This window comes from Rhinolophus sinicus, chromosome 8, assembly GCF_057876585.1.
Source record: "Rhinolophus sinicus isolate RSI-liver-muscle chromosome 8, RSI-T2T, whole genome shotgun sequence".
NCBI lineage: Eukaryota > Metazoa > Chordata > Mammalia > Chiroptera > Rhinolophidae > Rhinolophus > Rhinolophus sinicus.
In genome coordinates, this window is record NC_142508.1 from 30,813,821 (window position 1) to 30,885,909 (window position 72,089).

General features: G+C 46.4%; 1 protein-coding gene, 1 non-coding gene and 1 pseudogene across 3 annotated transcripts; all 3 read right to left on the bottom strand.

The window, feature by feature from the left end:
• Positions 1-17,909: 17,909 nt before the first annotated feature.
• LOC148757464 (A disintegrin and metalloproteinase with thrombospondin motifs 2-like) lies at positions 17,910-36,036 on the bottom strand. 2 transcript variants are annotated; one of them, XR_016021962.1, is made up of 6 exons: positions 35,315-36,036; positions 33,939-34,455; positions 33,209-33,591; positions 21,017-21,226; positions 19,410-20,034; positions 17,917-18,946 (listed from the first exon to the last, which is right to left on the bottom strand). XR_016021962.1 is itself a non-coding variant. In XM_088799976.1 (5 exons), the coding sequence occupies exons 2-3, from the start codon at positions 34,078-34,080 to the stop codon at positions 33,341-33,343; spliced, it is 393 nt and encodes a 130-aa protein (XP_088656102.1). In that variant the 5' UTR covers positions 34,081-34,455; positions 35,315-36,031; the 3' UTR covers positions 17,910-18,946; positions 19,410-21,226; positions 33,209-33,340. The 2 variants fall into 2 exon arrangements, 1 of the variants encoding a protein (XP_088656102.1); XM_088799976.1 differs by having other exon boundaries at positions 17,910-18,946; positions 19,410-21,226; positions 35,315-36,031.
• A 5,431-nt stretch (positions 36,037-41,467) lies between these two features.
• Positions 41,468-42,391, bottom strand: LOC148757465 (testis-specific Y-encoded-like protein 4; annotated as a pseudogene).
• A 17,614-nt stretch (positions 42,392-60,005) lies between these two features.
• Positions 60,006-60,127, bottom strand: LOC148757466 (U5 spliceosomal RNA). Its single transcript, XR_016022296.1, has one exon. It is a non-coding gene; the product is annotated as a U5 spliceosomal RNA (small nuclear RNA).
• Positions 60,128-72,089: the final 11,962 nt, after the last annotated feature.

Here is a 72,089-nt window from a genome sequence, read left to right on the forward strand (position 1 = left end):
GATTTCATATATACATGTGGGAACCCCACACACAGGAGGGAGTCAGAGACCCAAGATGCAGGAGAGGCAGAGAGACAGAAAGGGAACGTGGATAGATAAGACACCCTGAGCTAGAGATGAAGGAAGGTCCCTAGTCAGACAAAGACTGGTGTTGACAGAGACTGGAAGTCAGACAAGGACTGAAATAGATGGAGAATGTGGGGTGTGAGGTGTGGGGTGCTGAGCTGTTGCCAGCTCAAGGTAGCCGACTGTGTGCGTGGCCTGTGGTTTGGGATCTCTTGGGGTGTCCTCGTGTCATGCGGGGGGCGGCCTGTGGGGTCTCAGCTCCCGCTCCCCACATAAGAATGCAGGACATGGTGAGGCCAAAAAGGAACACCCACAGAGCCATAGGTAGGGGAGTCATACTACTATATTCTCGATGGCGGCTGGCTTGGAGAAACAGGAAAGCAGGAGCCACACTGTTCGCAACACTCCCTGCACCCCTTGCAGGCTCAGCCACCATCTTCTTGCTAGCCCCCATTTTCTGCTAGCAAAGCCACGGCAGTTATATTAGTGGCCAATGGATCACTGGTTACAGCTGACGGCCAAGTAGCCACAGCTGATGGCCATCCAATCATAGTTGATGGCCATTTACTACCTGAGTCAGCACCTTTCCACGTGAGGCCGAGAGCCTGGAAACTGCACTCCTGGCTCTGTCCCCACACCTCGGCTGACTCCGCACTGTGTTCCCAGGTCCTCCATATAAGCCTTTAGGCCCCCCAGGACTGAAGTTCCCACACCAGGCCAGTCCTGTGGACCTGAGTGGCCCCAGCCTTGGACAGGACACCTTATGTATGCCAGGGAAAAGCTGAGGGACTCTACCCCAAACCACCGGACAGGTCCAGCTACCACAGCTGTGTTGGGGGGAGGCTCTTCCAGCAAAGCTGCCGGAGGAGCCTGGTGTTCAGCTCCCCCTGCAAATGCTGCATCTGGAGTGGAGGCCCCAAAGCCCCTTCAGCCCCAGCTCCCAGGCCAGAGCCTGGGATCCCACCACAGCCTGCCTCCCCAGCTCTCCCTGGGGGCTACAGTCTTGTCCCTGCAGGCCTCCCTGTGGCCTTTCCATACCCAGGCTTTCGGGTCTCAGACCTGGGTTCCATCTGAGTGGTCCTCCTCGGCTGCCTCTCTTACATGAAAAATAAATCTTTGGTTTGCACCCTACTGCCCCCAGTTGTGGTGACTTACACACCTAAGCACACTGGGAGTTAACTCTTTTAACTCTAAGCACACTGGGAGTTAAAAAAACGGCTCTGGGGAAGGTCAGGAGCCCGAGAGGAGGGTAGCATAAGGCAACATAGGTAAGAGCCAGGTAAGGGAAGGCAGTTAATTTAGGTATGCAAAGCCCAGTGCCAGGTTTCACCTCTAGGACTCTACATTCCTGCAGGCAGCTGCCAGGGCACAGATGACTGCACCTGGGGCACAGCCCTGGGTCTGACACCTTGGCTCAGAAGACTGAAATGAAGAGCCTTTCCTGACCTCCACTCCGGTGTTATTCTCTAGATGCACACAAGATGGCAGCAGACAATACCTTTTCCAGGTGACAGGCAAACAGGTATCATTATTAAAACTCACAGGATTCTTTGGGTAGATATCCAGGAGAGGGATTGCTGGGTCATATAGTAATTCTATTTGTAATTTTTTGAGGAACCTCCACACTGCCTTCTATAACGGCTGCACCAGTCTGCATTCCCACCAACAGTGTATGAGGGTATATATACACAATGGAATACTATTCGGCGGTAAGAAAAGATGATATAAGAACATTTGTGACAACATGGATGGATCTTGAGAGTGTAATGCTGAGCGAAATAAGTCAGACAGAAAAAGCAGAGGACCATGTGATTTCACTGATATGTGGTATATGAACCCAAAACAACAAAAGAACAAGACAAACAAATGAGAAACAGAAACTCATAGACACAGACAATAGTTTAGTGGTTACCAGAGGGTAAGGGGGGTGGGAGTTGGGAGATGAGGGTAAGGGGATCAAATATATGGTGATGGAAGGAGAACTGACTCTGGGTGGTGAACACACAATGGGATTTATAGATTATGTAATACAGAATTGTACACCTGAAATCTATGTAATTTTACTAACAATTGTCACCCCAATAAATTAAAAAAAAAATCCTAAATGAGAAAAAAAAAAAAAAAGCTCACAGGATATGGCAGCAGAAAAGAGCGTTTCCTTGCTCATTGTGAGAATCCGGGCCCCTGGGACAAAGCTCACTGAGAAATAGTTTCAGGTCCTTCACAGGCCTCATCTCACCCACTGCTCCCATTTTCCAGATGCGGCAAAGACCATTACTAACTGCATTTCACAGATAGTTAAAATGAAGACTGATTCTAACTAACACTGTTCTGAGCCCAGAACCGAGGCCCAAATGGGCCAACATGGGCCAGTAAGCTTGCACACATGGAGTTCTGGACAAACAGAGTGATCCAAACAGTCCTTGCAGCGTTGGGTAGAATCGTGGTCATTTTATTGAGGAAAATCTGCAGCACTAGGGCGCGAAATAAGTCCCACCCAGCTCCCAGGTGAAAAGTCCCACTCGCTGCACCGGCTGGAAATATGTCCCACCCACCACACTGGCACAAAATGTCACACCCGCCATCCACCCATGTGTCTTTATTGTCCAATAGCTACCGTCTCACCTTCCTTTTTGCTGAAAGGTCACTATGTGTTTACTTATTGCTTATCCGTAAATTTATGACACCTTGCTGTGACATATTCACTGGATGAATGTTGATTTCTTCATCGATTGCTTCGACACTTGAGAAATAGTTATCGAACACCAAGTATGAGCCAGCCACGATTATTAGGCACAAAGAATAATCGGTAACTGAGGTTCCTTGTGATGAAGTCACTGAGGCATAATGAATGACATAGATACTGATTTTTGTAAAGGTAACAAGTACTAAAAATAAAAATAACAATGTTAAGGGGATTGGCAGTGCTAATGGAGTAGCTCCCACTTTAAACAGAGCAGTGTCTTAGTTTCTTAAACCGGCTGTAACAACTACAGTGTGTTTACACTTTAAGTGTGGGCTTGAAAAACAAATGTATTGTCTCACAGTTGTAGAAGCTACACGCCCAAAATCAAGGTACTGGTATCATTGGTTCCTTCTGAAGGCTGTGAGAGAAGGATGTGCTATGGGCCTGTCTCCTGACTCGTATGCCTGTCTTCCATCTGTAACTTCACATCATCTTTATGTGTGTCTGTGTCCACATTTCCCCTGTAAAGAAAAAATAAGGACCACAGCGATATTGGATTGGTGATCTCTCTAATGACTTCACTTTAATTTGATGACCTCTGTAAAGACCCTTTCTCCAAAAAATTCCACATTCTGGTCCTGGGGGACATAACTTCGAAGATGAGTTTTGGGAGGGCACAGTTTAATACACAACAGGCAGTCATGGTAGAATTCCTTTATGTGTAAGGTGATACACCCTAAATCTAATCCTTTTCCATGGGGCTGTGTGATGAGGGAACTTTCTCAGTACAACTATATAAAATATAATTCCTAATGGATGGAGCCAAGAGCAGTTGGCTTTTCAAACCGACTGAAGCCCCAAATCTGTGGAATCTCTATTCCCTTGCCATCCATCTCTTAAATTCATCTCATTCTTGGAGTAACTTGCCAACTGCAATGAATAGCTACTTATACACACCATTGCTTTGTTTTTACCTGATTCCTATACAGCTGCTGAGACACTAGCAACATAGTCTACAACTTAGCTAAGAACAAAGTTAACTGAATCAGTGTCGGCTTAATGAATGGATGAATGTGAAGAAGATACTTTGACTCCCGGTGAGCCTCTAGCTTTGGAGACTGTGATGCTGGGGGCTTTAACTCCTCAGGGCTTTCCCATTCCTCTGAGGAAACTGCCAAGATCCTCAGCCAGATGTGGAGGAAACAAGCAGTTGCAGAAAACAGTGCAGCCTCTGGATTCTGGAGCCAAAGTGATCTGGGTTTGAACCCTGGCTCCTCTACTTCTCATTGTGCAACCTGGGACAGATCACTCTGAGCTCATGAAGTGGAAGGAAGTTAATACATATGAACAGATTTACTGTGAAATGTAAACGAGATCGTGCATGTAACAGGCAAGCCACATGACTTTCTGTCATGCGGGAGACCCTGCTCGGTGCGCCATTTGTCATGCAGGGAGGCCTGCGGGGTCTCTGGTCCCACTCCCCACATAAGAACGCAGGACATGGTGAGGCCAAAAAGGAACACCCATGAAGCCATAGATGGGGGAGTCATACCACTATATTCTCGCTGGTGGCTGGGTTGGAGAAACAGGAAACAGGAGCCACACAATTCTCAACCCTCATTGCTCCGCGTGCAGGCTCAGCCACCATCTTCTTGCTAGCCCCCATTTTTTCTCCTCCTAGCGTACCCACAGCAGTTATATTGGTGGCCAATGGCTCACTGCTTACAGCTGACAGCCAACTAGCCACAGCTGATGGCCATCTACTACCTGAGCCAGCACCTTTCTATGTGAGGCCGAGAGCCTGGAAACTACTTTCTGGGGTTCTGTCCCCACACTTTCTTAACATGATTACTGTCTTCCCTTGAAATTCTCATTTCAATTTAGCAGCTGTGTCATTTTAAGTTATTACATCAACACAATGACAGAAGGAAACAGAGGACAATATTCAAAGGAGGCCTGAGTGATTTTGTCTCTGGAGAGAATAACACTGGTCGGGCATATTTACTTTTTAGATTAGAAGAGCTGATTTTATAAGACGTCTGCCATGTGTCAGGCATTATCATATAGCGATCAGTGGCACAGTTGCTAGTTATTTTATAATTGAAGCTCCACCATTACCAGCTATGTGAAATTGGGCAAATTACTTAATAATTCCAAACTCTAGTTCCCTTAACTACAGGGGGCAGAATACTACGTTCCTCATAGGGACATAGATAGAAATAATCTAGTGCATTACAGGGCTCAGCAGACTGGGTCCCTCATAGTCAGCTTTCTGTAGTTGATATCAAATAGGAACTTGATCACAATTTTGCCACTCCTGTGCAGGGCGGTGCCTCACTCCCAGGAGAGCCACAGGGCCAGGGCCAGGGCCAGACGGGGCACGCCCATTCACGGAGGGTGGCCTCAGGGCTCACAGCAGCTCCCCACCATCTAAGTCCATTGATTTCTGATACATGACAGACAACATGACATTGAGTAAGGAAGGGTCTTTCCAACAAATGGTGCTGGGCTTACTGGCCATCCACATGAAGAGAAATACAATTGGACCCTAGCCTCTCACCACATACAAAAATTAATTAAAAATAGATGAAGGGTTTCAATATAGGAGGTAAAAGTATAAACTATCGAACAAAACATGGAGATACATTTTTATGACCTTGGATTAGCAATGGTTTCTTAGAATTCACACGACATAAAATCAGCAACAAAAACATAGACCAATTGGCTGTCCTCAAAATTAAAAACATACATGCATCGAAAGGCGCTACCCAGAAAGTGAAAAATTAGCCCATAAAATGGAAGAAAATAGGTACACATTATATATCTGCTAAAAGTCTGTTATCCACAGTAGATAAAGAACTTGTACAACTCATGAATAAAAAGACAAGCGACTAAAATTGTAAAATAGACTTGAATAACCTTCTCCAGATGAGACGTACAAGTGGTCAACAAGCACAGTAAGATGTTCCCCAACCTCAGTCCTGATGCAAATGAAAGGAAAACCACAGTGTGATCCCCCCTCACACACACTACCCTCACTATAAATCCAGAAAACTAAAACTAACAAGGGGAAGCAACAATGTAGAGAGATTGGAACCCTAAAGCATTGCTTGAAAAAAATTAAAATGGTATGGCCTCTGCATACAATACTTTGAAATTTCCACCGCACCAAAAAAAAAAAGCACCCAATGTGGTGCAATAAATCCACTTCTAGGAATATGCCCCCCAGACACAGATTGAAAATGGGTGAAAAGCTAATTCCTGAATCTGCAGCAACGCTGTCCACAGCAGCAAAGACACGGAAACAATCGAAATGTCCATCTTAATCTGTAGTGAAAACTAAGCAAGCAATTGTGTGGTTACACCGGGGATTCTTTACATTGATATAATTATGACCATATTTAATAATTTCTAGAAATATATTTCCCCACAGCACACAAAAAAATTGAAATGTGGCAGAAGACATGTTTACTAATACACCTAAATGTATTTAGTTCCTCTACAATAGCAAAAAGTTGATAAATTTATGTTCAGTAATTAGTGTTTCATTATTCTCCTATTTGAAAATGGTCTAGACATGCAATAAATATCCATCACTGAATTTTGATAACAAAACTTTAAAGTTTCAAATTACCAAAGATACCTAGAAAATCTTTTCAATGCATATATACAATATAATTATCACTAAAAAGTTTACCTAAATATATTTTATTTTAATTCTATCTATTTTATATATTAGTTAAAACTTAGAGATTTCAAAGTCAATTATTACCGAAGCTGTTTTCTTGACAGTTTATAACATGGATAACAAACTTATTTTTATAAATCCAGTTAAAACATGAATTTTAGGTTAATAATTTTCAAAGACATGACTGTGTAATCAAACCAGGCTAAAACCAGCTTTAATATTAAATATTTCACCAGATCATCTGCTCCTGAATAGCGTTTGGGTTAGTTTGTATTTTATTTCTTAGTTTACATAAGCATTTAATTAAAGCCAATCAAATATTACAAACTGGTAACACCATCAGGAACAAGAAAACATCTGACCACAATCAAACACCTTTTCAGACGGAGATCACAAATTAACAGAATTAGTAATAACTATAGAGAACACAATAAGATATTTCACCAAGAAAACAGCTGGTTGTCACAAGAGCTCTGTAACACATTTTAGAAGCTTTTCCCCATTCCAAGGACCCATCATCTGCACATGGACACTGAGGTCTAAATAGTGAGTCACCAACCAACCTCTTTACAGCTCAGGCCAGGAAGCCAGAGGCCCCTCCACACAGAGTACAGAGAAAGCAGCCCTCCCACAGCCAAAGGGTCACCCCCAAAGACAGTCAGAGAAAGCATAGACCTTCGTCACACAGGCAGTAGGGATGGTGGGGTGGACAGGGTGTCTCAGATCTCCCACAAAATGGGAGGCACCTCCAGCCCCAAACCCACTAATCTGTGGCCCCAGCAGGTGCTACTGGACCAGGATCTGTCCAGCACTAAAGGGTAAGGAAGGCAGGGGGGACAGATGCCCCTTATGGGCAGAGGCCCCTCAGGACACACTCCCCTGGAAGCTGGCACAGCCAGGCAGAGGCGCACTGGGAACCCCAGCTTCTCCCTCTGGCCACCAGGCTCAATGGAGTAAGTGCACCTGGCAGATGGTGGGGACCAGAGAGGATTAGCTTCCTCGGTCACAACGCCAAGCTCCCGGGACACAGAATGAGAAGGAAAGAAAAACCTGAAGAGATTTTTAGAGAGGGACCCACAGCAAAGTTTGTCTCCACAGACGCCGGTCTGGAGAGAACCGCTTAACTCCCCAGCCTGTGAGGCCGGCTCCAACGACAGGCTTATGGGAGCCTATGCCTGTGTCCTGTCCCCACGTGGTAGTTCCTTCTTAGGGCAAAGGGCACGCAAAATACACTCACAGGAAAAAAGGAACATCTCTGGGAGGAAAGAATAAAGAAAACCCTAGAGTCTCTAGGTGCAGGAAGTTGCTGCACAGATATTTTTTCTGCCAATCTAAATTCAGAAAGCAGACAAAGACCTTGCACCCCTTCTAACTTCTGCCCAACTGCTGACAGAGACCAGGAATTATAATACATGAGCACCTAGAATTCACACACACAAAAATTTCCAAAGACAGTGAGGAGAAATCACCCATTTTAGACAAGGGTGGCAGTGGGCTCTTAGGTTTTAGATGTAAAAATGGGAGATTTACAGATAATTCAGGGAAAGCTAAACACACGTGCAGTAACACTGCCTCGTCCTTTCATTATAGTAAATAAGTTCCAGACACTGCTGCCAGTATCCCACACACAACTCAGTGCACAGGGGGCGAATAGGACCCAATGCATGTGCATTGTAAAATGCTTTGTGGTCTTTCTGTGACTCCCATGGAAACTGTCACTGATGAACCCCATGCAGGGAGTAGGGAGCATGGGTCGTTTATTCTTTTTGGACTTGGAAAATGTTAAACTTTTAATGTTAATATCTGTGAGCACAATGTCTGCTTTTACTATGTTTTCTTGGCAACTGATGTGTACTTAGTGTGGGCATTGAAATGGTGGTTTCACCTCTCAGTGATAACTGAGATACTCTTAAGAAAGGGGAAAGTTTTTCATAACATTTTAGTTACACACTTAACATAAAACATGGCTCATCTACAGCTTTAAGTCAAAAGGTAGAGAAGGGGCATCTGAATTTTAATGCTTTTAGTTTCAGGATTCTGTAGTTTTGACCGCTGTCCTACAGCATAAAACTGACACAACCGCTTGTGTATTTCACAGAGCAGACACCAGTGTGAGCTCTCAGCTCAGAGAATATCCAGACTTTTTCTCTGGGCCTTTGGAGAACCTAGACCAAAATGACAACTCATTCAAGGTTCCTGCTGAGCAGTGGGGTTTTTCAGTTACTGTCTAGAGAACAGCACTGTAAGAACTCCCTAACACTGTAACATACTGGGTTACACCAGCAGCAGCCTCGTTCATCTAACATCTACTCTGTCTCTTGATGGCATCCTTTTCTCTTCCGAAGCATTTGATCTCATCATGTTTTTCATAGTAATAGTTCATGTTCAGGGATGTTAAATGTTTAAGGGTTCTGGGGTTTACAGCTGTAGGGTTAGAGACAGGGGGTTAGAAGTCAGGGTCAGGGTTGGAGATTAGGGTCCAGGGTCCTGGTAGGGGGTCCTGCTCAGGCCCTGGTGTCTGGCTATGTGGGGCAATGGTCCATTTAGAGGTCTGGATCTGGGGTCCATGGTCCAGCTCGGATGTCGTCTCTCATCTGAACACAGGTGAGTACACATGTGAGTACTTTCTCCAAACCGGTTTCCCACGCACGTTTCCTCCGGGCCCAATTGAAGTGATCACTTCCTGTGGTACCACTTTTTCAGAGAACTAAGTGAGCACGGGGTATGCCTCTGGCATGAAAGCCAGGGCCAGCCTCGTGAGACAGAGGGCAGCCAGTCTTCATGAGAGCCAGGGTCCCGAGTCTCACGCGGGAGCTGGGGCGAGAGCCCCCCGTGATGTCTCTCGCATCCTGTGCTGGCGTCTGTTGTGAGGGGAACTTGGTGTATCCTGGAGGAGCTGCTGCTTCGGGGACAACAAGGGACGTCCTTCTGTGCATGCTTCACCTCAGTGTCTCCCCGGGAGGCGTGGACAAAGAGGGGAGGTAGGGAGAACCTTCCTGTGCGCGAACTCTGCTGACCGGTGAGGGAGGGGAGGCTTGTCGGCCACAAGAGGACCCCGCAGAGGAAGGACATAGTGGGGGTGTGGGGGCAGAGCCCCAGAAAGTAGTTTCCAGGCTCTCGGCCTCACGTGGAGGAGTGCTGGCTCGGGTAGTAGATGGCCGTCAGCTGTGGCTGATTGGCCATCAGCTGTAGCCAGTTAGCCAATTAGCCGCTAATATAACTGCTGCGGCTACGGAGGAGGAGAGAAGGGAGGAAGAATGGGGGCTAGCAAGAAGATGGAGGCTGGGCTGGCAAGTCTGGATGGCGGTTTGCGGACAGTGTGGATCCAGCCTCCAGTGAGAGTATAGTGAAGATGGTGGCTGGGCTGGCAAGCGTGGATGGCGGTTTGCGGACAGTGTGGATCCAGCCTCCAGTGAGAGTATAGTGAAGATGGTGGCTGGGCTGGCAAGCGTGGATGGCGGTTTGCGGACAGTGTGGATCCAGCCTCCAGTGAGAGTATAGTGAAGATGGTGGGTGGGCTGGCAAGCGTGGATGGCGGTTTGCGGACAGTGTGGATCCAGCCTCCAGTGAGAGTATAGTGCCGCCAGAGAGAATATAGTGGTATGACCCCCCTACCTATGGCTCCGTGGGTGTTCCTTTTTGGCCTCACCATATCCTGCATTCTTGTGTGGGGAGCGGGACCAGAGACCCCGCAGGCCTCCCGGCACGACAGGGAAATCGCTGGTTTTTCTCTGTGGTGTCAGACAGTGTTCAGTGCTATTGTTTTGCGAACAGCTGTCCAATGTTCCCAGCGTCATTTATGTGGGTTCAACTTTAAGCTCCGTTGTGTTCTATTATCTGTGTGTTTGGTTTTATGCCAATACCATCCTGCTTTGGTCGCTATAGACTTTTGGGGTTGAGTGATGTGGAAAACCGAAATTAAAAAGCCCGCTGTGTCTTCCACGTCCCAGGTCACGTACCCAAGGCACAGTGGCTACTAATATATTCTCCCTCGTTGCCTCTAGTTAACAAGGGCGATTAGCTTCACCCCCTTGGGTGAACTAGGTCTGTGTAGGTCTCAGCGTCTGTAATGAGCTTGGATGCGTTTTGTTTCTCTGGTGTGGTCCTGAAATGGTTGTTTCAAGTAGTTTACTTTCCAGTAATTTCAAAACTCTGGAAAACTTTCAATAGCACTATGGATACTCTTTCTCTGCACTCAGATTCTGCAGCTGTCATCGCTTTCCGACATTTCACACACAGTTCTCCAGTGAGTTTCATCCAAAACAGGTGTGCTTTCCCCGGGACTCACCACATGACCCACAAGTGTGGAAATGATTATGGCTTCCACATTACAATCCAATCCATGGCCCCACTTCGACTTTCACCACCCGTCCCAACTGTGTGAAAATGTCTCTTTCCATTCTGATGTGACTCTATTGTTCTGGAACCATTACTGAGGCTTTCCCTGATTTTCATAAATTTGTATTTAAACTTCAGAAATGAATCCTATCTTGGATGCCTTTCATGCCCAGCTTCTTTCACTTAAGATGTTTTCAATGTCCATCCGTGTTCTCACAGGTACCAGTACTTCACTTATTTTTTATTGTGATTAATTATATGCAGCACAACATTTACCATTTAAACCATTTGAAGTGCATGTTTCTATGGCATTAACTGCATTTATGTTGTTGTACAAACACCACCAACACCATCCGCCTTCAGAATTTCATTTTCCTCAATTAAAACTGTATCCATAAACTCCACATTCCCATTTCCCCACAACCCCTGGCAACCACATTCTACCTTCTGTCTCTGAATTAGATTTTGGTACATAGCTTATATAAGAGGAATCAAATAATGTTTGTCCATCTGTAGCTGTCTTTTCTCACTTAGCATAATGACTTCCACATTCAGCCATGTGGTAACCCACACCAGAATTTCCTTAGATATTAAGGCTGAATACTAGTCCCCTCGTATATACCACATATTGTCCATTCATTCATCTGTAAACACTTGGGTGGCTTCCACCTTTCAGCTAGTGTGAATCCACTACGAATACGGGTGTACACATAATCTGTTTGCGTCCCTAATTTCAAATCTTTTGGGCATATACCCTGAAGTGGAATTGCTGGATTATACATTAATTCTATCTGTAAGTTTTGAGGAACTGCCCTACCATTTTCCACAGTGGCTGTACCATTTAATGTATTCCTTTATCTAGCCAAATAATATTGCAGTTTATGGATTTATCACATTGTCTTTCTCCTTTCATTGATGCACATTTGAATTGTTTCTACCTTTGGGCTATTGTGAAGATGCTGCTATGAATATTTGTGTACAAGTTTCCGTTTGAATACCTATTTTCAGTTCCTTGGAATATGTATCTAGGAGTAGTTGTTGAGCCATGTGGTAATTTTTTTTTCCTTTTTGAAGAAATGCTGAACTGTTATATAGATAGGCTGCATCATTTGACATTTCCACAAGTGATGTTTAAGCGTTCCGGTTTCTCTACATTGTTGCCGAGGTTTGTTATTTTTATTTATTTATTTTTTATTATAGCCTTTCTAGTGTGTGTGAAGGATTATTGCGTTGTGATGCCTCAGAGATATTGCAGTTTGGCTCCAGACCACTGCAATACACTGAATAAAGCGAGTCACATGAATTTTTTGGTTTCCCAGTGCATTAAGTTATATTTATACTATACTGTAGTCTATTAAGTGTGTGATAGCAGTATGTCAAAAAACGCACAACCTTAATTAAAGAATACTTTATTGCTAAAAAATGTGAATCGTCACCTGAGCCTGTTGTAAACCTGGCACAGGAGTGCCACAAACCTTCAGTTTGTAAAGACATGATGTCTGTGCAGCTCAGCAAAACGAGGTGTGCCTGTATTGGACTGTCCAGCCCTTTGTGGCAGGAGGAGGTAGGGTAGGGGGACGCCTGGGGCTGCTTCAGTACCGCGGACAGCTCCCACTCCTGTGACACACACCTAAGGCGCTGTGCTCTGCAGGCGGGATCCCCTTAGAGATCATGTCTGGGTTCAGATGCCGAGCTTTTCATTCCAGCTCCATGCCAGGGGCCCATCTGTGTGTGCTGAAAACACCCGCAGGTCATGGATGTGAGGCCAGCTCGGGGTCGATCACCACGTGGCAAGAGATGTGACATGAGCCATGGGAGGGGGGTTTACAAGAGGGTCTCGGCTATAAGCCATCAGGCTTTGAGTAGCTGCTCTGTAGCTATGGCTCATTTTCTGAAAATTTATTTGTGGGGGCAGCCTTCAATGTCAACTCAGATTTTCAAAGATGCCTAATTTGATTTGATGTCATCTCATGTCATATGATCAGATCTAATTTGATCTTATGAACGCTGATGAGGCTGAATTAGCCAACATCATGCCCTGTTTCCACTATGAACAAATGTTGCCCATGAGGAGACACCGTTAGGTCAGATAGGACCGTGTTAGAAGGCCTGGTTGCCAGTGTCACCCCCTCGCAAACTGAGGAGCTGGTGTGTAGATTTCAAGGACTGCCTGTGCCTCACTCCTGGGAGGGTGACAAGGGCACCAGCTGAGTCGTGGCTGCCAAGCACATGGACAAGAGACCCGGGAAGTCCCTGGTCCCACGGGGGCTGTGGGCTGCATGTCCGTTTTCTGTGTCCCAGCCATCCTGCGGCAGAACTTTTCAGAACAGAGTGCAGAAGAGAACAGGTAGCAATGAACCCGTGCCTGGTGGGTGCACCAGTGTGCAAAGCTGTGCCCACACTCTGGTGGTCTGGACGTGGTCTGGCTCCTTAGGCTTCCTGGCTGTCTGGCTGAGTTGCACGGATGTCACCTGGTCATGCGCACATACCTGAGCGCCTGGATGTGTCTAACTCGTGTTAGCCAAAATGTTTGACTTCAGGGATGCCACAACCCTAGGCACCAGGTGACATTTAATCTCCCGAGGTCAGTGCCCATGAGGGGCAGGTCCTCTCTGGGCCTGGAAGATCTTGTGTCTGAGTCAGAGGGAGGAGAATGCCTGTTTGCTGGAGCCAGATGCCTCCATAATTACACATTCCCTGAAAGGCAGGCAGGAGGGCTCTCTTTCACAACTGGAATGTGTGTACTTTCAGAATGAGAACAGCCCAACAACTGACACTCTGTTTAGAAAAGAGAAACAAAATCAGGAGAAGGAATTTGATATCTACTAAGATGGCATCTTCCTCCTGAACACTCCTGAGTGTGTTTTTAGGAATGTTACTGTTATTTGGAATAGCTTTACAGACTGAGTATCCAGCAGCATGGCACTGACCACAGAAATAATGGAACACCCTGTAACCTTTGCAAGCCACGTGTCAGCACCCAAACATGGTTATGTGATGACGTTTACTGACATGAGAATAAAAATCCACTGAGCACTTTCCTGTCAGTATACAATACTTCGGTGGAAAGTTTTCACGACACTAAAAATGTTCTGTTCTCCTGCGTTCACCCCTCCCCCTCCCACCCTACAACCCCAGATCTTGTACTGTCCACTCAGTTTTGCCTTTTCCAGAACGTCACGTACTTGGATTCACACAGTATGTAGCCTTCTCAAATGGGCTTCTTTCACTTAATAATATGCATTTAAGTTTCCTCTGTGTCTTTTCACTGAATTTCTCTTTATCACTTATAATATTCCATCGTCTAGCTGGACCAGTTTGCTTATCCATCACCCATTGAAAACATCTCAGTAGTGTCCAAGTTTTGGCAGTTACAAAAAAAGCTGCTGTAAACATCCATGTGCGGGTTTTGTGTGAACATGTGTTTTCAGCTCCTTTGGGCAAATTATGATTGAGCCTGACTGCTGGGTCGTATGATAAGAGTGTTTCAGTTTTGGAAGAAACCGCCACACTGTCACCCAAAGTGGCTGTGCCATTTGTGTCTCCACCAGCAGTGACTGAGAGTCCCTGCTGCCACACGTCCTGCCAGCACTTGGTGACGTCAGTGTGCTGGGGTGTGGCCGGGCTGGGAGGCGTGTGGAGGTATCGTCGTTTCAGTTTGCATCTCCCTGGTGACGTGCCGTGGGGCACCTTCTCGTGTGCTTACTACCATCTGTGTGTGTTCTTTGGTCTCTTCAGGTCTTTGCTCATTTGCTTATGGGTGTACTGTCTGTCTCGACTGGAGTGCAAGCTCCTGAGGGCTGGGGTTTGTCCTCGGGCCACTGTGTCCCCAGGGCCTAGAACAGTGTCTGGCTTAGAGTAGGTGCTCATAGACAACCAGGAGACAAACAAGTGAGCTCAGCAGTGCACAGCAGCCGTGTGGCTCTGCTGGAGGTCACCCAGCTCTGCAGCTACGTGTCCACTCACCTGAAAGATGTCGAGATCCACCGGACACCACGTGTTCAATCCCAGAGGAAAGTTCTGGAAGTCAGAATTAGGCCCTGGCTAGGACTCAGAACGGGACATCTCTCAGTTGCTTTGTCTGTCCTTGGTGAGACCATGCACAGCTCGGCACTGGGTAAATGCCTGCTAGATGCACAAACAATTGGGCGAGCCCTGGATGATCTCTGCTGGGGGGGGAAGCCCCACTCCCCAGGGATGGATGCCTCTGCCTCATAGCAGCCTCGGGGACACTTCGCGACCTCACTTTCCTTGCTTCCTGTCTCACTTCCCTGCTCTCTCCCTCCTGCTTCCTGGGATCATCTCTCGAATGATTACTGCACAAAAACCCTTGAGTCCATATCTGTTTTTAGGGCAATTGAAAATGAGCATCACCCCTTAACATAAATGTGGGGAAACTGAGGCCTGCCCAAGACCACGGAGAGCATCAGCCGGACCCTTGGCTTCTCCAGGACGGCCCGACTCTGGAGTTCAGCCTTGGGCCACAGCCCACAAGCCTCTGTGTGACATGTGAAGCATGGGGACAGATAGGGTGAGCCAGGCCTGGTACACAGCTGCACGAAGAAGCCCAGTGAAGCTGAAGCATGGCTCTTCTGTGAGGATCAGTGCCAGGTGCCATTCCCATGGTTCCTGGTCTTCCTAGCCCAGACACCGGCCGGCCCAGGGAGCCTGGCCAGGACCGGCCAGGCCCTGAGATGCTACTGGGGGTCAAGCCAGGTACCTGCCCCCAGACCATGCTGCTGGGAGAAGCCAGACATTTGGAGAGTCACGTACACTCTGGGAAAGGCCACAGGGGCTTTCCAGGCATTTTCTCCTTTTTAAAATATTGTTCCTCCCTCCCTTCTCTGGAGGGGTGTGAAGTGGTGAAGTAGGGTTTTCTCTCCATAAGAGCTGCTGGTGAGAGCTGCCTACTGGGTTTTGGCAAAGCAACAACATAGTTTGTGGCAGTGAGTTGTGTTTTGAGCGCCTCCAGAAAGGTACCTGTTCTGCAAAAGTGACCCGGCTGGGACACGTAAGCCCTCAGCTGTCCACAAGGGGGCAGTCTTGGCTTCCCAGTCTCCTCGGGCAGCTGGGGACACTGTGCCTGCTTGTCTCCCTGGCACAGTGAGGGGAGGACCTGCTGTGCAGGGGCAGGGCTTGCGAGCTGGTCAGGACAGGGCAGACGGACACTGTGTGTCTGTCCCAGTGAGGTGACAGAGCTGCAGCACAGCAAGCGGTGCCTTCCTTGCCCCTCTGTCCCCGCCGACCCCCATGGTCCCTAATGGAGAGCCTGAGGCCTGCTTGGACCCTGTCTTCTGGGGGCAGTGAGGAGGGGAGCCCGGGGTCATCCCTGCTGGGGTCTGAAACAGGCAGTTTCCCAGGGTTCCGATAGTGAGGGCCTTGGCCTTAGATAGCCCACATTAAAGTGTGCCGGTGACTTTTCGTGCCTGTGTGACCCACGTGCACGCGCGTGTATCTGAGGTCACAAGTGCAGAGCCGGCCCAGCTCCCGCAGTGTGTGCTGCAGCCCCTGAGGGGCAGGTCTGGGCCCCGGGCTCCTCGGGGCTCCAAGCCAGGCGTGCTGATGCTCCTCGTGTGAAAAGCAGCAGATGGAGCCCCTTTAAAATGCAGGCAGGGGGCCGCCTGGCACGTCTGACACCTGGTGCCTTTGGGTGTTAAAACAGGACAAAGTGACCTTTGGACGGGGCCGGGGCAGCCTCGTGTCCCATGGAATGTTCGGCCATAAAGAGGAAGGAAATCCTGCTATTCACTGCAAGGTGGACGGACCCAGCGGTGCTGCTGGGCTCCATGGCGTAAGTCAGACAGAGAAGGGCAGATGCTGCATGGTGTCACTTACGTGTGTCATCTTAAAACACTCGAATTCATAGAGGCAGAGAGATGGTGGCTGGGGGCGGGCTGAGGCCTTGTTGCATGAAGGCTACAACGTTGCAGTCTTGTGGGCCCAGAAGCCTCGCAGCTGATATGCAGCGTCCTGACTGCAGTGAACAGCTCTGCTGTGTCCTGGGAAGTGCCTCAGAGTGAATGTCAGGTGTTCTCATCACAGAAAATGGTGTCAGCGTGTGAGGAGGTGATGTGTCGCTTAGCGGGACTGCCTTCTCCTCTCATGTGTGTGCATCCACCCTCGTGTGTACCCTAAACACATACAGCTTTCACTGAAAAGTGTGTAAAGCCCAGTCCCAGAGGAGCTGGCGGAACACATAGACTCTCGGCCAAGTGCTGGAGACCGCTACTTGACGGGCAGTTTAAAGCTACCTTCCCACTGAGTCTTCCTATGACAACTCTGCGTGAAGAATCCAGACCCTCGTTAAGTCTGGCTGTTCAGGAGAGCTAGCCGAGGTGCCTAACTTTTCAATAAGAAAAGTGCCCTCAGCCATGCGAGGGGCTGGGCTCATTCTGCATTTCCGTCACACATGGCACCCATCCAGCTCCCTGCTGCCTGGTCGGGCAGTCGGCCTGTCCCTCAGGTGACTAGGTAAATGCCCTGGGACGGCTCACGGCTCCTTTGTGGCTCGTCATGTGTAGCAGGGCAGAACTTCCAAGTGCCAGCTCCCCGATTGCAGAGTGTCAAGCCTGTCCCAAAGTTGGGCAGTGAAGCGGCAGTCTCCCTGGCAGGAAGGGGCAACAAGCAGGGTCTTGGGCGACAGCTATAGAAAGCCTCTTGCTTCCTGACTCCTTGGGGTCAGGGCTGGGCTGCATCCACACTGGCCACTGCGTAAATACACTCATGAAAAGGTCTGTCTCAAGAGTGGGAGCCAGTCTCTTTTGGGGACATCGGGAGAGGGGCTGCTGCAGGCTCTGTGACATTGGGCTCTTTTTCTCATTTCTAGGTTTCTAGGATCTCTTTATTTATAGGGGGTGTTAGGCCTTAGCCGGATATATGAGTAGCAAATATTTGCTCCGAGCTTATCATTTCTTCCTTTTTAAAATATGGTACCTTTTCCCCTAGTGTAGTGTTAAAATATCAGTTCTCTCCAATTTGATTTATAGATTCAATACAGTCCCCATAAAATGCTTCAACAGGTATCTCTGTGGAAATGGTGACCTAATTTCGAAATTTATATAGAAATACTTATAGAAGTACTTAATACCCCTGAATTGCACAATTTAAAATGATTAAAAGGTTACATTTTATTGAATCTAAATTTTAACACATAAAATATTTATCAAAAATTAAAAAAAATATAAGAGAAAAATGAAAACCAAAACATGCTACCAGCAGTGGAGAGAAGGCCAGCTCTGGTGCTGGGTGGAGCTTAGGAGAGGGTGCTGAGGGAGGCGCCAGGTGCAGCCCCAGCTCCACAGGTGCCTCACCCGGCTCTAGCGCTCCTTCCAGCCCAGCAGAAGCCAGCTCTAGTGCCACAGTTGCTGCTAGAAGTGGTGTGCACGTGGCTGTGGCTCTGGCTATGTCCCCGGAGGTGGCATCAGATCTAATGACACAAATGCCTCCAGCTCTAGAGCGGCTTTGCTTCTGTAGCCATGCAGCTGGATCTGGCTTTTGAGATGGCGCAGGAGCCAGTGCTGGGGACAAGGCCATTGGGGACATCACCCACAGGCCTTCTTCCCCAGGGGCCAAACACGGAACACATCCCAGAGCTTTCCACAAAAGAACATCTTCCCAGGCTGAGTCCACCTGACGGGTGGTATGAGGACAGTGGCTCCCGACCCTGCTCTAGTCTCTGGCAGTTCCTCCCTGAGTAGCCCCAGCACTGACCCCTCCCCATATGTTCACTCTAGGGTTCTGTCTCTGCGGATTCCTGGTCAGCCAGCTGGGTCAAAAGAAGTGGGCACAGTGATCCAGGTGTGGGCCGGGCATGCTGAGCTGCGTGTAAGCCACAAACTGCTTCAGGGCGACAAAGCCGCATCCTCCAGATACTGGTCCCCAGCCTCAACCCCCAGAAATCCGCAACCACAGAGACAGGAGCACTCTCTCTTATCCCAAAGCCCACTCACTCTTAGTTGTTCCTGGAGTCTGTCACCCTGACAATGAGGGCAAAGGATTCAATCCATATCCAGACGAGGTGAGGAGGGCATCGCCTTGAATGTCCTGTGCCCTCCCTGCTGTGTTGTCTCATGGGACTGGCCAAGTCCCCGGCTGGAATGGAAGCCTGGGGCAGTAGGGACTTCAGTCTGCTCCATTCAGTGAGCTACACCAAGTGCCTAGAAAAGGGCCTGCACACAATAGGCACTTAATATTATCTTCTTGACTGAATGAACTTCAGGTTCCTCAGTCAGCCCTCCGGGTTTCCTGCTCTGGCTACACCCAGGATAGGGGACTGTCCCCCGCCTCCCCCTCCAATAGAACATGAAGCCTTTACAGATGGAAAACAGCTCTTCCCAAAGCCACAGAATTAGTGAGGCTTGAGGCAGGAAGCTCCTTCATGGGAGAGAGAAAATCATAAGTAGGAACAACCACAGCCCTTGGCAGCCCTTTCCACGGGACCAGGCACGGGGTCAGCACTCTCCATGGCTTATCTCATTTAATCCTGACAAGATCCCTACAAGGCCGTTTGATCCCCATAGCTCCCCAGTTTTCACACAAGCAAACAGGCTCAGAGGTGAGGTGACATTCTCAACATGTACAGCTAGGAGGTGGCAGAGTAAGCACTGTGCTGTACAGGGGAGAGGCACCCACCTTTTCCGCAGCAGGCGTGTGACCTGTTGGGTGCTTGTCGTGCGGGAGCCCCTGCTTGCTGCGCCATTTTTCAGGCGAGGCGGCCTGTGGGGTCTCTGCTCCCGCTCCCCACACAAGAACGCAGGATATGGTGAGGCCAAAAAGGAACACCCACAGAGCCATAGGTAGGGGAGCCATACCACCACGGTCTCACTGGAGGCTGGGTTCACCGAACGCGCGACCTGCCGTCCGCCTTTCCGCCAACCGACCGACCGACGACTCCCCTCCACTCTCTCGACTCTGTTCCTCTCCTCTCTTCCGCTCTCCTGGGCTCTCCTCTGCTCTGCTCGGCTCCTCGGCAATCCTTCGTAGCCACAGCAGTTATACCAGCGGCCAATCGGCTAACCAGCTACAGCCCACGGCCAATCAGCCACAGCCGAGCCAGCACCTTTCCACGTGAGGCCGAGAGCCTGTAAACTACTTTCTGGGGCTCTGTCCCCACAGTGCTGGAGAAGTTTCAGTGGATAGATGAGAAGATGGGGACACGGAGTCTGCTCTGGGGGGCAGATACTACATATTCTAGCAGCTTCTCTGGCGTGCCTGTGTTCACGGTCCCCATCCAGGTCCAGGGACGATTACTTTTACACTGGGGTGGGACAGAAGAGGAACGGGTCAAACAATACGAATAGTATCAGACTGCAAAAATACTTACGGCCATAATGTGAAGTAAAAGCAGTATTTAAAGAATTTTCTGATATCCCAGCAAAAGTAATTGTTTTCACAGTAGCTGAATGAGTCAATCTCTCGGAACCCCCTCCCGCCTCTGAGCAGCTCACATAGTGGAACTGGAGTCTAATAATAAAAGGTGCAAGTTGAGTTGGAGGCAGGGGCACGCCCAGAATGACCCCTGGGTGTCCCCTTCCCTCTCCAGCGCTCCATTGAGCACAGTGGGCACGGCCCGCCCCCTGTTGGTCATCCTCAGCACTGCAGCCGCAGGTGGAAGAAAACCAGACCAAAAAAAATACACCTTTGGGATCTTCAAAGCAGTGGAGCTGGCTCCAGGAGAGATGAGAGGAACCTCGGATGTTCGATGTCCCCGGTTTATGTCCACTGTCCTGGAGTGCCCAGTTTCCCCCCGGAGGTTCCGGCATGGGTGTTCCGGCCCCTGATCCCTGAGAAGCCGTCTAGTAGCCTGCCCCTGGCTCCCAGGCCACCCCGTCCCAGGGACCTCGGGGTAGAAAGCATTTACTGGACTCAGCGCAGTGGGTCATCGATGGAGAACAGTGATAGCACACAGTCTCCTATGAGCCTGTGAGATCCTCGGGGTTCCCGCCCCAAGCATATTCCAGTTGCAGTGAAGGAATCAGGTCTTCCTTCTGTATCCTGGAGGACCCTCCCCATGGGGGCTTGTCCTGGTCGCAGGCGCCCAGAGCGGTGGACACAGCACTCCAGACCCCGTCCTCTCCAGGCTGACCGACTGGGACCCTCGGGACCCCAGCCCATCAGCCTGGAATAGCTCCCCTCGGGATGCGGTGAGCCACGGGAGTTTTGCTGGGAGACTGGGGCCGGACCTGGTCCCGCCTGGGCCTCAACGTGTGGCGCGTGCTCCCCCTTTCCCAAAGTCCCACCTTCAGAGATGTGGGCGTGCCCACTGGCCGCTGCGGCCGGGTCAGCTAACCGGCCTCCTCTGAGCCTCTAGCCAATCGGGGCCTCCAGACGCTGGCGCCGCCAGACAATCGAGGTGTCCACGGCCCGCGCCGCCCTCCTGTGATGCCGCGAGCCAATAGGTGTCCACTGTGGCTTCCCTCGAGAGTCGCGCAGCAGCCGGGGACGTCCCCCTGAAGTGGAGAAGATGCCGATTGTATTTGGGGGCTGGGCACCTGGAAGTGAGGCAGCATCGCCGGGGGGGCCGTCGGAGGAGGGAAGGTGAGGGGTGGCGGGGGGAGGGGAGGGGATGGGGGAAGGGCGGCGCCTCTCCTACCCGCGACTAGCCTGAATGTGGAGAGGCTACCGAGGGGACACGTGCAGCTGCATTGGCCTGCCCAGCCAGTCTCCTGTACCTCCCTGCGAGGCTTCCTGTGTTTGAGAAATGGATGGAATTTTAGAGCACAGATTTTCTGAACATGGGGATTGTCCCTATGGTAGTTCATATTGAGGCCAAATCATAATTATTCAGAAATAATGTTTGGGAAAGCCCAGAAGAAAATGTTGTGGAGCTTGGGTAAGGGCAAAAATAGTGGCAGTCACCTAACTAGATCAAACAGCAGCCAACTGTTACTGGAACACGTTATGTGTATCAAAAAGATAAGGAAATGGTGTTGTCGCCAACTTGGTTTTAAACTGAAGCTTCACGTTACCTGTGTAAAAACCTGAGGGTGGAAGCACTTTGAACTTTGGAACTTTCCCCTTGGACTTCTAATTCTTGTCAGTGCTTTGCAACAAGGCACTAACCAAAAAGCCTTTCTGTTTTCTTTTTTCTTTTTAATTTAGTCTTTGATAAAAAGATGTTGCTTCCAGAAATCACATAGGAAGTTAGAAGACTCGGAATTAGAAGGACAATCCCTGCTCATCTAAATATGTAGATTATTCTAAGACGTATGAACTCTTAGAGGCCACGGGTGTTGTTCTCAGCATCTAGCCAACGACAAGCATATTTGGCAGCCATTCAGTGGCTTTAACTGTCTTGACTTTATTGCCTGACTTCAATTCTGTCTTTTATGTCCTGTGTCTTCTGCACACAGCTGGGTGTAGGAGTCCAGACATTCCTGTACACAGCACAAGGAAAAGCTGTGAAAACAGTGCTTATGGGCCAACACATTCCCTTTTTATTGTTGTTGGACTTCAGGGGCATAGAGTTGGATTAATCACAATCGCCCTGCCCCCATCCATGCAAAGGCTTGTTTTGATTTCGTTCTTTTTGATAGCGTAACACCACAGCCTGTTGCCCCAGAAATGCTGTGTAACAGCCAACCACAAAAGCTGGGTGGCTTACAAGCACGTGGTTTATTACTGCTTCACGCAGGGTGGGCAGCTCTGGGGGTCATGGTCCTCACTCACTCACACATCCAGGGATTGGCGGGTCTCCCTTGGGACCATCAGGGCTACTCTGCTTGGCTCCACTTAACTCTCATCCTCAAGCAGGCAAGTCTGGGAGTATTCTCAGGATGATGGCAGAGGCGGAGACCTGCCAGGCGTCCTGAGCCCTCTGGTTGGAACTGGCATCTCTGTTGCATTTTGTCGCCCAAAGTAAAACACAGCTCAGATGCAAGAGGAGGGGGTATTGGTCTGTCAGGGCCGGTGGAATCAGATGAAATCTGTAGATCAATCTGGGCAGAATTGACATCTTTATGATACCAAATCTGGCTTTCAAATCTGGCATATTTCTCTGTTAATATATTTCCTCTCTAAGTACCCCTTTATGCAGTTGTATGGTTCTCCCTGTAGAGAACACATACTTCGTTTGTTGGAATTATTCCTGGGTACTTGAGTGTCTGTGACACTCTTGGAAATGTTGCTTTGCTGAAATTGTGTTCTCAATTTGTTTGCTGTCAGTGTAGAGAAAAACGGTTATTGTTGGTAGGTTCATCACATTTCCAGAAATTTTGCTGTACTGTATTATTATTTCCGTTAATTTGCCTGCAGACTGTTGGGTTTTCTACACAAATGATCATACCATTTGCAAATAATGATGGTTTCCTTTGCTTTTTTTCTAATCCTTGAGTCTCAGATTGCTATTTCTGAGGCTGCTTGTTCTGGCCAGGACCTCCAGTCCAGTGGCCATTCAGTCTTGTCCCTGATTTTAAACGCAGTGCTTCCAGTATTTCCACGACTAGGGTGATGTTTGCCTAGGTTTTTTTGGTTGGTGTGTTTTCATCCTTGATTTTTTGTTGTTGTTTTAAATATGGATATTCTTTATCAGGTTAAAGAATTGTCTTTTCTCCTAATTTACTAAGAGTTTAAATCATGAATGGGTGTTGAGTCTTCGATTGGGATGATTTTCTTGTTGTTTCTCTTTTAATCTGTGGGTTATTATGGATTTTCTATTGTCAAGCCATCCGTGAATGTCTAAGATAACCCCACTATGGGTGTGCTATATTATTTTTCCCTGTATCATTATATCCAATTTGCTATTATTTTACTGAGGATTTTTGCAACTATTTTCATAAGTGAGATAAATATGTAACTTTTAATATTTTTGTGTGCTTTTGATTTCAGGGTTATGCTGGTTAGGTAGAATGAGTTGGGAGTGACTCCTTCTTTTTCCCTTGTCTGAAAGATTTTGTGTTAAATTGAGATGATTTCTTCTTTGAAACTTTTGTAGAATTCTGTGTGTGTATGTGTATGTTTTAAACTAATTGCTTTATTTTTTTGAATAATCATAGGACAATTCAGCCTATAGGAATTTTTTCATTTCATTTCATTTTTCCAAATTGTCAGCTTATAGTCATTGATAATATTTTCTTTTTTTAATTTATTTTTTAAATTTATTGGGGTGACAATTGTTAGTAAAATTACATAGATTTCAGGTGTACAATTCTGTATTACATCATCTATAAATCCCATTGTGTGTTCACCACCCAGAGTCAGTTCTCCTTCCATCACCATATATTTGATCCCCCTTACCCTCATCTCCCACCCCCCACCCCCCTTACCCTCTGGTAACCGATAAACTATTGTCTGTGTCTATGAGTTTCTGTTTCTCATTTGTTTGTCTTGTTCTTCTGTTGTTTTTGGTTTATATACCACATATCAGTGAGATCACATGGTTCTCTGCTTTTTCTGTCTGACTTATTTCGCTCAGTATTACACTCTCAAGATCCATCCATGTTGTCAAAAATGTTCCTATATCATCTTTTCTTACCACCGAATAGTATTCTATTGTGTATATATACCACAACTTCTTTATCCATTCATCTTTTAAAAACAAAAAGGACAAAAAATCATCAGATTTGTTTGGAACCACAAAAGACCCTGAATAGCCAAAGAAATCTTAAGAAAAAAGAACAATAATGGAGGTATCACACTTCCTGACTTTAGCTTATACTACAGGGCAACAATAATCAAAACAGCATGGTATTGGCAGAAAAACAGACACATAGACCAATGGAATAGAATTGAGAACCCAGAAATAAAACCACATAAATATGGACAGATAATTCTTGACAAAGAAGCTAAAAACATACAATGGAGGAAAGACAGCCTCTTCAATAAATGGTGCTGGGAGAATTGGATAACCATGTGCAAAAGAATGAAACTGGACTGCTATCTGTCACCATGTACCAAAATTAATTCAAAATGGATCAAAGACTTAAGCATAAGACCTGACACAATAAACTGCATAGAAGAAAACATGGGTACTAAACTTATGGACCTTGGGTTCAAAGAGCATTTTATGAATTTGACTCTAAAGGCAATGGAAGTAAAAGCTAAAATAAACGAATGGGACTATATGAAACTTAAAAGCTTCTGCACAGCAAAAGAAACCATCGACAAAATAAAGAGGCAACCAACTGAATGGGAGAAGATTTTTGCAAACAGTGCCTCCGATAAGGGGCTAATATCCAAAATATACAAGGAACTCATGAAACTCAACAACAAAAAAACAAACAACCCAATTGAAAAATGGGCAGAGGACCTGAAGAGACATTTCTCCAAAGAGGACATACAAATGGCAAATAGACATATGAAAAAATGCTCAACATCACTAATCATCAGAGAACTGCAAATAAAAACCACAATGAGATATCACCTCACCCCAGTCAGAATGGCTATCATCAACAAGACAAATAGTAACAAGTGTTGGAGAGGCTGTGGAGAAAAAGGAACCCTCATACACTGTTGGTGGGAATGCAGACTGGTGCAGCCGCTATGGAAGACAATGTGGAGGTTCCTCAAAAATTACGAATAGAATTGCCATATGACCCAGCAATCCCTCTCCTGGGTATCTACCCAAAAAATCTGAAAACATTTATACATAAAGACACATGTGCTCCAATGTTCATTGCAGCATTGTTTACAGTGGCCAAGACATGGAAACAACCAAAATGTCCTTTGACAGATGAATGGATAAAGAAGTTGTGGTATATATACACAATGGAATACTATTCGGCAGTAAGAAAAGATGATATAGGAACATTTGTGACAACATGGATGGATCTTGAGAGTGTAATGCTGAGCGAAATAAGTCAGACATAAAAAGCAGAGAACTGTGTGATTTCACTGATATGTGGTATATAAACCAAAAACAACAAAAGAACAAGACAAACAAATGAGAAACAGAAACTCATAGACACAGACAATAGTTTAGTGGTTACCAGAGGGTAATGGGGGAAAGGGGATGGTAGATGAGGGTAAAGGGGATCAAATATATGGTGATGGAAGGAGAACTGACTCTCGGTGATGAACACACAATGTGATTTATAGATGATGTAGTACAGAATTGTTCACCTGAAATCTATGTGCCTTTACTAACAATTGTCATCCCAATAAACTTTAATTAAAGAAAAAAGAGAGAAATAATGTTAGAGTTTGATGGTAACCATCAGAATGACCAATCAGGTAAATTACGTGACGTTTCAGCATTTTTCTTTTTCTTTTTTTTTTTTTTTTAAAGATTTTATTGGGGAATGGGAACAGGACTTTATTGGGGAACAGTGTGTACTTCCAGGCCTTTTTTCCAAGTCAAGTTGCTGTCCTTTCAATCTTAGCTGTGGAGGATGCCCGTTCAGCTTCAACTTGTTTTCCTTTCAGTCTTAGTTGTGGAGGGCGCAGCTCTCTCCAGGTCCAGTTGCCGTTTTCTAGTTGCAGGGGGCGCAGCCCACCATCCCTTGTGGGAGTCGAACCGGGAACCTTGTGGTTGAGAGGACACACTCCAACCAACTGGGCCATCCGGGAGGCAGCTCAACTCAAGGTGCCGTGTTCAATCTTAGTTGCAGGGGGTGGAGCCCACCATCCCTTGCGGGACTCGAGGAGTTGAACTGGCAACCTTGTGGTTGAGAGCCCACTGGGCCATGTGGGAATCTAACTGGCAACCTTCGGAGTTAGGAGCATGGAGCTCTAACCACCTGAGCCACCGGGCCGGCCCCGACATTTCAGCATTTTCCACTTGTGCTGTCTCTGATGGTACAGTAACTGAATCTGAGAGCACTGATCAACGGTCCCTATTCAACCAACTGCCATCTTCCGTATGGGCAAAATCTTCAACTGATATTGGCAGAATTCACAGTGTACCTCCTATCAAGGTTCAAATTGATCCTTCAAAGCCTCTGCCTAGAATTAATCAATGTCCTATAAGTAAGGAGGCCTTCGAAGGTATAAAGCCCATAATAGAAGATGACATAACTCAGGGTCTTATTATTCCTTGCACTAGTCCTTGTAACACTCCTATTCTACCTGTGAGAAAGCCAAAGGGACGAGGGTGGAGGTATGTCCAGGACCTCTGAGCAATAAACCATATTGTCATCCCTTGACACTCTGTTGTTCCTGACCCTCATACGCTGCCCAGCATCCATCCCAACTGCAAGTAAATTCTTTACAGTAATTGACTTATGCAGTGCATTCTTTGGCATCCCAGTTGAGGAAGCTAGCCAATACCTTTTTGCTTTCACTTGGGAAGGAAAACAATTTATCTGGATGGTAATGCCTCAGGGTTTCACTTACAGCCCTTCTTATTTCACACAGATTCTGAAGACTGATTTGGATGATGTGTTTTCCCTAAAGGTTCCATCTTGTTACAATACGTATGTGGATGATTTACTTCTTTGCTCTCCTCAGGTTTCTTCACAGGATGATAGCATCCATCTGTCAACACTTTTGGCCTTAAAGGGACATAAGGTCGCTAAAGAAAAATTACAATTTGCTTAAACTCAGGTTCGATATTTCAGACATCTGATATCAGAACAGGGTCTACACCTGGAACCAGATAGGCTCCATTGCATCCTAAATTTCCCGAGGCCCAAGACTAAGCACCAATTGCGAGGTTTTCTTGGGCTAATCAGCAATTAACAGAATTGGATCCCAAATCTCTCTCTTATGACAAAACCTCTATATGTCCTATTAAAGAGTGACAGTCCTGACCCAATTTCGTGGGAAGAACAGGATGACGTGGCCTTCAAGGCCTTGAAGGAGAGTTTAATAAACCCACCTTCTCTTGGGCATCCTAACTATCAGATTCCATTTTTCATTTCTGTGCATGAAAAGCAAGGAAATGCCCTTGGCATGCTCACTTAGAAACATGGGGATCAACATAAACCCCTAGGAAACTATAGTCAGCAACTGGACCCTGTGGCTCGGGGATACCCTTCTTGCCTCAGAGCTGTTGCTGCCACTGCCCTCCTGGTTAAGGCCACAGAGAAGATTATTGTGGGATCCCCTCTAACTATCTTTGTGTCTCATGCAGTAGAAGCTCTCCTAAATTCTCATCACACCTAGCATCTTTCAGTCAGTCGTCTAACTTCCTATGAAATCCTTTTGTTAACCGCTTCCCATATAACCCTTTCAGCTACTTTTCTTTCTTCTGAGACTGAGGAAGCCCCTCATGACTGCCTGCCATTAACAGATCACCTTCTGACTTCTCATGACGATTTGCTGAAAACTCCTCTAGATAAAGCTGATCTTTCCTGGTTTACAGATGGTCAATTTACTTAAAAACAACAATGATAAGTACTGCGCTTATTATGCTGTTACAGCCCCTTCTGAAGTCATCGAGGCAGCACCTTTGCCTCTGGCCACTTCAGCACAGCAGGCTGAATTATATGCCCTCACTCGAGCTTGCATTTTAGCAAAGGGCAAAACTGTGAACATTTATACTGACAGTAGGTATGCTTTTGGAGTAGCTCACAACTTTGGGATGCAATGGAAACATGGTTTCCTTACCTCCAATGGAGATAAGATTAAGAATGGTTCATATTTATGGGAATTATTAGATGCTATAGTTCTGCCTTAGCCATTATTAAGATTCCAGGACATTCTAAACTAGATTCCCTGAAAACTAAGGGAAATCACCTTGCCGAGATTTCTGCTAAGAATGCTGCCCTTAAAGGCATCAGCAGCAGTCAGACTTCTGTCATGGTCCAAAGAGAAGCTTCTTATGTTACTGGCTAGAGAAGCCCAACAATCAGCTTCTGAAGAAGAAAAACATGACTGGAAATCCAACAATTGCTGGTTTAATAAGGAAATAAACTCTGGTTTGGACCAAATAACAACCCAGTTCTATGAGAAATGCTAAAATACCCAGTCCTAACCACTTTACATGTGTTGAATCATTGGTCTACTGACAAAATGGTAGCATTCATGCACCAATATTGGTGGACAGATATTAATAAGGCTGAAAAAAGTGCCTACCTTAGGTGTCTCACCTATCCAAAGTACAACTCAGGGAAGCCTGTTCGCACTGCCCCTGGACATTTTAAATTGCCAAATGGACAATTTGCTGTCTGGCAAATGGACTTCATACAGCTTCCCCCATCTCATGGATACAAGTATGTTTTAGTCATGATACGTATATTTTCTCAGTGGGCTGAAGCTTTCCCTTGCAGACAAGCTAATGTGTCTGCAGTAGTTAAAGTACTGTTAGAAAAGATTATTCCTACTTGGGGAACTCCTCTTGAATTCCACAGTGATCGAGGAACCCATTTCACTGGTCTGGTGCTAAAACCAGTCTGTGCTGTTTGGTCAGCTCTGTAACATTTTCACTGTGCTCACCATCCTCAATCTTCAGGATTGGTTGAATGCACTAATGGCATTATTAAGACTCAATTGGCAAAATTTTGGTAGAAACTCTTCAAATACCTTGGCCAAAAGCATTGCCATTAGTCCTTTTAAATCTCAGATCTACACCTTTTGTGACTCATAAGCTTTCACCTTTTGAGATAATTACAGGATGCCCTATGCATTTGGCCCCTGCCTCTCTTGATCCACAGTTGGTGAAAGGAGACATACTTCAATATTGTAAAGGCTTAATTGCTTTTATCAACAATAATCATGCTTTAGTAGAACAATCGTTTCACAGTGCACTCCAGGGAAATGAAAAACTGAAAATTCATACTCTACAACCTGGAGTTTTTTTTTACTGGAAAAGACACCTCAAAAAGGATTCCCTCCAGTCACACTGGAAGGGCCCTTACCAGGTACTGTTGACTAACCTCTGTGCTGCTAAACTGCAGGAAGTAGACTCTTGGATACATGTGTCACACCTAAAGAAGGCACCAAACCCTGACTGGAACTGCACACAGTCTGGTGACCTGAACCTAAAGCTGTCAAAATTTAAAGCAGGTAACCGCTAAGGAAATGGGTTACGAAGTCTTTCTGGTTGTTGAATCTATCATCAAGAACTTTGATCTATTTAAGACAATAATAATCTTTGTCTCATTAGCTATAAGCTTAAACTTCTGGTTTACACCTACCATATAAATTAGGTTGTTATGTTCTAATTCTACCTTTAAATCTTATTGTTTTTAAGCTCTGCTCCTGATGCCCATCAACCCTGGACACTAGCTGTTCCCAGTCCATGCACTCTCCTCTTGATGTAAGAGATGACACCCAGAGAAGGTCCTTCCTGACACTGAAGGACAAAAGGCTAAAGACTGTAAAACCTGAGACCTGAAGACCTGACTGTTGATCAATGATGCTTTTAGAGAAAAGATCTTGATCAAAAGGAGGGAATGATAAAAGTGAACTGGCACTTTAAGTAAACTGACCCGGGAGCTGGGAGGTCTATGGATGGAGCTGGGCTTCCTGTTACTCTCTAGTCCTGACTTCCTGTTAAACTTTATGGTTCTAACTTCCTTCAGGGGGAATATACTCATATATAGGGACCATCTTGGGAGAGTGGTAGAACACTGTAAGTGGGCGCCGGCCGAAGGTGTGCGTTCTCACATTGCTGCGGTGGTTTTGCTTTTACCTTTTCCCAAATAAACCCTCCTTTTGGAGGACTGCCTGGCAAATTATTTTGTCCAGTCGACAAGACTAACACCCTTGCAAACTTTCCCAACATAATTGCAAAGGGAAATGGACTCTCTGACTGTTGGACATGCCACACGCAGCCTGGAAACATCCCTCCTCTCCCCAGTTTCAGCCTGCCCTTTTTAATCTCAGCCTTACCTTTCTGTCTGGGGTCCATAAAGAGTTCTTCCACAGTACTCCCTTTGTTGTCAGGTTAGACTTCTCAGCTACACGTCTGGGCTGCACTCACCGCACCCCACTAGTTAATCGGTTTGATACAACTAGGGTCAGAACCCTCAACTGTACATCCACATCTAGCCCTTGTCACTTCTGTACATATCGAGAGGGAGGCTACCTCTTGTCTGTCCAGTCCCCCTATTAGCCCATTACCTTTGACATTTCTAAAAAGGGTACTCCAAATACTACCATCTGGTGTCCAGCTAGTCACAGAGCTCACGACAGACAGGCAACAACATCTTGGAAACTTCGCCACCGACCTCCAAGAGCAGGATGGGTACCAACAAGGCCCAGGGTTGCTGGGCTAAGGGGAGACCTTTCCTCTCCCCAATACAACAGAGCTTCTCCTTGGGGCTCAGGTCTGACCACATGGTTTAAGTCCTCCTTCCACATCGAGCTTGTACCCCTCTCCAGGGTATTTATTTCTCTGTGGTCCTCCTCAAAATGAACTACCCAACAGAAAGTTGCCAGGTGGGGTCTACCACCACTCTCCTATCGCCCTGGCTACACATGTATTGACAAGTCTCAGTTTGAAGGACGTGCCTTAGGGTTTTTAGGCCTTTGGGGCATATCAATCACGGTTCATAACGTCACTCATCCCCAAGCCAAACAGGCCGTAGGACTCATTTAGTTGGTACTGGGGCTGCCGTTGGTCTAGCAGCCCCTTGGGGAGGATCTGCCTATCGTGAGGCTACTTTAACCACCCTAACAAAGTCCTAGCTGCCCTAGCTCAAGGCATGGGAGCTGCCTCCAGAATCTCCAGGGGTGCTTCGATTCATTTACAAATGTTGTCTTTGACTACTGACTAGCCCTTGATTACTTATTAGCTGGACAAGGGGGAGTATGTGCAGTAATTAGTAAGACTTGCTGCACTTGTGTAAATGCCACCAGTCAAGTAGAAGAAGATATTTAAAAGATATATATATATATATATATATATATATATATATATATATATATATAATCAGGCTGAATAGCTTCATAATTTTGCAAAGGAATGTCCAAAGACTAACTCTATCGGGCAGGCGGTAAAAGACATTCTACCTTCCATGACTTGGTTTCTACCTTACTATGGCCTTTAGTTTGTATATTGCTTCTACTGCTATTCGGCCCATGTCTTTTTAATCTACCTGTCAAATTTATGTCCTCCAGATTACAACAGTTCCACTTAAAAATGATGGTCCTCCAGAAATTCCAACCTGTCCCTCCAGAAACAGAAGACTCAGATTTAACCAGTCTCCTCGTAACAATGTCGCACCGCTTTCACCTCCTACCCACTGAAAGTACAGGGACAACACCTCTTTCCTCCTGACAGAGAGCAAGAGGATTGGACCCTGAGTATGACATCGCTTCCTTTCAGCAGGAAGTAGATACAGAAGAGACACATTGTCCCCTTTCCTAAGAGTTCAGGGTCTCAAACTCTTGAGAGGGGAATGATAGGATGGGTAGATAGAAATGAGCAGGAGAAGGAGAGACCTAGCCCTGGATAGAAAGCCCCTTGCTACAGCTCCTACTTGGGTCAAGACCCCTTGCAGCTGCCCTCACTTAGGACACCAATGCCTCATTGGCCCACCAGTATTCCAAGCTCACACATGCCCCTGAGTCAAAGGGATGTGTTGTTAGAAGCCAAAGAAGGAAGGAAGACATCCCACTTATCAGAGAATACATCCTGTTTTTCAGGACCATTTTAGTGACCTTCTCAAACAAATCATAAAAAGAAAATTGACAGAAACTACCTTGAGAAGCAAAAGTGAAGGCTGGACACCACGGCAGGAGAGAAAGAGATAAAGAGAAGGGAGAGGGGCAGGCAATTCTACCCAAACAAATAAAAGCCTTCATACAATGTAAGGAGAGGCTTTTCCCCCTCTTGGGATTGGTCCCCTCCACATCTGAGAGTGTATCTGCCTTTGTGAATAAACTCCTTACTACACTGTGCATGCACAAAACACTGTCTCTTGACTGAACTCTTTCCCTTGAGAAGAGAAGAGCCAAGGAAATCATCACAACCCGGTAACACTTGCGTTAAAAGTCACAGCATAAAAACCATGGCTCCCGCTCAATTAGGTGGCAGAAAAATAACTGGGTATTTCAGCATCACGGCCTGTCCCCTGGTCTGATACTACCCGCACACACAGAAACAAGAAGACTGACTGCCAGCACACGTGCCCCCCATACACGTACTAAAATGCACAGGGTCGAATTAGCAGGAACTTATAGATACACACATGCACAAGACTCACAATGGCACATTCACGTGTTCACAGGTGCACAGGTATCCAGACACCAGTACACAGCGACATTCCAAAACACATGTTCACACATTCCCAGAGGTATACACACACACTTGGATGCAAGACAAGACCTGTGCCTACAGGCCTAAAGGAGACACACATGGGCTGGCTACTTGATCAGCACTTGGGAGCCCCTGGCTCTCCCACTCCATAAATCACCCTTCTCCCGCCAGTCAGAATGGCTTGCCTTCCAGCCAGCCCCTTGAATAGATGTCCAGTTTTCCCTAAGTAGAGAATATCTTAGTGCAGGCAGGCTCTTGCCCTCCAGTTAAAAGGGGACACCAGGTAACTGGCTTCTGAGGCCCAGGCAATGGACAGGGACAGAAAGGAGCAGGAGAAGTGGTTACTCACCAGCCTCTGCAGTTGCTGAACGCCACAGAGGAGTTTTGGGTCAGGATGGCCAAGTCTCGGAATCAGAGGCAGATCCCAAGCAGGGCTCCACAAAGGACTCTCTCTGCCACTGCACCATGGCCCCTGGAGCCACTAGGCGGGCATTGGGCGCAGCCGCAGGTGCAGGTCTCCCCCGAAGACCGTGACATTGTAGAAGAAGCTGCCGCCAGGGTCCTCCTCGCTGCCTCCCAGGAAACCTGAGGTCTGGACCAGGGCGACTCTGAGGGCCCAAACTCTCTCTCTGGCTGTCGCCGCCAACACGACGTGGGACACCAAGAGGCCCTGGGCGTCAGTGCGCACTGACACCGCCAGGGTGAGCTCTGCTCTGTGCTCCAGGGGCTCACCTGCAAGGAGAAGGGATATTAGAGCCACAGAAACCTAGGAGCCCCCAACTCCTAGAGGCCCCACCCCGCTGAGTCCCGCATCCCCCAACCTTGCCCCCACTGCAAAGTGAAGGGCATTCCGCCAGGCAACCGCCAACAACTAGGCGATACTTCCCTGGCCATCTCCATACCCGGGAGGTGCGTTAACACAGCCACCACTACGGAGCCCCGCCGCCCTGGGCATCCGGCTCTGGGACGCCAGCAAAGTGCTCTGCAACCTTGCCCGATTTAGGGGTGGGGCTCCGCGGGCTCTTCACAGTTTCCCAGGGGACAGCCACGTCAGAGCGTACCCCCTGGGGTGAACCTACCTTCCTGGGCAGGAGATGGGGCTGCTCTGAAGCCTTTCCTGTTTGGCCCCTGTTGTGAGCGACTGAAAGAGTAGTCGCTACATTTCAGTCTCTTCCTGAAAGTCAAGAGGACATTTACCCCTGGGCAGGGCCCTATGTACATGCGTGGTATTCATGACGCGAGTGGGGAACAAAGTCTGGGCACACAGGTTCAGACAGATTGAGTAACACAGCTTTATTTGGGAACCAATGTCCTTCCAGAGGCCAATGCTCTGGTACAGGGAAGGTTATACAGAATAGTATTTAATAATGAACCAAGTCCCAGAGTCAATCGAGGTGGTGAAGGCCCCAGTCTGAGAGAGGCGACTGGGCCGACGTGGGGTCTGAGGCGAGCTGGCCTTGCAAGGAAGAACTTCGAAGAGTCTAGGAGTAGGTGGCTTGCACCTCGCAGAGGGTCTTAGCCATAGCGCCCTGTCAGACTACTCATGGCCTTGCTCTGGAGTTCTGCTTTTATCCTCTTCCTTGGACTTGTTTGCCTCTGAGGTGAAAACCAGAAGTTGTTTTGGTGAACATGTTTATCACTCAATTTTGTTATGCTCCGTTTCACACAAAAATATACACATGTTTACTTTCACTTTTATCAGTCTCACACTTGCGGCCATAGTCCTGTCCCTAGTGGTAACCAACTTGTTTTGCTAACCTCAATCCACATATATTATATATTCTACATGCTTTATACAGCCCCTTACACCTGCGCTTCTACCCTTCAGTGGCCCTTGGGCAGTGAAGACTCCGTAGCCCCTGGCACGGGAGGAACTCTCCTCCGTTTCCAGCTCCGGTGAGGCCGCTGTCAGTTCTCGGTCCCTGAAGGGGTGGAGTAGGGCCCCTCGGGACTTTGGGGATCCCTTTCTGCGCACCCTAACCAATCCCCAGGGCCCCAGGCTGTGCGCTGGGCACCGTCTCAGCGTCTCCGGACGCCACCGCGGGCGACGCCTCACCCTGGCTCTCCCGGACCCGTTGGAGCTGGCGCTGGGACGTCCGCCGCGGGACCCTCCCAGCCCTTCGCCTTAATGATCCGCGTCCTGGGAGCCGCGGGGACCCCGAGACTTCCCCGGTCCCGCGACCGCCCGGGCCCCAAACTTAGCCAACGCGGCCTAGGCCAGTGCGCGCGAAGTTTGTCAAGTCCGGCTGGAAGCTACCTGGGGTGGGGCGGCGGGGCGCGTGGGGCGGCGGGGCGCGTGGGGCGGCGGGGCGCGTGGGGCGGCGGGGCGCGTGGGGCGGCGGGGCGCGTGGGGCGGCGGGGCGCGTGGGGCGGCGGGGCGCGTGGGGCGGCGGGGCGCGTGGGGCGGGGCCCGGCTGACGGGGGCGTGGGAGGGGAAGGGTCCCTCCTCACCTACCTGTGCCGCGGGGTCAGCAGCAGCGGCAGCATCACCGCGCAGAGCAGGCGGCAATCGGCTTCAGCCAGCGGATCCCTTGCAGCCCGATTGCAGTCAGGGTCCCGCACTCGCAGCCGGCACGAAAGTTCCCCGCGCGCCGCCCGACTCACTACTGGGGGCAGCAGGAGCCGCCCGCAGCCGCAGGACAGCAGGGTGTGGGGCGGAGGAGGCAAGGTGCAGAGGGGAGGCAGGGAGCGTGGAAGGGAAGCGGGAGAGGAAACGAGCGAGCGCGGGGAGGGCAGGAACAGGGGCGCCTCAGCCTGCAGTGACCCGGTGCTTCTCCGCGCAGCCGCCGCCGATGTTCCAGGCTCGCAGAGGAGCAGAGAAACCAGGAAGCGGTGGCAGAAGCGCAGCGGCCTGCACGGGGAGAGCCAGTGCATACCCACCGGGAGACTCCGTCTGGGGCGCCCGAGTTCCACCAGTCAGCCCGGCATTGCAAGGGGGCCGCCTTGCCCTCTCTCTGCGCCCTGGGGCAGGAAGGGGCACAGGGCTGAGAGGGAGGCCAGAACCGTCTTTATAGGCAGGTGCACGCACTGCAGGGGCTACGCCAAAGATCAGAGAGAGACAACGTTCTCTCAGTCCTTCTCTCTGCCTGAAGTCCCTATCCCCCTCTATTGCAGCTTGGGACCACAACCTCTTCTATCCAGACCTGGCCCTCCCTCCTGGAGGGAGCTGGTTGCAGCCCTCACCTGGCCTGGATCCCACGTGGGCATCTAACCTCCTGGACTTTGCTCTCCCCAGGCCATTCCTGAAATAGCCTTTGTACACTCTCCCCAGCTTTTCCAACTCAGCATTCCAGGCATACTTCTCCATCCTGGAGCAGGTGTGCAGTGAGAGCCCCAGCTGGGATCTCTCTTCTCTAGCAAGGTCCTGAGCCTGGAGTCACTGCCCAGCCAGGCCTGCTGCCCTCAACACAGTGACCCTCCTCCCCATGGGTGTGTCTGTTGGAATATCTCTGCTTTGTGTCCCAGACTCTGCCCTACTTCCCTAGAGGATGGACACCTGTCTCTTTGGATCTTGTCGTTCACTCTGCTCCAGACCTGTGAGCCCTGGTGGGCAGGGAGGGGCCAGATGACTCAGGCCCCTCCCTGCCCACCAGGAGGGCCTGGTCTTATGGGAAACACGTGACTAGCACAACCCACTGTAGCAGGTGATTTCCTCTCCTGGGTCCCCTCATTTTAGGGGCCAGAGTGTGAGGGCACTGCAGCTTGATGGCTATCTCCACCTAGAAGCTTCCCTCCATGTCACCTGAGGCTGCAGAGACAGGATCCTGCACCAGGTAAGGGGAACACTAAAAATGGTGAAATTTCATGTAAGAATTTAGATTTCTGACTTTTGTTGAGAAATTGGAATGTGTGGCCACATTGGGCCTATGTTTCTGCTGTGGGCTCTGTAGCTTGCTGTAGGTCCCCTTCTCCCAGCCCTGGCAGGCATCTATTCTGTGACCTTTGATGAGACAGCTAGTTCCAGATAAAGGTAGATGGTGATCAGTGTATGGGAAGACAGATGACTCCAGAACACCCTGGAGGACTTCCCCTAAGAAATGACCAGGGTTGACTCCTGAAGTCTGAGATAGTCAGGCAGCCCAGAGTGGGGTCCAACAAGGTGCTATCTTGGAATCATGACATGCTTCCACTCATTCCTCTTGTGATTGCTGTGCTTTCATCCTCCTGAAAAGATGATTGACACCCAACTAGCAGCTTATATGACATGGAGTGTCACGTTCCACTACCTCACTCACTTCCCTACCAGGCTTATGGCTATTACCTCAGTCCTCCTCCCACCACCATCGTTATTTCTTTATACACTACTTCATCCTGTACTTAAAATTTTAAAGGATATTTTAAATCACTACCATAAAGGAGAAGCCAACATCTCTCCATAAATCAGATAACTGCCAAAAATCAATAAAATGAAAACAAAAGTTTTTATCAAATTCTACATCCTACTGCCTGCAAAAGGCACTGAGGCTGACGCTGAGTAGCAAGTGTTGGAACAAGGTGAGACGGCTCACAGAAGCAGGGTCCTTCCCTTCCAGGCAACGAGAAGGATGAAAGGAGAACTGAGAAGGAATGACTCTTGCTCTGCGAGTCATGACATTTTCTGAGGGGTCCACCTAAGAAAATTGTCTTGCACTCTTTGGAATACCAGCTCTAGGATATTTTTTGTCAGGTGGGTTTGTCTCCCTGACACTCCTAAGTCACCCCTGGCAGCTGTTTCTGCCCACACTACTCCCAGACACCTGGGGCTCTACCCAGGTAGAGACCCCTCCCCCAACATGAATGGGAGGCATATCACCGCCCTTGACCAGCCCACCCTGTAGTCCCCACAAAGACACCCAACAAGGCCAAGTGATTGAGTCAGGCACACCTGCATGGAAACTGATGGTCGAATCCTCCCCATAGGGGCTTTGTGGGCTTGTCCCATCTTCCCGATCCCCTGTCTTCAGCTCAAGAAAGAAAGGGACACTTCCTATTTTTTCAAAACTCCATGGCTCAGATCTCTCCCCTTCTTCTTGAAAAATGCTGCCTCCCCCACACTGCTGCCTGCCTTTCCCTCTGGACCTCCTCCTCCTCCAGGTGAAATGTGGGCACAGAAATTCCCAAGTGGTCTATTGTGTAATATATATATATATATATATACACACACACACACACACACACACATAATGTATGTTTTGTATGTGTGTACTGTATGTATACCCCATATTTTCTTCATCTGTTCGTCTGTCCCTGAATACCATATACCATTCAGTCGTCATGGCTCCTTCGTCTCTTCCCATCAGTGTCCCCGACACTTGGGTGTTTCCATCCCTGGCTGTTGGGAACAGAGCTGCCACATGGCAGTGCAGACATCTCATAAGGTCTTCACTTCAGTCCTGGATCCGCCCAGAAGTGGGATGACTGGATCACATGGCAGTTCCAGCTGAGGAATCTCCGTACTGTTTTTCACAGCTGTGGTGCCAACACTACACTCCTACCAATTTCTCCACAACTTTGCCAGTTCTTATCATTTTTATTTTGTAATAATCATTGCCAGTGGGACTGAGGTATTATCTCATTGCAGTTTTGATTTGCATTTCCCTAATGATTCATGATGTGGGGGCATCTTTTCATATACCTGTTGTCCATTTGTATGTCTTCTTTGGAGAAATGTTCAAGTCCTTTGTCCATTTTAAAATCTGGATTTGCTTTTTTTTTTTTTTGCTATTGAGTTGTAGGAGTTCCTTGTATATATTGGAAATTAATTTTATTTATCAGGTATATGGTTTACAAGTACTTTCTCCCAATCCAACTGTTGATTTTTCATTCTGTTGTTTTCTTTACTGTGCAGAAGTTTTTCAGTTTGATAGTGCTACTATTTGATTTTTGGTTTTGTTACCTGTGCTTTTAGTACCATAACCAAGAAATAATTGCCAAGACCAAAGTTATGAAGGTTTTCCCTTTGTTTATTGTAGGAGTCTTACAGTTTCAGGTCTTCCATTGATGTCTCTAATTCATTTTGAGTTGATTTTTGGGGGGCGGAGTAAGGTAGAGGTCCAGTGTTACATTTTTTTGCCTGGGGATCTTCAGTTTTCCCAACACCATTTGTTGAAGAACTGTCTCTGTGTGTGCTAATAGACCCAGTGTGTGCTTTGGATACCCTTATCAAAGATTAACTGACCATATTTTTGGGGGTCTATTTCTGTGCTCTCTCTTCTGTGTGCTCTCTTATCTGTCTGTCTTTATTCCAGTAGCAATACCATTTTAATGACTCTGTCTCTAATATATTTTGAAATCAGGCGATGTGACCCCTCCAGCTTGGTTCTTCTTTCTCAAGACCATTTTGGCTATTCTGGGTCTTTTGTGGTCATATGGAAATATGAATGTTATTTCTTTTCCTATTTTTGTAAAAACAAATGTGATTTCGATGGGAGTAGCATGAGTTTCTAGATCTCTGTGGATAGTATGGACATTTTAACAACATTAAGTTTTCCAGCATGAGAGCATGAGATGATTTTCTGTTTGTCTCTTTTAATTTTATTCATAATGTTTCATAGTTTTCAGTGTACAAGTCTTTCACCTCCTTGGTTAAATTTATTCCCAGGTATTTTACTGGTGTGTTTTTTTTAACTTTATTAATTTTTCTTTTTTAGTGAAAACAAGAAATACAGAAGAGGGACAGATTTTATTTTTTCTTCTAGCACACAGAAGACAAAAGTACTAACAATCCTTGTTTAGTTTGACAGAGCAATTCTACAAGTACTTACATGGGTTAGGAACATAAAATATCAAGTACCACATTACTATTAGGGCAAGAAATATCAAGTAAGACAGAGTTATGTTTTTCTTCTTGAGATTACTTTCATAAGACAGCGACAATTTGCAAAATTTCAGACTCTTCAAAGATCACATTATTCAAATTATATTTCTAAAAATAGACTATATATGAAGAGATTAGAGCAAGCTGATATATTATGAAAGTCTTCACACTGCACAGGAAACAAGTTTGATATTTTTGCAAACGTTCTCAATTACAAGCAAAAACCAGGCCTGTAAGTGTCAATTTTGCCAGCAAGCAAAAATGAAGGAATTTGATTTTACTCACAGTGAAATAAGAAGTATATACCATTAATATTCCACATATAAGATCATTCCTAGAACAATAGAGAGAAAACATCTAGACTTGCATTTTTGTGTATAAAAATCTACTGGTGAATTCAAGGACATAGGAAAAATTGGAGGAAAACTCTCTTCCAAGTATCCTCTTTAAACATTAACCACTTCGATTCTCCCACCCACCTCTCCTGGCAAGAGCATCAAGGCCTCTTCTCCAACCTCAGACCCTGCAAGGATCGTCTTCTCTGACTGCCTTACCAAACCCGCTCCACAGCAGGCCCATTTCTGTGTCTGGGCTTTCAGTTTCTCCAGCCTAGAGCACTCTCCCCACCGCTTTGTATCTAGATCTACTAAGCCCTCGGGGAGCTTATGGCAGTGCCTTCAAAAAGAGAGGAGAAAAGAGGAGTGTGGATGTCATCACCACCACTATACCCCTCTGTAAGTAAGACAGCCCCGATAGCACTGCTGTCTCACCTTTTGTTTGTTTCTGAGCAATAACTGCTTGAGAGAGGAAGGGAGCAGAGGGGGGAGGAGGGAAGGGAAAGGGGGGCAAGGAGACAAAAGAAAGAGGAGGAGGGAGAGAGACAGACCAGAAATACATCTTCCTCAGTGCCCCCGGGTGGTTTATAGTCTAGGACTCAGAAAGGCTAACTGTTGGAAGGGACCCCATTCCAACCTTGCTTTGGACACTGTCACATATGACTGCCCAACCTTCCCAAAAACCAATTGAGTTTATGGGTAACCATTTGGGAAGGGAGTGGTTCCTGCATGCTGCCTGGGGTCTTAAGTCCACGGATAGTTCCTGAAGAGGCAGTCCATGGTGACTGTGCAAAGCTCATCCAAAAGACTGAGAATAGGTTTGGGTGGGCCACAGCACAGGCTTTCATGCTCACCAGTAACTGGTCACAATGCAGAGTGACCAAGGGCATTAAGCAGATTAACATGATAACACAGAACACATGTCATCTGTTACCTCATTCATGCCTAGTAGCCACCCATCAGCCACCTGATTATTCTGCCAAGTAACCAGCAGGCTGGATGGTACAGGCCCAGGAAAGCAGCTGGGAACCAGTTAGTGGTAGCCTGGAATGTCCAGTTTGGGATCATGGCTGGTATCATCTATTTCAGCTTCATCTTACAGCAGTGACACTCAGACAGCTCACCATAGAGTACAGGGGTCAGTGCATATCTATGGCATCATGTGCTTGGCATTGAAGCAGTGGACAGCCATGCACTTGGAACATGTAACACTTTGCAGAACAGCACCGAGGCCCAGAGGAAGAAGAGCATAGGCATGTAAGCAACAATCTTGCAACTGGTTGAAGACTTAGAAGAACCAAAGAAAAAAATAATCCCGTGTGAAGAGAAAGCAGATGGAGGATTGCATGCTGTTGTCTAAGCGTAGAATCCAAGAGAAGGTGGTAAGGAAACTTGTGCAGGAGCTTCTCACAGGTCAGGAGTTAGCCAGACTGCAGCCTGAAGGACCTGGGGCTCTCCACTGGTTGCTTTGCTGGATCTCAAATTCCTCTGTGGGGTCCTTCATCCATCAGGTAATATTGTAGGGGATTGAGCCACAGTTCTGCTTTCATAATCTCAGCAATCCTGTTGAATTCTAGGAGACTATGGTCTAAGAACCAGTTGAAGGAACTGGGGATGGTGTTCCCTTCCTGTTTCCTGTGGATATGGGACTGGGGGTGTTGGCCCTGGCGCCAGCGGATTGGAATGGAAAGGGACACCATCCAGCCAGAGGATCTGTGCTCATATTCCTTGATGAGCCCCTCATTTCAGAAGTAGAGGTTGCTTTCAAAGATGAGCCTGAATTTGTAGCCTATTCTAGGGTGTTTAAGCTCCTCAACTTCCAAATTGATGATGTACTTCATCATGTCTTCATCTTGGCCACTGGTCATAGGTGACAGCTAGGGATGGTTCTGAAAAGCAGTGACCCAAAAACCTGGGATATTCTAGATACTTCCACACTGCATATGGAGCCTTTGCATCCAGCCAAATTGCGCTCCAGCTGAAGGAAGGCCCTGTCTACCTGGGCACTTATGTTTGACAGCTCCTGATCAATGGCCTCTAGTGAGTCCATGCAGTTATTGATCTTCGGACCCCTGGCACCTGTCTCCTGTGTCACTCCTACCACCTTTTTCTCCTTCTGTGTTACCTTCTTTTCCTCCACCACCTCCTCTGCTACTCCCTCCTTTTCTGGTGTCGCTGAGATGGCACACTTTTTTGTCATCACTTCCTTGGCCTTTGCCCCAGACATCATTTGAGACCCCAACTCCCCTGCGCCACAGGCTTCTAGAAATTTCTCCCCAGCAGGACCGCTCAGTTCTCTACGCTGACAGCCATTTTCCTGTCTATTGTCTGCTGCCACTGAGGCAGAGGCAGAGGCTGCTTCCAGGCCCTCCGTAGCCTCTTTCTGGCCCATTTTAGTCATTGCACGGCTGCAACTCCCAGCAACTTGAATGCAGAGCACAGGGCCACAGCCCCAGTGGGCCCGAGATGGGCCTCCCTCCAAGGCAGTTTCCAAACTGCCATCACATGTGTCTCCTCGGTTTTCTTGCTCTGGCCCTGGTTCAGGTCCTGATGTCCTGGAGCACGGTCAGGAGTAACAAGGCCACAGGTTTTAGAGACAGGAAGGTTGTTGCCTTCATCCAGGCCACTCGTTTTGGTAGAAGTCAGACCCGCAGAATGAGAGTGATCCTTGTCCTCTGCAGAAGCCATATCTTACTGGTTTTGATGATATTGTATATGAGGTTGTTTTCTTAATTTCCTTTTTGCATGGTTCATTGTTCATATATAGAACTGCAACCAATTTCATTTTATTTTTAAATAAAAATTTAAATATCTAAGGTGTACAGCATAATGTGTTGATATACATATACATGATGAAATGATGAGTACAGTCGAGCTAGTTAACATATCTCCTCATAGTTCCCAGTTTTTTTGTGATGCGAGCATCTGACATCTACTCTCTGAACAAATTTCACGTATTCAATGCAGTATTATTAACTAGAGTCATAATGCTATATGTTTGCTCTCTAGACTTATTTATCCCGCAAACTGCAACTTTGTCCCTTCTGACCGACATCTCCCCCTCCCCCACCTCCGCAAATTCCCTGTTAACCACCATTCTGCTCTCTGCTCCTGTGTTTGTCCTTTTAGATTCCACATATAAAGGAGATCATGAAGGGATTTTTTTCTTTCAGTGTCTGGAAGCTCAGACGATAAAATCAAGAGTAAACAAGTGGGATTCCACCAACTAAAAAGCTTCAGTGCAGCAAAGGAAACAACCAAATAGAACAGCAGCCTGTGGGTTGGGAGCAGATACATGCCAACTACATGTCTGATAAGGGGTAGATATCCAATAAAACAGCTCAATAACAAAGAAACAAACAACCTGATTAAAACATTGAAAAAGGATCTGACTTATTTCACTTAACATAAGTCAGAAAGAGAAAGACAAATACCATATGATCTCACTTATATGCGGAATCTAAAGAAAAGAATAAGTGAATGAACTAATCAGAAACAGTTTTGGAAACATGGAGGAAAAAACAGAGGGTTGCTAGAGGGGCGGGGGGGTGGGGATAAGGGGAAGGTGAGAGGTTTTGGGAACGTACAGAGGGATAGTGGATGGGGGGAGGGGGGTTCACACAGTGTGAGGGATATAAATGATAAATGCCTAAGTTTTGCTTTGTCTTGTGCACCTGAAACTAATTAATAATAAAAAAAAAAAAAAAAAAAAAAAGAAAAAGGATCTGAATAGACATTTTTCTGAAGAAGACATAAAAATGGCCAACGGCTGTATGAAACGGAGGAAATTGGTACAGCCATTCTGGGAAACAGTATGAAGGTTCCTCAACAAACCACAAATAGAAAATCCATATGCGCCAGCAGTCTCTTTTCTGTGTATAGAGCCACAGAGAATGAAATCAGAACCTCAGAGCGAGAAATCTCCTTCTTCAGGGGCCTCCCAGGTTGGCAGTGCCCACCAGGTGGCTGTGCCACCCTGAGGGCTCAGTGCCAGGACTGGCCCTCTGTGCCCTGGGGAGGGAAGGGCCAAAAGCACCCCTTCCTCCCCGGGCCCACCCAGGCTGGCTGGAAGCTCAGGTTGGCTAGATGCCCATGGCAGGGACAGGGGTGCAGGGAGATTGAAAGGCTGTGTCAGGGCACCTGAGGAAGGAGGGCTAGGACGGGGCTGGGGTGGCAGCCTCCCATGAGGCTCCTGGAGCTAATGCTGCATGTGGGGTCCAAGCTGCAGGAGCAGCTCCCTAGGGAGTCCCACAACCTCCCCTGGAGAAGATTGGCCTCCTGCACTGTCCCTGGGCCAGGGATGCAGGGGAGGGTTACCGGGAGAATATTCCCTACCAATGACCTTCAAGTGCCCAACTCGAAACCCTGGGTTTATCCTAGGGGCACAAGGATGGTTCAACATACGCAAATCCATCAATGTGATACATCACATAAACAAAACAAAGGACAAAAATCATACCATTATATCAATTGACGCAGAAAAAGCATTTGACAAGATACAACATCCATTTATGATTAAAACACTTCATAAAATAGGTATAGAAGGAAACTACCTTAACATAATAAAGGCCATATATGACAAATCCTCAGCTAATCTCATAATTAAGGTGAAAAACTGAAGACTTTTGCTCTACGTTCAGGAACACGACAGGGCTGTCCCCTATCACCTCTGCTTTTCAATATAGTTTTGGAAGTCCTCGCCAGAGCAATAAGGCAAGAGAAAGAAATAAAAGGCATCCAAATTGGGAATGAAGAAGTTAAATTGTCACTCTTTGCAGATGACATAATACTACATATAGAAAACCCTAAAGATTCCACCAAAAAGCTATTAGAAACAATCAACGAATACAGTAAGGTTGCTGGCTACAAAATCAATGTACAAAAGTCATCGCATTCCTATATACTAACAATGAATTCTCAGAAAATTAAATAAAAAAGAATCCTTTTGCAATTGTAGCAAAAAGAATAAAATACCTAGGAATAAACTTAAGCAAGGATGTGAAAGACCTATATGCTGAAAACAATAGGACATTTTAAAAAAAAAATTGAAGAAGACACAAAGAAATGGAAAGACATTTCATGCTCATGGATTGGAAGAATCAACATAGTTAAAATGGCCATATTACCCAAAGAAATATACAGATTTAATGCAATCCCCATCAAAATACCAGTGGCATTTAAAAAAAAAAAATAGAACAAGAAATCATCAGATTTTTTTGGAACCACAAAAGACCCCAATAGCCAAAGCAATCTTAAGAAAAAACAAGAGTGCTGGAGGTATCACACTCCCTGCCTTTAACTTGTACTACAGGGCAAAAATAATCAAAACAGCATGGTATTGGCAGAAAACAACAGACACATAGACCAATGGAATAGAATTGAGAACCCAGAAATAAAACCACATAAATATGGACAGATAATTTTTGACAAAGAAGCTAAAAACATACAATGGAGGAAAGACAGCCTTTTCAATAAATGGTGCTGGGAGAATTGGATAACCATGTGCAAAAGAATGAAACTGGACTGCTATCTGTCACCATGTACCAAAATTAATCCAAAATGGATCAAAGACTTAAGCATAAGACCTGAAACAATAAACTGCATAGAAGAAAACATAGGTACTAAACTTATGGACCTTGCTTTCAAAGAGCATTTCATGAATTTGACTCCAAAGGCAATGGAAGTAAAAGCTAAAATAAATGAATGGGACTGTATCAAACTTAGAAGCATCTGCACAGCAAAAGAAACCATTGACACAATAAAGAGGCAACCAACAGAATGGGAGAAGATTTTTGCAAACAGTGCCTCCGATAAGGGGCTAATATCCAAAATATACAAGGAACTCATGCAACTCAACAACAAAAAAATGAACAACCCAACTGAAAAATGGGCAGAGGACCTGAAGAGACATTTCTTCAAAGAGGACATACAAATGGCAAATAGACATATGAAAAAATGCTCAACATCACTAATCAGCAGAGAAATACAAATTAAAACCACAATGAGATGTCACCTCACCCCAGTTAGAATGGCTATCGTCAACAAGACAAATAGTAACAAGGGTTGGAGAGGCTGTGGAGAAAAAGGAACCCTCATACACTGTTGGTGGGAATGCAGATTGGTACAGCCGCTATGGAAGGCAGTGTCGAGGTTCCTCAAAAAATTATAAATAGAATTACCATATGACCCAGCTATCCTTCCCCTACCCAAAAAATCTGAAAACATTTATCCATAAAGACACGTGTGCTGCACTGTTCATTGCAGCTTTGTTTATGGTGGCCAAGACATGGAAACAACCAAAATGTCCTTCGATAGATGAATGGATAAAGAAGTTGTGGTATATATACACAATGGAATACTATTGAGCGGTAAGAAAAGATGAAATAGGAACATTTGTGACAACATGGATGGATGTTGAGAGTATAATGCTAAGCAAAATAAGTCAGACAGAAAAGCAGATAACCATATGGTTTCACTGATGTGCAGTATATAAACCAAAATCAATGAAAGAACAAGAGAAACAAATGAGAAACAAAAACTCATAGATACAGGCATTAGTTTAGTGGTTACCAGAGGGTAAGGGGGGTGGGGGTAGTAGGTGAGGGTAAAGGGGATCGAATATATGGTGGGAAGGAGAACTGACTCTGGGTGATGAACACACAGTGTGATTTATAGATGATGTAATACAGAATTGTACACCTGAAATCTACGTAATTTTACTAACAATTGTCACCCCAATAAACTTTAATTGAAAAAAAAAAGAATCACAAAGTATGACAAATAGAAATCAAGCACTATTTAACTGCTACATTAAGTTCCTTAAAAGTACTTTCTTCTGATTTTGAGGGTGGTTGGTTAATGTTAAAAATATGACCTCTGGTAAGGAAACATCCAATTCATTTCCACCACTGACTAGTTAGGGTACCTGGGTAACCTTAAATTCCTCATTGGTAGAATTGTTAATGGAATGTCTTGTCAAAATGCTTATAGGCTATTGTAAATATCGCTATGCCAAGTCACCAATTATTTTTAATTTTAACATTGCTATTTATGAAGAAAAATAGTACATTTCAAATTTAGCCATTTTAATAATACCACACATATATAAAGCAACGATTTGAATACTTGAAAGATTTAAATTGAAATATTATACACTGTTAGTTAATCGATCCCTATTAGAAAAGTCAATAGCTTTAGAAGCTGACCTTCTGTACAATTGACTATTATTGTATTTGTCTTAGAGACAAGTGGTAGGAACAGAATCATTAAAGTGAAACATAAAGCATTTGATCTGACAAAAAAACCTGTTATAACTAATAAATGAATTCAGTAATGTGGCAGGATACAAAATTAATAGTCAGAAATCAGTTGCATTTTTATACACAAATAATAAATTATCAGAAAGAGAAATTAAGAAAACAGTCTCATTTACAATTCCATTTAAAAACACCTAGGAAGAAGTTTAACCAAAGAGGTGAAAGACCTGTACTCAGAAAATTATAAGACATTGACTAAGAAACTTAAGGAGATACAAATGGAAGCATAGACCGTGCTCCTGAATAAAATTTAACCTTTATTAAAATGTCCACACTACCCAAAGCAGTCTACAGATTCAATGCAATCTCTACCAAATACCAATGACATTTCTCACAGAACTAGAACTACTAACCCTAAAATTTATATGGCATGACAAAAGACCATGAATAGTCAAAGCAATCTTGAGAAAGAAGAACAAAGGTGGAGGTGTCACGTCCAGCACGAGAGGGCTGTGGGGAGAGAGAAGGGCAGAGCAGGATTAAGAAAAGACAGTAGCCACGAATACAATGCAAACTGCGGTGCCAAGGGAATCAGCCTCAGGGACTGACCGCCTAATCAGGCCAACACGTAGTTTTTATTGGTAAACTTCTAAAGAGGTAAAAGATGGTTAATCTCAAGATCTGTGTGTTAGTAGCCTGCTGGCTGTCTTTCTGAAAGTTCCCATTGTGTTCCAGCTTGTACTTTGCCTTCACACACGCACATCTCCAAGGAATCCATTGAAGGGGAGGGAGCGATATAATTCAATCGGGCCTCAGTTTGCTGAGACTTCCCCTCAAAGGTGCTTTCCCGATATCTCTCCTTCGGGCCTCAGTTTGCTGAGGCACTCCCTTGTGAAATCCTGGGAAAAGCGCGGGGAGAACAAACGGTTTGGCAGCTGTAAGGCAACATCGAGGTATCACACTACCTGTAGTCATCAAAACAGCACGGTACTGGCATAAAAACAGATGCATAGATCAATGGAACAGAATGGAGAGCCCAGAAATAAACCCATGCCTATCCGGTCAATTAACCTATGACAAAGGAGGCAAGAATATGCAATGGGGTAAAGACAGACTCTTCACTAAGTGGTTTTGGGAACACTGGACAGATACGTGCAAAGCAATGACACTAGGCCACTTTCTTACACCACATGCGGGAATAAACTCAAAATGGATTAAAGACTTAAATGTAAGACCTAAAACCATAAAATTCCTAGAAAAATACATGGGTAATACACTGCCAGACATTGATCTTAGCAATCTTTTTTTGGATTAATCTCCTCAGGCAAGGGAAGCAAAAGAAAAATAAACAAATGGGACTATGTTTAACTCAAAAGTTCTTGCACAGCAAAGGAAACCATCAACAAAATAAAATGGGAGAAAATATTCCACAAAATAGAATGGGAGAAGGTATTCTCAAGTGACATATCCGATAACAGGTTAACATCCAAAATATATAAGGAACACATACAATTTAATACCAAAAAAGCCAAACAAACACAAACAATCTGGTTAAAAATGGGCAGAGAACCTGAATGGACTTTTGTCCAAAGAGGACATACAGATAGCCAATGGACATATGAAAAGATGCTCAACGTCACTAATCATCAGGGAAATACAAATAAAATCCACAATGAGATATCACTTCACACCTGTTAGGATGACCATCATCAAATAAATCAACAAACGATAGGTGTTGGTGAGGATGTGGAGATAAAAGGGAACACTCGTGGACTGTTGTACTGTTGTTGGGGTTGCAAATTTGTGCAGCCACCATGGAAAGTAGTATGGAGGTTCCTCAAAAATTAAAAAATAGAACTACCTTATGACCCAGCAATTCCACTTCTGGGTATTTATTTGAAGAAATCCAAAACAAAAATTTGAAAAAATATATGCACCCTTATGTTCATTGCAACACTGCTTGCAGTAGCCAAGATATCAAGGCAACCTAAGGGTCCATTGATAGATGATTGGATAAAGATGTGGTACATATATACAATGGAGTATTACAAAGACATGAAAAAGAATGAAATCTTACCATTTGTAACAACATGGATGGACCTAGAGTATATTATGCTAAGTGAAATAAGTCAGGCTGAGAAAGACAAATACCATATGATCTCACTTATATGTGGAATCCAAAAAACAAAAACATGAAGAAACAAAACAGGAACAGGTTCATAGATACAGGGACCAAACTGATGGTTGTCAGATGGGAGCAAGGTTGGAGGTCTGGGGGAAAAAGGTAAAGGGACTAAGAAGTTCAAATTGTAGTTACAAAATAGTCATGGGGATGTAAAGTACAGCACAGGGAATATAGTCAATAATATTGTAAAAACTATATATGGTGTCAGGTGGGTTCTAGATGTATTGAGGGATTACCTCATAAGTTATATAAATGTCTAACCACCGCACGGTACACCTGAAATTGATATAATATTACATGCATACTGTCACTGAAAAAAGTCACCACCCTCAGCCCAAGGCAACCATTCCCGAATTCCTTCCTCCTCTCCATCTCCTGCTTCCCCTACAATCAGAAGCTGTTCTCTTCCTCCTCCAGGAAGAGAGCCTGGCAAGTTTCCCCACGGAGGAACCATGTACTCTGCTTGGTGGGAGTGTGTGTGTGTGGTGAGGGTTTACAGATCTGTGTAGACAAGTGACATGTTGTCGCTGACCGTGGCCTCACCTGACGCCTCAGACCAAGTGAAGTCCTGGCCTGACTCGGAGGGAGATGAGGTCCGTCTCCATGGAGCCCACAGACAGAGCCCCTCACCGCAGCTGCATGTGCCAGCTGTGTGGGCTGGCCCCTGGCATGGGGGTGGGGTTACTCCCGCTGGATCCTTAGATGTGGTTGGCACTTTGTCTTATCTCCAAAGCCCCCAGTCTCGTGCTCTGACCTCCCAGCAGCTTCTCTGAGCCCCTCTGTGTTTCACAAAGGCTTCTGCTCACACAAGCTCAAGTGCATCCTGCCCTTGAAACTGAGACCTTCAACTGGATGCAGCCAGTTCAGGGTGGTCCCCGTGACACACTGAGCGGCCCTAGATGTGCTTTCCTGACTTAGGGGAAGGGTCCTGTGCTTGGAGGGAGAGGGAGTAGGTGCGGGTGTCCAGGCTGCCCTTCTCTTGTGCTGGATGGCAGGGTCAGGCTGATCAGGTGAGTTATGATGGGGTGCGGCAGGGGCAGGGCAAGTGGGGGTGCAGACTTCCAGCTAGGTGGTCACTCCCAGGTACCTTCATCAACCCCACTCCCAGCACATCTTCCCTCCACCCCTAAGGTCTCAGCCCCAGGGTCTCAGCACCCTGTTTCCCCAAAAAAGCTCAAAATGGGCAAGGAGATCTGGGATGTAGGAAACTGCGTCCTACACCTTAGCATTGTGTTTACATCATGACCAAGAATCTGTACTTCCAGGGATCTGTTCTAAAGTCAGATTCGTGGATGCAGATGTCCCCTTCAGCTCGGTGATGGAAATCAGAAATGGCCCATGTGGTCTCAGACACTGGATCCCAGATGCACATGGTGGGTCCATGCGTGTCTCACGTCAGAGAACCCCAAAGACCCTGCCTGCACCTGGACACCAGGCACTGACGTTAGCGGCTGCTGAGCGTTATTTGTCCATATGGACCAGGATGAGTGGATCCCAGCCCCTCTCCATGGATATTAGTGTTCGTTCCAGTTTCCTGCTGTTTGAACCAGTGCTGTGAGGAATGCCTTGTAAATACATCTTATAAAACGTCTTTGAAACATTGCGCAAGCCTGTCTGTGGGTCACATCCTAGGGTGAACACTGCTGGGGGAGGGGAGCCCCTGTGGACCTGGGATGGGTCCTGTGTCCTGTCCTTCCAGAGGAGGGGCATTTCCCACTTCTGTTCAGGGGTCTGCTGGGACCTCTGCTTGCTCACAGTGTCCCTAGGGCTGGTCACCCCCAGACCAGGACCCTGCCAGTCTGATGGTGACAATGCTCTCTCTGCACTGTTTACATCTGCATGTCCCCATCGGGAGGACTGGCATTTTTGACATGTATTGGTGGTAGGTGTTGCCTCTTGTTGGAATTGCATGTGATTGCTCTTTGTCATTTTTGAAACATTGATATTTGAGAAGTTTTTGCACCAAAGGGATGTTAAACCTTTCTTTGATTTGGGGTTGTGAAAAATGCTTTGGGGTTTCTGGTTTGTTTTCCAGCTTCTTACATTTTTTGTGATTCTGTTTTGGCCACAGGAAGAGCCAGCTGCTTCCTGTCTGTCTTCTAAGGCTGATGTCACATGTGAACAGTGGTGTCTACCCCGAGATTAAGTACATACAGTATTTACTAAAAGGCTTTATTTTATACATCTAATAGTTCATCTACCTGAGGTTTCACTTTAAAATAAATGAGTTCCAATTAAAACAGAAACGAGTTCCAATTAAAATGAATGAGTTCCATTAAAAGATTCATGGGCTGACACAAAAGGGAACCTATTCTATGCTTCCATTTAGAGGAAAGAGCCAGAATAATTACAGTAACAGAGACAGAAAAGAGATTGGGGTTGCCAGGGATTGGGGAAGAAGGAATGGGGAGTGAAGCATGTGGGTGATGGATTTCGGTTTGGGAGATGAAATGTTTCATAGCTAGAGGGTGACGATGGATGCCCGGTCTGCGAATGTACTAACTGCTCAGGAATGTGCAATGTATAACAATGTCTGTTGCATTTAATTACAATAAATTTAAACCCCAAATGTAAGTCATCACATAAATATGACAAAAAATTAAAATTAAGCCAAACAACAAATGTAAACCATAAGAGGGAAGGGAAAGAACGTTCTGGTGGAGGACAGGGTTAAAGCTGTGGAACAGGAAATAGTTCTGAAGGGCGTTCGAGAGCCAGCCACCCCTGCAGGGGTGCGGGGCGCAGTGACAGCTCCATGTCCCCTGAAGGCACCGGAGCTGGAGCTGGTGCAGGTGATGGCTCTTCCCCTTCCCCTATGGTTGCTGGGCACAGTGACAGGTCCAGGTCCCTTCTCAGAAGGCTGCCCTCTTCTCAGAAAGACCTCGAGGGAGCAGAAAGCATTTTCCAGGGACTGGGAGCACACTGGGTCATACCAGCGAACCAGGGGCGACAGACTCTTCTGCAGATCATGAGACTCTTGGTGTCACCCCGCATATGCACCGCACATTGCAGGGGAATAAGCTGAGGCCTTCTCTCCTGCAGCCTCTCCATACTGGGGTCATCTCCTCCTGGTTACAGGGTCCCAGAGTGGAAGACACAGGACCCAGACCTTGTTCTCTTCAGGTGCCCAGGAATGACCCTGTCTCAGACAGACCCCTGGGCACTTCGAGGTTGTCCTGCCCATCAGCCTGGTGTCTCTGCCCTCCCTATCTGTGGGAACCGGACATGGTGCCCAGAGACTGGATGCCCCTGCCCCATAGCAGAGCTACCTCCAATCTCTTACTTCTTGTCCCCTTGTCATCTCCCAAGTGTGTACACCTCTTCTTACCCCCAGTGTGCATGTGTGTGTGTGTGTGTGTGTGTGTGTGCGTGTGTGTGTGTGTACCTGTGTCTGTGTGGAGATGCCCAGAGGAAAGGGCTCCACATGGGAAGGGGACACCAGGATCTCAGGGGCTCTCATTTCCAAAGCAAACCCTGTGGGAGGGTTAAGCCAGGGCCCAGGGTCAGATGTAGGTCATGGCCGTTGTAGTACAGACTGGGGATGTAGCAGGTGCTGCAGTCAGTCAGCCTCGGGGTACAAAAAAAGTGCAGACTGTGAGAGCACCTCTGTTAATATTAAGGGGTGCCAAGTAGATTCTCGAGCTGCTCAGGGCACTGTCCATCAGTAGATTGAAACCCTCAAAATTCTAATGACCAAATATAGAGAAAGACGCCCGTTTCTTAAGGAACTGTGGGTGTGGCTTTTGGTACCCGGATTAAGTTAGAATCCACTACACAGAAAACCCACAGAGTGGTTCAAAGAGCTGTATTGGCAAAAGCACTGACTGAGATGGTGCAAAGCGAAGAAAGGCCTGTGGCTCCACCGACTTTCTGCAGGCAGGAAACCCGCTGAGCACATGGCCGTGTCCCAATGTCTCCTTCAGAAGTGGCCAAAGGGAGTAATGAACACGTCGAAAAGGAAGGCGGTCTTAGGCGACAGCGTGAAGGGAAAAATGGACAGGGAACCACTCCAAGTCACAAACATCAGGGAATACCCTCTCCCCTGGTTAACAAGTCCTAACATTGTCCAAGGGACTGAACTTCCCAGGACTGCGACTGCCCTGTGTTCCCAGTCTTCTTTCTCACAGGACTGCAGTCACATGCTCTCTGTCCCCACGCAGGTGCTGAGCCCGTGGGAGCTTAGTAACTTCTCATTTAGTTCCAAGGTGTATGACTTACAGGGCCCTCTGGGAGGGATACCACGAGATCCTGGATTCAAGTCTGATACCCTGATGAGATGGGACCTGGGGGACCTGAGATGCAAGGTGGGGTGAAGACACCTGACACACACAAGGGACATGAACTATGGTGGCCAAGACTGAGAGCTGGAGCAGACGGCTTTCAGGGACCTGGGCCTGTCACCTTTTCCTGAACCCATGCCCTTTGCCCAGGACTTTGCAGTTTCTCTGCACCTTGACTGAGACTCCCCAGGAGCCCCTCCCCACTCCCGCTGTTTCCAACAGGGCTGTTTATTCCTGCCTGTCCCCTGGGAGCTTCCAAGCCCCTGGGGACCTGGAACTAGATTACTGCCCTTCCCTCACCTTGTCACTCCTATACCTCCTAATCTTCCCTGGGCAGAACCTCTCCTGGATTCATACCTGGGGAAGTGGAGGACTTTGCCTCCATGTGGACCGTCGGCCCCAAGCCCAGACTCTCACTTTATGACCTCCCACTCTGCAATGGTCTCTCCCACTCAGCCCCGCTACAGCCACCTGATACCCGCCCAGGTGGCTTTGACGTCCAGGGCCCCACATTCTTTCCACCCACTCTGACCATATGCTCACTCCATAGGTCACACACGCTCCCCACCAGCCCCACCTTTCCACTTCACCCCTCCCACCTGCTTGTACCCCTCAGGCTGTGACTGACTGCCATGCATGCCTGTTTATGTCTCCCTAGTCAATATTTTGAAGTGGCTGATGGTATTAGGAGGCGGGGCTTTGGAAGGTGGGGCTTTGGGAGGTGGGTGATGAGGTTTAGATGCAGTCAGGACTGTGGAGTCCTCAGGATGGGATTGGTGCCCTTAGAAGAAGAGACCAGACCCTTCTCTCCTCTCTAGCAGGACCCATGGAGAAGGCAACCATCTGCCAGCCAGGAAGAAGACACTCTTCAGAAACCCACCATGCTGGCTCCCTGAACTGTGAGAAATAAGTGTGAGCCCTCAAACCTGTGGTGTCTGTGATGGTGCATGAGCTGCATGAGGCAGAGGCCTCGCCTTACCAATGCCCCGATGTCCCTCCATGGGCCTGCCAGCCCTACACCCTCTACACACTACCAGGTGTGCCCTGGCCACCGGGGCATGTAGACCAGGCCTTCCTCTTGTATGTGGACAGCATGTGGAGCCCTCCACCCTTCCCTAGGCTTAGAGGAGAAACAAGGAGTTGCCCCCACCAAGACTCCTCCCATTGCACTGGAGGGCTTCCCAATGGCCTCAGAGAGTCTCCCCTGATGCCACCCTCCAGGCCAGGGGAACTAGGCTGGCCTTATCACCCTGGTCTCAGGTGTGTCCCCCCACCCATATTCTTAGAGGCAAAGGGGCCGCTGGGGGGCCAGTGGGGTCAGAGACTTCCTAGCATGTCTCTCTGACCACAAACCCGAGGACCCTCCACCACTTTCCTTCTCTCTCTCTTTCTATCTCATCTCTATCTCTGGGCCTGGACCTCATGGGCACAGTTACTCTGGAGCACAACCTTCTTTCTGTTTTTCTGCAGAATTAATGTATGTGACCGGCACCCTGCAACATGGGCGGGGGCCGTGCAGAACTGGGGCTGTGAGCTCTAAGCCAGGAAGCCTCTCTTCCTGCCCATGGTCACCCAGCCCCACCCAGGAATACCCTGTTGCCCCTCCTCCACCCTTAGTTCGTGGGGGAACTGTGCATGGCTGGGGGTTGTAAGGCAGCCTGGGAGCTTCATTCCTCATCTTCCATGAATTCAATCAAGCCTCTATTTTTCTGGAATTTTCTGCAGGACGGCTGGTTCCACAGCTTACAGTAAACTTCCCAACACCCACTGCTTGCCCAGTGCCCCATGGACTACAGCAACCTCTCCCACCTTCAGCCCTTTGAATTTTAGGGGCAGGAGATAATGGGGGTTGGGGCTCTGGGGACTGTCACTGTGCCATTTCCAGCCTGACCCACATCTCCCCCTTTCCCCTCCTGGATCAGTGATGCCTTGGGCCATTTGAGGTTGGCCAAGGGTGTGTGGCAACCAACAGGCTCATCCACTCACCTGGTAAATGCGAAGGCCCACTTTGTAACAGCAACACAGATGACCTCAGCTTTCCTTTCCCTGTGCCCAAACGTAAAAGGCCCATGCCCAGGTGACCAGGGCCCAAGGAGGCACAGGGCTGGGCATTGGGTACCATGTGTTGGAGTTCCCTTCCCTGGCAGCTTCCTGGGGGAGATTGTCCTTCCAGCTCACCCCTGCACCCCATCCCACTGACTCTTCCTGCTGTAAACCCACACTACCGGAACAGCCGCAATTCACAGGTCTATGCCCACAGCCGCCTTCACAGAACCTCCTACCTGGCCAGTGATCCCATTATTCCAGAACATGTCCTGTTCATTCTGCCTGCCCTCTGCCAACCTGGCATCTCCAGGCCACCTTAGACCACACCTGTCTGGGGTCCTCCATCCTGCACCCCGACCCCCAGGGCGCTGGGTCGGTGGACCCGTGGTTGTCAAGTGAGTTTGGCAGTCTGGCCTGTCCCTCAAAGAGGCCATCAGCCCCCTCAGGAGCCCTCCGTTCCCACCGGCCACGGTGGCCCCGACACACAGGGCACAAAGAGCCAGGACAAACCAGGGGATGGAGGGAGCAGCACCCCAACACACCACGCGCCCTCGACTCCAGGAGAGACCGCCACAAGGGGAAGAGCAGACACGCAGGCACACAACCCTCACAACCAGGGTGCCTGGGGGCTGCCACTCTCCTCCCGCGGGCGGGTCCCTGGGCGGGGCTTGGAGCCCACTGGCCCTCCGGAGACCCTGGCTGCCCGCCCTGGGGGCTTCAAGGGTGACTGCCAACGCCCGGGCACTGCCTCCTTAGCGGAGCCCAGCCCCGGGCACGACCACACTCCGGTGGAGAAGCTGCCACTTCCACACAGCCTCAGTGTGTCTGTCCCAGTCCGTGTGCCCGCCTGTGCGTCCCTTCCCCCTCCCCCACCCCCTGTCCGTCTGGCTCTGTGACATGCCTGTTGGGCTCTGGCTCTCGCTCAGCCCCCTCTTTCTCTGTCTCTGTCCATGTCTCTCTGTATGTCTAGATACATACATGTACGTATACGTGTATATTTCCATCTCGCTCCCTCTTACTCCTCCCGTTCTGTCTGTCGGTCCCTGTACTGCGGGGACTCTAGTCCCTCTGCCCGCACAAGAATGCAGGATATGGTGAGGCCAAGAAGGAACACCAACGGAGCCACAGATAGGGGGCTCATAGCACCATTTCTCACGGGCGGCTGGCTTGGAGAAACGGGATGCGGGAGCCACACGATCCCCAACCTGCCGGCAGCTTCTCTGCCAACCGACCGACCCACCAATTTGCAGTCCACCATCTGCGCTTCCTAGCTTGGCCACCGCAGCTGTACCGGTGGCCCATGGCCAACTGGCAACAGCTGACAGCCAAGCGGTCACAGCTGATGACCATGCACCACCCGAGGCAGCACCCCTCCACGTGAGGCCCAGAGCCTGGAAACGGCTCTCTGGGACTCTGTCGCCACAGTCCCCGTCTGTCTCTCTCCGCCTCTCTCTTGCTCCGTCTCTGGCCTTCTCTCATCCTCTCTCTCACCTCCCTGGGTCAGGAGAGGTGACGTGTAGCCAGTGAAGGGACCGGAGATCGGGCGGGACGCTGGTCGCTGAGGAGGGGCGAGGGCCCGGACAGAAGGCTGTGTGACGAAGGGTGACGGCAGACTGGAGCCGCTGCACCCTGGTGGCGTGGGTGCCTCCCCGTGGCTTTGTGCCAGTCGGTTGGGCCGGCCAGGGCCAGGGCCAGGGCCAGGCCTGTGCGTGCATAGGGCCGGAGGGGACGGAGAGGACCTGCGACTCCCTCGGTTGCCCTGAGCGGGGGCTATATATTTGTAGTCTATATATTTTTAATATTCAACTACATTCAACATTTCACCATCATCAAATATCTGAACATTGAATTTTCTTTCCAGTAATTTGAAAACTATGTTTCTTTCTGGATACTTACTTCTCTTTCTGCTTTCATGTTTTCATGATGACACAGTCTTTCATTTAAGTGAGTCCACCTCATTCATTGAGTAACACCTTATTTCTCTCCTCCAGCATACAATCTAGTTTCTCAGTTTGAGCTTGAAATATTTTTATGATATCCTGAAACTCGTCTTGGATACTAATTACTCTCTTTTCATTGTGACTTTTGTTGCGAACGTCATCCCGTTGCTGTCGAAGCAATGTATTTTCACTTTGTAGGTGAGAACACCTCTCCTCTAGGGATTCCAGCTTTCCAATGTATGTGTTCACTTTTTCTCATTCACTTTGATACATGTGTTCAATTTCCTTTTTTTGACACTGTGTTTGGCTTAGGTCTCTGTGAACACGTTCTAAAACCAGAGTCGTTTCTCTAAGAGCAACTCTTGTGTGATGGCACTTAGTTTCTAGACTACTGAATTTACTTTCAGCTTTAGAAAGTTGTTGAGAAAGAATCTCATTGTTATCTTTTAGGTTAGACACATCAAAATTCACTTTGTCCCGTAAAACAAACCATTCCTCTCTTGCTCTCTGGAAAGCAAGCTGTACACCTCTTTTAGATTTCTGACTTTGCTCAAGACCGTGGATAGCAGTAGCCAGTCTAGAATGGCAGGATTCAACTTCTGTTTGCAGTCTTTCTCTGTTTCGTTTTTCACTCCGCGTTTCAGAGGTTAGTCCTTTATTCTCAGCTGTCAGAACATTCAGCTGTCCATTACATTGAAATATTGTTTTCATTAGTGTTTCCTCATTCAGCTTTATTGTCTTTTGAAGACGGTCATTCTTTTCTTTTACAATTGCAATGTCCTCAAAATACTTTTTTTCCATTTCCTGAGACGCATTTTTAACCCTGTTTCCAGTCTTAGTATGGCAATTTCATGCAACAGATCTTTTTTGTTTTTCATGACTCTCAGAAACCTAGGTAAAAGAAAAAAAGACTTGTAACTAGCCCTCAGTGAAATGACGTATCGTGATATCCTCTGAAATTAAAGAAGAACCTATATGTTTATATAATGAAAGGTTGCAATAAATGGATATCCCACTGATTGAAATAAATGGACATCGCAAACCTCCAACTTTATACAAGCTTAAATTCTCCAAAGTTCAAAAATTTAGTACAAGAGGCTGAATCCATGAGAGTGGAAAACAGAATTTGCAAATCATAAGAGAATTTTAAGAGTCTCAGATTTGGAAAAGATACAAAACGAGAAGGCATAAATGATTAAGAAATCTCACTTTAAAAAAGAGTTTCCAGTCGGAAAATATAGCAAATCCAGAGTAAGAGTATTAACTCTGCATATATTCGGACAGATTAAATTTCCTAAAATTCTTTTTTCTGATATATTCCATAGATATTCTAATTTTCCAGTATTTTCATAGTCAGTTATGAAAATTACATCTACTAATAACTGATAAATCTAGGCATTGCACTAAGCTCTTCTCGTTAGGTATCACAATCTAAAACAGAGAAATTGAAAAGATCAGTGAGTTTAGGATTTCCCCCAGGACTTCTGACTCTACAATAGTGCTCTCACACCAAACCACAGCGATTCCTCTAGTGTAAATATATAAATTGAAGAGGCCTTAGAAATTCATGAGATTATTTGCTGCTGCAGTAATTTTATTTCCTCTTTATAATGTTTAAAGTAGCCATAATTATAAAACGGGAAAATACACTGACCTATTTGACAAGGAATGAAATACTCATCAGTAAATTATCACTTGGTATACATACATACATACATACATACATACATACATACATATACATACATATATACATATACATACATATACATACATATATATATACACACATATACATACCATGGCATACAATCTTCTTCAAAGTTCATTGTACTGAAATAGGATACTACTTGGAGCAAATTGTTCCTTTTCTCAAAAGGAGGAGAATGAATGTAAAATATGGTCTGACCTGGCTGTACATTAGCCTCAATGGAAATGAAAACTAACCTCTCTATTCATACAGCAAGGGGATGAAATCACTGCCGAAAACTGGAACATCTGTTGATAGTAGCAATAGTTTTGAGATTATAGAAAACTCGTAGATTCCTGCAAAAAGTGTTAAAGCCTTCACTATGGATGAGGCCACTGTGAATGTCACCACTTGTCTGTTGGACATAGATGGATTTGAATCAAGAATATCATTTACTGCAATGGACCAAAAATGTCACTCCACATAAAACACACACACACACACTTTCACACATGCACACAGAGATACACACAGACTCACAAACACATACACACATACATATGCTTTCAAAATCCTCAATATTTCCCATATGTACAGTGTTGGTTTTTAAATATATACACACACAAATACACATGTGTTTGAAAATGACTAAACAAAATACTTCAGAGTTCATTTTCTTTCCACGGAAATCTTTAGTAAAAGGCGAAAGATTTATACGATTTGAAGAGAAACCAGAGTATAAAGAGTTCATTTTCTTGCAATCTATTTCTTTCTCCTTTTGTTTGCAAAGGTCATTAGTCAGAATTGCATCTTGTAATATTCTGTCATTGTGCCCTGGAGAACGTCTCCTCTGAGTGTCATGTTGCTCTAGTGCCACCTAGAGAATCGAGTATGAACAAAGAAAAATTAGAATATAATTAAAATTTAAGTGTTAAACTTCTTAATCGATGTTTACTTACTCCCAAATTACTGGACTACAACTAGGAAGTGGCAGATAAAGTGGCTCAGTCTAAATTAAGAGAAAAACATGAACCCACCAATCTAATTTTGTCCCTGTTTGAACTAAACAATTCGTTAGATGTTAAACCCACCCAAAAATGAATTAGTAGATGATTGCTAAATGCTATAGAGGCTTCCTCCCTTAAAATATGTCACCCCACCATATCTTAATTAGTGAGTACCTACCGTGAACCTAACAACATTTTTAAAGATTAATAGCTGGAGAAGAGGCAAACTTTAAACTATTAGGAGCCAGAAACATTTACATGAAGCAGAAAGAGAAGCCAATTTCTAAATTTTTATTCAAATTATATACTATGAAAGGGTTATGCATTCATAGAGTTACCTGTTGCATTCAGTTCCAATTGATTCTAGTACCCACTGAGGTGAGCAGATAAAAACAATGAGTAACATTGACCGATTTCCTACACCAAAATGAAAAACTAGAAAGTGCTTGTACCCTAACAACAGAAGGTCTCATCGTGCAGGATGTGGTTCTCTTAATAGGCAGGTGAGTTGATTTCATGACTCCATCCTCTACCTCAGTGTAGACTCGGAAGTCAATTACACAGAGGTCCCAAGGCAGAGTCCATCTCTAACCTCGGCCTTAGTGAGCAGCCATACAAAACTCCAAAGTTTGAACCACTGAGAATGATGAGTCCTTTCACACGAGTCCGACTCAGTGGTCAGCATTTGTACTGTGTTCATAATTTCAACTGTTTAATCGTCTGATTCAATAACTGATGGTACCTTCTTTATCATGTAAGGAAGTTAAAACAACGAAGAAGGAAACAATATTCAGGACTTTTTTTTTTTTTTTGCCTCAGTTCCAAGAATAAAATAGACTTACAAGTAACTATAGATTCTAACCATATTTAAAGCTTTGTAAGCAGTTCAAATGTGATGAAAATAATATTCAATTATGACCTATTGACTCTTAAAAAACTAGCTTGAAAGTTAATTTCAATGGGCCATGTTACATTATTGATGCATTAAAAACGACATTATTCTAGAAATTTAAAAGTAAATTTTCACATACATGACAGTGGTTCTTTTCACTTCCATCAAGCCTCACTTGCTCTTTCTCTGATTTCATGCTTAAATATAGTTCTATGGATAAATCTATATATTAGATAAAATGAACTACTCAGGACATTTAGATAAAAACTATAATCTCTATAGAAACAAAATAGCATGTTATCAATTGAGACTTTAAATTAAGCTTAATCTTTCACTGAACATTGACTTAAAAAATACTTGTGATTATCTAAAACTTCAACAAACCATTTGGGAAATAACAAATGTCACAAAGCTGAAGGCATATAAACATGTCAAAATCCATTCACAAATTCATTCACCCAACTTCAATGAAAACACAGTCAGAAACAGAACAAAACAAATAAATACCGGACAGACATATCTAGTCATGATGTACTCTGTTCTCTACCTCCTAAGAGTACCTTTGAACAGCACCCTAAGATTCAACTGCAACATCGTTCACAGTTTCCAGAATCTGTGTTACTGTTTACGCCTTTGTCGATGTACACCTTTCCTCATATCTGAAATGTTTTCCTCTACTATTCTGACAAATTTCCTTTAATCTTTGAGGATCCAGCAATGGGTTTTAAGGAAGAACCGAGATAAGAGGGGACAGACTATGTGGACACAGCTGCGAAGGTTGTACAATGCAGCAAATTCTCAACAAAATCCATTACGGCTGGAAAAGTCCACTCTGAGGTACATAAAGCCATAGAAAATCCAAGAAATATTTTAATATTTGGTTTCAGAAGGTGCTTTTTCAGTTACACTGAATAGAGTTATAACTGATACTTGGGAATTAACTCAGGGCTATAAAACGAAAGCTAAGAAACCACGTGTCCTCTCAGTAATCAATCTTTAGATCTCTTCCTATGTTTCCAATCTGCTCCCAATGTTCTACATATAATCCCCCTGCCCACTCCCCAGTGTAGGCTAAATGTTACTCTAAAGGAAATCATGCTGTCAACTCATTGTCTTTCTTATTTACGTATATGTGACTGTAGTTACAGGAAGAATGCAAATGTCTTGCTGAAAGGTATTCCGTTTGGATATCTGTTGAATAAATGGAGTGAATATAAAGTAGATTTTGCCACAAAATGACTTTTGGAAAGTCAGAAAACTATGGTGAAGCCACACAGAGGTGGTCTAGGGTTAAACTCTCTCTGTTTCTTTCTTTTTTTTTTTATGTTCTTTGCTGTCCTTGTGTCCTGGTAGCTGTGATTCACACAAGTCACAGAGCCTATAATATCCTAATAGAAACACACCTCCAATATGAGTCTTTTCTTTATCTACTAAGATCATGTGTCCAAACTCTGTGGATGCTGACAGATTTTGCGTCATTGAGTGTGATGCAAATGGACATTGATCATCAACTTTCCAATCCCTGGATCTTTCACGAGTGTCATAACTGAAGCTCAAAGCAGTAGGATCCCATTCTGAAGAATCTGAAAATAAGTTTTCATTGAGTAAAATGGAAATGATAACGCAAATTTGACAATCGTGTAAAACTTCCTTCTTCAGTCCCATGTCCTCCATTTCCCCAAACACGCTACTCCTTCATCGCACACGTTACTTTAGGTGTCCTATACCTGCCATTCACATAGATAAGTTCAATTAAGTGTTGCCACTCAGCAATTTCTGTTACATAACGTGTTTCAGGTCAAAGCTTTGCTTCTTAATAGTTAAGATTGTTCAGGCTATGAATTTCTTTGTTATTATCAAAAGTTATGTCCAACCACCTATTTTAAGTTTAAATATGCATGTAAAACATGGGTTTAAAAAACTTTTACTGAATGGTACCACTTCAAATAAGAGACCACTTATTCCAAGGAAATGGTCTTTTCTAAATGCACAAATATCTTCAGAATTCATCCTTTAAGCCTCAAGTAAACAGAACTTCATATGACAAAGGACAACCTTGGGTGATCTTACTGCTTCCAAGGAAATATAGGATCAGATTAGGTCCAAACTAGCTACCTCCAAAGGGTACAGAGTGTCACAAGACAGAAAGGGAATATATAACAAAATTATTTTCCTTTCATAGAAAACAAAACTCTCAGATTAAGTTTTTAAGACAAGGGCAAGACAAAAGAAACGACTGTAGAGGTGAAGCTCTAAAGCCTGTTTCTTCATGAGGAGTAACTTCATCATGTCACATCCATGAACCCCGTATGGAGCTTCCAAAGGTAGTTCTCAATGTCACGTGAGAGTCCCTGAAGTCCCAAGATGTATGAGTTCAGGGGCTTGAGAGGTCAAAACTACCTTCTCAGGAATACTAAATGTCATTTGCCATTTTCACTCTCATTCTCTTGATCAGTGTCCCATAGAGTGTTCCACAGCCATGGTGACATCATAGCTCTAGTGGTTACTGGGTCATCTCTCTAAGGGCGAATGGAATGTGCATGACGGGTGTGCTTGCACTTTAAATTTTTCTGTTATAATTTCTAATATTGTAAATATCGTGTTTCCCCGAAAATAACACCGAACTGGACAATCAGTTCTAATGCGTCTTTTGGAGCAAAAATCAATGTGAGACCTGGTCTTATTTTACTATATTATAAATCAGGTCTTATCGAACATAAAATAAGACCAGGTCTTACATTGATTTTTGCTCCAAAAGATGCAGTATAGCTGATTGTCTGGGTAGGCCTTATTTTTGGGGAAACAGGGTATCAACAGATACTCCCAACCTACACAAAATTCTTTGGAATGCTCAATAATTCTTTCTGTTTTTTGTTTTTTTAAAATTCTCAATAGTATAAAAGGACCCTAAAGGCCCAAAAGTTTCAGAATTACAGTTTTCGAAGATTGTGTCTACCAAATATTCATTGTGATTAATTACTCCCACCACTTTAAATAATCAAAGACACCATAAGCGTGCCTGCCCGCACACACACACATAGTCTGCTAATCAGAACATCAGGTTGGCTTAACGTCATTCGTGTAACAACACTAACATGACGTCAAGTTAAAACATAGTTGACATGTTAGCAACTTAGGTAAAGGGCAACATTCAAATGAGCATTTCAGAATATTGGAAAATTCTCCGTGTGTGATAATTAACTTCTGGGAAACCCGATTAAATAAGGAATTCCAAACTGGGAAATTTAGGGTGTCAAAACAGAAGTAGAAATATCTCAATTAAAGCACACATTTTTTGAATGTCTTTTTATTATTCTTGTAAACATCTTTTTTTCTCAAATATGGATACAAACAATGACATCTATACTATTTACATCAAATCCATCAATTACATTTGTAAAATGAAAAAAACACACACAAAGGAATGAGTAAGAAGACTGTGAGCATGTCAGAGATAGTATTTTTTATCTGAAGAATGGATTAATGGGAAACCTGAGGATAGAATCAACAGCATATCTTGATTGCAATACATCAGAAACATTTATACCATCATGCTACAAGTATTTATTATGTTCTTCAATTTTTCCTGTAATTCAGCAAGTACACAGTCGTGAGGAGAGTTCTGTTGAATGCATAATGCATTTGTCAACAGATGAAGTGTTATGAATCGATCAACTGGGACATGCAATGACAGAATATCAATTCATAAAAATATTCATTACTTTCCACACCAATGTGGCCTACTAGTATGCCTCTACTTCTCGTATCCTCTACTTTACAAACATCACAAAGTTTCTTGATCTGCTCATGCAAGAAGCTGTATCAAAATCCTCTAAGAAATGATGTAGAATGAACCTTCAACATGAAATATGATATTAAACAGGAAAAATTAACTTAACAGCCACAGAAATATTGTATATAAAAAATAATTTATATTTCAAATTCCGTGTCACATTTACTGAAAACAACAATTTTAGAATTTAGGGAATAAATTCTCTAATTTCTTTTGTTTCCAAAATTAGTTTCCTTTGGTAGCTCATGCTAGACTTTAAAGGACTTTTATGAAATGGCCATCTTATCAAAGACAAATGGTGCAGCGAGCACGGTGTCCCGCACAACACCCTGCATGAGAGTAATATCAGGATGACCATCATAGTTTAGTCTCGGAAGACTCTTAGGGCCACGGTTAGCGGGAGGTTACGGGAAAGGATTGAATGTTGATTGGTGTGAGGCTGAGGGATGGGACATGTTTCAGCTACTGCCTGAGCCAGGTATACATTAAGTTTCGGTTCAGTGTTAGGGCCTCGGTTAGCCCGAAGATGGGAACAGTGTTGATGTGTTACAGTGAGCGTGAAGGTTTGGACAGGGTACGGATTCGGATAACAACCAAGTATAAATTTAGGGTCGGAAGTGTGTTCGAGCCACGGTTACCGCGAGGGTATGGAAAAAGTTCGGTGTGTTGGTTGAGGGTGAGGGATGGAACCGTGTTCGGCTGTTGCCTACAACCAGGTATACATTTCAGTTCGGAACAGTGTTTGAGTTCGGTAACCGTGAGTGAAGTAAAACTTCAGCACAATAGTTAGGGTGAGGGTGATGAATGGGACAGGGTTCGCCTTTTGCTTACAGCCAGGTGTACGTTTAGGTTCGGAACACATTTGGATCACTGTCAGCTGGAGGGTATGGGAAAGGATTGTATGTTGGACAGTGAGAGGCTGAGAGATGGTGCAGGTTACAGCTACTGCCTGTAGCCTCGTATACATTAAGGGTCGGGTCAGTGTTACGGCCTCGGTTAACCCGAGGGTGAGAGAGGGTTGGTGTGTTAGGTAAAGTGAGTGTAATTGTTCAGACAGGGTCAGTCTCTCACTGACACACATACAATCCTTTCCCATACACTCCAGCTAACAGTGATCCTAACAGTGTTCCGAACCTAAACGTACACCTGGCTGTAAGCAACAGGGGAACCCTGTCCCATTACTCACCCTCACACTAACCATTCTACCGAAGTTTTACTTCACTCGTGGTTACCGAACTCAAACACTGTTCCGAACTGAAATGTATACATGGTTGTAGGCAACAGCCGAACACGGTTCCATCCCTCACCCTCAACCAACACACCGAACCTTTTCCATACCCTCGCGGTAACCGTGGCTCGAACACACTTCTGACCCTAACCTTATACTTGGTTGTTATCCGAATCCCTACCCTGTCCAAACCATCACGCTCACTGTAACACGTCAACACTGTTCCCATCTTCGGGCTAACATAGGCCCTAACACTGAACTGAAACTAAATGTATATCTGGCTGCAGGCAGTAGCTGAAACATGTCCCATCCCTCAGCCTCACACTAATCAACAGTCTATCCTTTCCCATAACCTCCCGCTAACCGTGGCCCTCAGCGTCTTCCGAGCTTCAACGTGCACCTGGCTGTAAGCAGAACCTAAACACTTTCCCATCACTCACCCTCACCCTAAGCAACATACCAACCTTTAAGGTTCCTCACGCTGACCACAGGTTCAAATACAGTTCCGAACCTACTTGGCTGTTATCCGAAATGCTACACTGTCCAATCCCTCACCGTCACTTTAACTAACACACCAACCCTATTCCCCTCGGGCTAACCGAGTTCTTAACCCTCACCCTAACCTTAGTGTATACCTGGATACAGGCAGTAGCCGAACACTCTCCCATCCCTCAGACTGACACTAACCCACAAGCAATACTTTCCCATACCCTCCAGCTAACCGTGGCCCTATCAGTGTTCCGAACCTAGACGTACACAAGGCTGTAAGTAAAAGGCGAACCCTGTCCCATTTCTCACCCTCACCCTAACCATCATACCAACCTTTAACTTCTCCCACGGTTACTGCGGCTCAAACACTGGTCCGAACCTAAATGTGTACCTGGTTGTAGGCACCATCCGAACAAGGTGCCATTCCTCACCCTCAACTAAACCAACGTATGAACCTTTTCCGACCCTCGCGGTAACCGAGGCTCTAACACACTTCCTAACCTAAACGTATACTTGGCTATTATATGAAACTCTGCCCTGTGCGAACCCTCACTCCCACTTTAACACACACCAACCCTGTCTCACCCTTGCGCTAAACTAGGCACTAACACTGACCCGAACCTTAATGTATACCTGGCTGAAGGCAGTAGCCGAACCCTGTCCCTTCCCTAAGCCTCACACTAACCAACATACAATCCTTTCCCGTAACCTCCCGGTAATTGTGGCCTTGACTGTCTTTCGAGCCTAAACGGAAAAGTGGTTTTAAGCAGAACCCGAACACTGACCCATCCCTCACCCTCACCCCAACCAACATACCAACTTTTAACTTCCGTCGGGGTGAACGTGGCTCAAACACTGCTCCGAACCTAAATGTATACCTGGCTGTAGGCAGCAGCCGAACACAGTTCCGCCCCTCACCCTCAACATATCAAACATACCAACGTTTTCCCTACCCTGGCGATAACCGTGGCTCTAACATTCTTCCGATCCTCTACGTATTCTTGGCTGTTATCCGAACCCGTACAATGTCTGAACCCTCACCCTCACTTTAACTAACACACCAACACTCTCACAATCAGGCGAACCGAGTCCCTAACACTGACCCGAACCTTAATGTATACCTGGCTGCGGGCAGTAGCTGAAACATGACGCATCCCTCAGCCTCACACTGACCAAAATTCAATCCTTTCCCATCACCTCCCGCTAACTGTGGCCCTAAGAATCTTCCGAGCCTAAACGTGCACACCTGGCTGTAAGCAGAACCTGAACACTGTCCCATCGCTCACCCTCACCCACACCAACATACCAACCTTTAACATCACTCTCGCTGACCAAGGTTCAAATACTGTTCCGAACCTACTTGGCTGTTATCCGAAACTCTACACTGTCCAAACCCTCACCGTCACTTTAACTAACACACCAACCCTATTCCCCCTCGGGCTAACCGAGTTCCTAACCCTCACCCGAACCTTAATGTATACCTGGATACAGGCAAGTAGCCGAACACTCTGCCATCCCTCAGACTGACACTAACCAACATGCAATACGTTCCCATACCCTCCAGCTCACCGTGGCCCTAACAGTGTTCCGAGCCTAGACGTACACCAGGCTGTAAGTAAAAGACGAACCCTGTCCCATTTCTCACCCTCACCCTAACCATCATACCAACCTTTAACTTCCCCCACGGTTACTGCTGATCAAACACTGGTCCGAACCGAAGTGCATACCTGGTTGCAGGCACCATCCGAACAAGGTTCCATTCCTCACCCTCAACTAAACCAACATATGAACCTTATCCTACCCTCGCGATAACCGAGGCTCTAACACAGTTCCGACCCTAAACGTATACTTGGCTGTTATCCGAACCGTACCCTGTCTGAACACTCATGCTCACTTTAATTAGCACGTCAACACTGTCCCCAACTTCGGGCTAACCGAGGCCCTAACACTGACCCGAACATTAATGTGTACCAGCTTGCATGTAGTAGCCGAACCCTGTCCCAGCCCTCAACCTCACACTAACCAACATAGAAACCTGTCCCACACCCTCCCGGTAACCGTGGCCCTAACAGTGTTCCGAGCCTAAACGTACACCTGGCTGTAAGCAGAAGCCGAACCTGTCCCATCCCTCACCCTCAGCCTAACCAGAATACCAACCTTTAACGACCCTCGCGCTGGCCAAGGTTCGAACACTCTTCCGAACCTAAATGTTTACCTGGCTGCAGGCAACAGCCGAACACATTTCCATCAATCACCCTCAAATTAACCAATGTACCAAACTTTTCCCTACCCTTGGGGTATCCGTGGTTCTAACACTTTCAGACCATAAATGTGTACCTGGCTGTAATCCGAACCCGTACCCTGTCTGAACAATCACACTCACTTTACCTAACACACCAACCCTCTCTCACCCTCGGGTTAACCGAGGCCCTAACACTGACCCGAAGAGGCTACAGGCAGTAGTTGAAACCTGCCCCATCCCTCAGCCTCTCACTGACCAACATTCAATCCTTTCCCATACCCTCCAGCTGACAGTGACCCTAGCAGCGTTCCGAACCTAAACGTACACCTGGCTATAAGCAAAAGGCGAACCCTGCCCCATTCCTCACCCTCACACTAACCATTCTACCGAAGTTTTACTTCACTCGCGGTTACCGAACTCAAACACTGTTCCGAACTGAAATGTATACCTGGTTGTAGGCAACAGCCGAACATGGTTCCATCCCTCACCCTCAACCAACCCACCGAACTTTTTCCATACCCTCGCGGGAACCGTGGCTCGAACACACTTCCGACCCTAAACTTATACTTGGTTGTTATCCGAATCCCTACCCTGTCCAAACCATCACGCTCACTGTAACACGTCAACCCTGTTCCCGTCTTCCGGCTAACCGAGGCCCGAACACTGAACCGAAACTTAATGTATACCTGGCTGCAGGCAGTAGCTGAAACGTGTCCCATCCCTCAGCCTCACACTAATCAACAGTCAATCCTTTCCCATAACCTCCCGCTAACCGTGGCCCTCAGCGTCTTCCGAGCTTCAACGTGCACCTGGCTGTAAGCAGAACCTTAAACACTTTCCCATCACTCACCCTCACCCTAAGCAACATACCAACCTTTAAGGTTTCTAACGCTGACCACAGGTTCAAATACAGTTCCGAACCTACTTGGCTGTTATCCGAAACGCTACACTGTCCAATCCCTCACCGTCACTTTAACTAACACACCAACCCTATTCCCCCTCGGGCTAACCGAGTTCCGAACCCTCACCCTAACCTTAGTGTATACCTGGATACAGGCAGTAGCCGAACACTCTCCCATCCCTCAGACTGACACTAACCCACAAGCAATACTTTCCCATACCCTCCAGCTAACCGTGGCCCTATCAGTGTTCCGAACCTAGACGTACACAAGGCTGTAAGTAAAAGGCGAACCCTGTCCCATTTCTCACCCCTCACCCTAACCATCATACCAACCTTTAACTTCTCCCACGGTTACTGCGGCTCAAACACTGGTCCGAATCTAAATGTACACCTGGTTGGAGGCACCATCCGAACAAGGTTCCATTCCTCACCCTCAACTAAACCAACGTATGAACCTTTTCCGACCCTCGCGGTAACCGAGGCTCTAACACACTTCCTAACCTAAACGTATACTTGGTTATTATACGAAACTCTGCCCTGTGCGAACCCTCACTCCCACTTTAACACACACCAACCCTGTCTCATCCTTGCGCTAAACTAGGCACTAACACGGACCCGAACCTTAATGTATACCTGGCTGAAGGCAGTAGCCGAACCCTGTCCCTTCCCTAAGCCTCACACTAACCAACATACAATCCTTTCCCGTAACCTCCCGGTAATTGTGGCCTTGACTGTCTTTCGAGCCTAAACGGAAAACTGGTTGTAAGCAGAACCCGAACACTGACCCATCCCTCACCCTCACCCTAACCAACATACCAACTTTTAACTTCCGTCGGGGTGAACGTGGCTCAAACACTGCTCCGAACCTAAATGTATACCTGGCTGTAGGCAGCAGCCGAACACAGTTCCGCCCCTCACCCTCAACATATCAAACATACCAACGTTTTCCCTACCCTGGCGATAACCGTGGCTCTAACATTCTTCCGATCCTCTACGTATTCTTGGCTGTTATCCGAACCCGTACAATGTCTGAACCCTCACCCTCACTTTAACTAACACACCAACACTCTCACAATCAGGCGAACCGTGTCCCTAACACTGACCCGAACCTTAATGTATACCTGGCTGCGGGCAGTAGCTGAAACATGACGCATCCCTCAGCCTCACACTGACCAAAATTCAATCCTTTCCCATCACCTCCCGCTAACCGTGGCCCTAAGAATCTTCCGAGCCTAAACGTGCACACCTGGCTGTAAGCAGAACCTGAACACTGTCCCATCGCTCACCCTCACCCACACCAACATACCAACCTTTAACATCACTCTCGCTGACCAAGGTTCAAATACTGTTCCGAACCTACTTGGCTGTTATCCGAAACTCTACACTGTCCAAACCCTCACCGTCACTTTAACTAACACACCAACCCTATTCCCCCTCGGGCTAACCGAGTTCCTAACCCTCACCCGAACCTTAATGTATACCTGGATACAGGCAAGTAGCCGAACACTCTGCCATCCCTCAGACTGACACTAACCAACATGCAATACGTTCCCATACCCTCCAGCTCACCGTGGCCCTAACAGTGTTCCGAGCCTAGACGTACACCAGGCTGTAAGTAAAAGACGAACCCTGTCCCATTTCTCACCCTCACCCTAACCATCATACCAACCTTTAACTTCCCCCACGGTTACTGCGGATCAAACACTGGTCCGAACCGAAGTGCATACCTGGTTGCAGGCACCATCCGAACAAGGTTCCATTCCTCACCCTCAACTAAACCAACATATGAACCTTATCCTACCCTCGCGGTAACCGAGGCTCTAACACAGTTCCGACCCTAAACGTATACTTGGCTGTTATCCGAACCGTACCCTGTCTGAACACTCATCCTCACTTTAACTAACACGTCAACACTGTCCCCAACTTCGGGCTAACCGAGGCCCTAACACTGACCCGAACATTAATGTGTACCAGCTTGCATGTAGTAGCCGAACCCTGTCCCAGCCCTCAACCTCACACTAACCAACATAGAAACCTGTCCCATACCCTCCCGGTAACCGTGGCCCTAACTGTGTTCCGAGCCTAAACGTACACCTGGCTGTAAGCAGAAGCCGAACCTGTCCCATCCCTCACCCTCAGCCTAACCAGCA

Excerpts from the sequence above, each read along its gene's own strand:
- LOC148757464 (XM_088799976.1), bottom strand. The coding sequence starts at position 34,080 with ATGTACATAGGGCCCTGCCCAGGGGTAAATGTCCTCTTGACTTTCAGG. Across the intron at positions 33,592-33,938 it reads CCCATCTCCTGCCCAGGAAG|GTGAGCCCCTGGAGCACAGA; the intron begins GTAGGTTCACCC and ends TTCTCCTTGCAG.